General features: G+C 51.1%; 2 protein-coding genes and 1 pseudogene across 7 annotated transcripts; all 3 read left to right on the top strand.

Moving 5' to 3' along the window:
* Window positions 1-40,865: 40,865 nt before the first annotated feature.
* On the top strand, window positions 40,866-48,250 carry LOC109943164 (filament-like plant protein 1). Of its 5 annotated transcripts, none has more exons than XM_020546068.1 (5): window positions 40,866-41,159; window positions 42,990-43,192; window positions 44,497-44,788; window positions 44,999-47,355; window positions 47,499-48,250. In XM_020546068.1, exons 2-5 carry the CDS (start codon window positions 43,076-43,078, stop codon window positions 47,850-47,852), a joined length of 3,120 nt encoding a protein of 1,039 aa, XP_020401657.1. In that variant the 5' UTR covers window positions 40,866-41,159; window positions 42,990-43,075; the 3' UTR covers window positions 47,853-48,250. The 5 variants fall into 5 exon arrangements, with proteins under 5 accessions (XP_020401657.1, XP_020401656.1, XP_020401659.1 ...); XM_020546067.3 differs by having other exon boundaries at window positions 40,876-41,533; XM_020546070.3 differs by lacking the exon at window positions 40,866-41,159 and adding an exon at window positions 41,224-41,538.
* A 5,103-nt stretch (window positions 48,251-53,353) lies between these two features.
* Window positions 53,354-57,560, top strand: LOC100273549 (uncharacterized). The gene is made up of 15 exons (NM_001347205.1): window positions 53,354-53,561; window positions 53,739-53,848; window positions 54,136-54,196; window positions 54,282-54,602; window positions 55,142-55,367; window positions 55,482-55,594; window positions 55,686-55,833; window positions 55,952-55,994; window positions 56,093-56,164; window positions 56,281-56,361; window positions 56,451-56,554; window positions 56,622-56,714; window positions 56,817-56,885; window positions 56,980-57,044; window positions 57,147-57,560. The coding sequence occupies exons 1-15, from the start codon at window positions 53,462-53,464 to the stop codon at window positions 57,371-57,373; spliced, it is 1,833 nt and encodes a 610-aa protein (NP_001334134.1). The 5' UTR covers window positions 53,354-53,461; the 3' UTR covers window positions 57,374-57,560.
* Window positions 57,561-60,044: 2,484 nt separating this feature from the next.
* On the top strand, window positions 60,045-61,999 carry LOC109943165 (fatty acid amide hydrolase pseudogene; annotated as a pseudogene). Its single transcript, NR_163460.1, has 9 exons — window positions 60,045-60,193; window positions 60,294-60,336; window positions 60,435-60,506; window positions 60,631-60,711; window positions 60,801-60,904; window positions 61,033-61,125; window positions 61,230-61,298; window positions 61,390-61,454; window positions 61,565-61,999. The product of NR_163460.1 is annotated as a fatty acid amide hydrolase pseudogene (transcript).
* The last annotated feature ends 8,878 nt before the right edge of the window (window positions 62,000-70,877 follow it).

The following is a 70,877-nucleotide window of genomic DNA, read 5'->3' as shown; positions in this document are numbered from 1 at the left end:
GTGGAGGGGCAAAGTGACTGCGGTCACTTTGGCCTTGTCGACTGAGGAGCGCGCGTCAAGATAAGGTGTCAGGCGATCCTTGCATTGAATGCTCCTGCGATGCGGTCGGTTGGCGCGGCGAACTGGCCAAGGTTGGTTCACTGCGAAGCCTGCCCGAGCTGGGCCTCGGGCGAGTCGAAGGTGCGCCCGTTACTTGAGGATGCCCTCGGGCGAGGCGTGAATCTGCCTTGGTCTACTATTCATGCCTAAGGCTGGGATCGGGCGAGGCGAGATCGTGTCCCTTGAGTGGATGGAGCCTTGACCTGAATTGCGCCCATCAGGCCTTTGCAGCTTTGTGCTGATGGTGGTTACCAGCCGAGTTTAGGAGTCTTGGGGGTACCCCTAATTATGGTCCCCGACAATTTGATTTCTCAACCTTAGCAATTAATTTGGCATTTTCATTTCTAAGGTTGGAAATAACATCATGGCAAGTGCTTAGCTCACTAGACAATTTTTCACATTTTTCTACCTCTAGAGCATAAACATTTTTAACCTTAACATGCTTTTTATTTTCTTTAATTAGGAAGTCCTCTTGACTATCTAAGAGTTCATCCTTATCATGAATATCACTAATTAATTCATTTAATTTCTCCTTTTGTTGCATGTTTAGGTTGACAAAAAGTGTCAATAAATCATCCTCATTATCACTAGAATTAGCCTCATCACTAGATGTTGCATACTTAGTGGAGGATCTAGATTTTACCTTCTTCTTCTTGTCGTCCTTTGCCATGAGGCACTTGTGGCCGACGTTGGGGAAGAGAAGGCCCTTGGTGACGGTGATGTTTGCGGCGTCCTCGTCGGAGGAGGAGTCGGTGGAGCTCTCCTCGGAGTCCCACTCCTGGCAAACATGGGCATCGCCACCCTTCTTCTTGTAGTATCTCTTCTTTTCTCTTCTCTTTCCCTTCTTGTCGTCACCCCTGTCACTATCACTTGATAATGGACATTTAGCAATGAAATGACCGGGCTTACCACACTTGTAGCAAACTTTCTTGGAGCGGGGCTTGTAGTCCTTCCCCCTCCTTTGCTTGAGGATTTGGCGAAAGCTCTTGATGATGAGCGCCATTTCCTCGTTGTCGAGCTTGGAGGCATCGATGGGGACCCTACTAGGTGTATATTCTTCTTTCTTCTCCTCCGTTGCCTTGAAAGCAACGGGTTGCACATCGGGTGTGGAGGAGGCGCCTTGCTCGATGATTTTCTTGGAGCCTTTGATCATCAACTCAAAGCTTACAAATTTTCCTATTACTTTCTCGAGAGACATTAGTTTATATCTTGGATCACCACGAATTAATTGAACTTGAGTAGGATTAAGAAATACGAGTGATCTAAGAATAACCTTGACCATTTCATGGTCATCCCATTTAGTGCTCCCAAGGTTGCGCACTTGGTTCACCAAGGTCTTGAGCCGGTTGTACATGGCTTGTGGATCCTCCCCTTGGTGAAGCATGAAGCGACCGAGCTCCCCCTCGATCGTTTCCCTCTTGGTGATCTTGGTCACCTCATCTCCTTCGTGCGCGGTCTTGAGAACATCCCAAATTTCTTTGGTGCTCTTCAACCCTTGCACCTTGTTATACTCCTCTCGACTTAGAGAGGCGAGGAGTATAGTGGTGGATTGGGAGTTGAAGTGCCGGATTTGGGCTACTTCGTTCGAGTCATAGCCTTCATCCCCCAGGGATGGTTCCTATGCACCAAACTCAACAATGTCCCAAATGCTAGCGTGGAGTGAGGTTAGATGGTGCCTCATTTTATCACTCCACATACAATAATCTTCACCGTCAAAAACCGGTGGTTTTCCTAGTGGACGGAAAGTAAAGGGGTGCGCTTGGAAATGCGAGGATAGCGTAAGGGGATCTTACTAAACTTCTTGCGCTCATGGCGCTTAGAAGTGACGGACGGCGTGTCGGAGCCGGAAGTGGATGGTGATGAAGAGTCGGTCTCGTAGTAGACTACCTTCTTCATCTTCTTTTTCTTTTCGCCGCTCCAACGCGACTTGTCGTGTGAAGGGGATCCCTTCACCTTGTTGCCGGACTCCCCAGATGGAGCCTTCCCATGGCTTGTGGCGGGCTTCTCACCAGTCACTATCTCCTTCTTGGCGTGATCTCCCGATATCACTTCGAGCGGTTAGGCTCTAATGAAGCACCGGGCTCTGATACCAATTGAAAGTCGCCTAGAGGGGGGTGAATAGGGCGAATCTGAAATTTGCAAACTTTAAGCACAACTACAAGCCAGGGTTAGCATTAGAAATATAAACGAGTCCAAAAGATAGGGCGAAAACAAATCACAAGCAAATAAGGCGGATGACACGGTGATTTGTTTTACCGAGGTTACGTTCTTGCAAACCTACTCCCCGTTGAGGTGGTCACAAAGACCGGGTCCCTTTCAACCCTTTCCCTCTCTCAAACGGTCACTTAGACCGAGTGAGCTTCTCTTCTCAATCAAACGAGACACTAAGGATGTGTTTGGTTTGGAGTCAAAATAGGATGGGATAGGATCATCCCTAATTTAGGGGAAGGGTCATCCTTAAGAGTCACTACTGTTTTTGTTTGGTTGAAGGGATAAACTTGGATGGAACCAACCTAGTTTTTGTTTGGATGGTGGTTTTGTCACTTGTTGGGAGGCAACACGATTTTTTCAGCACCACGACAGGGGCGGGGGCGACTTCATCCGCTCATTTTTTGGGGACGGCGCCGCCACCGAAAATTGGTCTAGGGTTCAACTCGCCCCTACTTGACCCTCATCCAAACATGACTGAAACTGTGACCGTCTCATTCCATCCCTCTTTATCCATTCAACCAAATGCACCCTATGTCCCCACAAGGATCACCACACAATTGGTGTCTCTTGTCTTGGTTACAATTGAGTTGAACAAAAGAAAGAAGGAAGAAGAAAAGCAATACAAGCGCAAGAGCTCAAATGAACACAAGTCACTCTCTCACGAGTCACTATTTGATTGGAATGATCTTTGGACTTGGGAGAGGATTTGATCTCTTTGGTTGTGTCTTGTATTGAATGTTATAGCTCTTGTAAGGTGTTTGAAGGCTGAAAACTTGGATTCAATGAATGGTGGGTGGTTGGGGGTATTTATAGCCCCAACCACCAAACTAGCCGTTTGGTGGAGGCTGCTGTCGCATGGCGCACCGGACAGTCCGGTGCGCTAGCCACGTCACCCGACCGTTAGGGTTTGACCGTTGGAGCTTCTGTCTTCTGGGCCATCGGACAGTCCGATGGTGCACCGGACAGGTCCTGTAGATTGTCCGGTGCGCCTTCTGGCTCTGCTCTGACTTCTGCGCGCACTGTAGCACATTAACTCCTGTTGCAGACGACCGTTGGCGCTGTAGTAGCCGTTATTCCGCTAGCACACCGGACAGTCCGATGCTTCACCGGACAGTCTGGTGACTTATAGCGGAGCGGCTCCCAGAATTCCCGAAGGTGAGCAGTTCGGAGTTGAGTTCCCTGGTGCACCGGACACTGTCCGGTGGAACACCGGACAGTCCGGTGCGCCAGACCAGGGCACACTTCGGTTGTCTTTTGCTCTCTTTGTTTGAACCCTTTCTTAGTCTTTTTATTGGTTTATTGTGAACCTTTGGCACATGTAAAACTTATAGTCTAGAGCAAACTAGTTAGTCCAATTATTTGTGTTGGGCAATTCAACCACCAAAATCAATTAGGAAAAGGTGTAAGCCTATTTCCCTTTCACAAAACATCGATGGTGTCGGGGACCATAATTAGGGGTACCCCCAAGACTCCTAATCTCAGCTGGTAACCCCCATCAGCACAAAGCTGCAAAGGCCTGATGGGTGCGATTAAGTCAAGGCTCAATCCACTCAAGGGACACGATCTTGCCTCGCCCAAGCCCAGTCTCGGGCAAGGGCAGCCGACCCCGGAGGATTTACGTCTCGCCCGAGGGCCCCCTCAAGCAATGGACACACCTTCGGCTTGCCCGAGGCCCAGCCTTCGCCAAGAAGCAACCTTGGCCAAATCGCCACGCCGACCGACCGTATCGCAGGAGCATTTAACGCAAGGATGGCCTGACACCTTATCCTGACGCGCGCTTGTCAGTCGACAGAGCCGAAGTGACCGCAGTCACTTCGCCGCTCCACTGACCGACCTGACAAGCAGACAGCGCCGCCTGCGGCGCTCCGACTGCTGTGCCACTCGACAGAGTGAGGCTGACAGCAGCCAAGTTCGGCCTCGGGCGCCATAGGAAACTCCGCCTCGCCCGACCCCAGGGCTCGGACTCGGCCTCGGCCCCGGAAGACGACGAACTCCGCCTTGCCTGACCCCGGGGCTCGGACTCGGCCTCGGCCCTGGAAGACGACGAACTCCGCCTCGCCTGACCCCAGGGCTCGGACTCGGCATCGGCCCCGGAAGACGACGAACTCCGCCTCGCCCGACCTCAGGGCTCGGACTCGGCCTCGGCCCCGGAAGACGACGAACTCCGCCTCGCCCGACCCCAGGGCTCGGACTCGGCCTCGGCCCCGGAAGACGACGAACTCCACCTCGCCCGACCCCAGGGCTCAGACTCGGCCCTGGCCTCAGCCGACGGTCTCCGCCTCGCCCGACCCAGGGGCTCGGACTCGACCTCGACCTCGGAAGACAGACTCGACCTCAGCCTCGGAGGAGCCTCCGCCTCGCCCGACCCAGGGCTCGGACCGACCACGTCGCAGGAGGGGCCATCATTGCCCTACCCCTAGCTAGCTCTGGCTACGGGGAACAAGACCGGCGTCCCATCTGGCTCGCCCCGGCAAAGCAAATAATGATGGCGCCCCGCGTGCTCCATGACGATGGCGGCTCTCGGCCCCCTTACGGAAGCAAGGAGACGTGAGCAAGGACTCGACAGCCCCGACAGTTGTCCTTCCGCCAGGCTCCAGCGCTCCTCCGACGGCCACGACATCTCATGAACAGGGTGCCAAAACCTCTCCGGCTGCCACGACGGCATGTACTTAGGGCACTAGCTCCTCTCTGCTAGACACGTTAGCACACTGCTACATCTCCCATTGTACACCTGGACCCTCTCCTTACGCCTATAAAAGGAAGGTCCAGGGCCCTCTTACAGAGGGTTGGCCGCGCGGGGAGGACGGGACGGCGCGTGCAGGCCTCTCGCTCCCTCCCACGCGGACGCTTGTAACCCCCTACTGCAAGCGCACCCGACCTGGGCGCGGGACAAACACGAAGGTCGCGGGTTTCCCCTTTTACGCCTGTCTCCCTCCGGTTTTCCCCCCTTCGTGCTCCGTCTCGCGCCGACCCATCTGGGCTGGGGCACGCGGCGACAATTTACTCGTCGGTCCAGGGACCCCCCGGGGTCGAAACGCCGACAGTTGGTGCACCAGGTAGGGGCCTGCTGCGTGTTGACGAACAGCTTCCCGTCAAGCTCCAGATGGGTAGTCTCCAGCAACCTTTCCAGCCCGGAACGGTGCTCCGTTTCGGGAGTCTTGAGTTCATGTCCCTCGACGGCAGCTACGACATGATAGTCCTTCCTTCGCCGCGCGACGGCGACAATGGCGGCCGACAACCCGCCCGCCGGCGGCGGAATCGACGACGTCTTCCCCACGTGGCGGAAGAACAACATTCGGGTTTGTCCCGTCGCCTCCCCCGCCGACGGAGGAGGAGACAGTGCAACCAAGGCCAAGCAGGAGGCGGCACCTCGTCGGCTGTCGAGCGAGTCGATGGCGCCCCAACGGGGGACGCGTCGGGCATCGACCTCGCGTCTGAGACGAAGACGAGCGTCGTTTCCCCGCAACACACCAACTCCAAGCGAACGGACGACGCCAGCACGCTCACAAAGGACTTGCTGGACGTCACCCTCGTACCTGAGACGACGGTGCAGTCTGCCCCTGACGTGACTTCGTCACCGCTCGTCGACCAAAAGGTACCGACTGATTCCCATCTCGTGCCTTTTGGATTCAGCCTCGACCCACCAAGCGACTTTGCTTCGGTGGATGCTCTCATAGAGGCGAGTACAAACCCTCCGGGGTACGGTATGCGGTCACCCTGGGACCGGCTGACAGCCGTCTCGACCTACGGGCCCTCGGGTTCCGAGGAAGATGATGAGCCCGACTTTTGTTGGGATTTCTCCGGACTTGGTAACCCCAGTGCCATGCGGGACTTCATGACCGCATGCGACTACTGCCTTTCCGATTGTTCCGACGGTAGCCGTAGCTTCGGCGACGAGGACTGCGGCCCAAGTCGTGAATGTTTCCACGTCGATCTAGGGGGTCCCGGCGAAGGCAACCATCTTGGTATACCGGAAAACTGTGATCCCCCTAGGCCTGCGCCTCGCGTTGATATACTTCAGGAGCTAGCTGTGGTCCCAGTCCCTGCGGGTGGTCAGGACTCACAGCTCGAGCAAATCCGCGAGATGCAGGTCAGGCTCGACGAGGGAGCAGGAACACTTGAGCCGTTCCGCCGGGACATCGGGCAGGAATGGGCAGGCCAACCTCCGGCCGGACAAGCGCGTCATCTACCCCAGGGCATCCAGCACCGCATCGCTGACGATGTCAGGGCAAGGCCGCCACCGGCTTCCAGTGGGGTCGACCAGAACCTGGCTGTAGCGGCAATAATTCTCCACGCGATGCCGGAGCCATCAACCGCCGAGGGGCGGCGTATCTAGGGAGAGCTCAAGAATCTCCTGGAGGATGCCGCGGTCCGACGGGCCGAAAGCTCTGCCTCCCAAAGGCAGGGGTACCCCTTGGAGCATCGCACCGCGACTTCCTGATTCATGTGGGAAGCCTCGGTCCACACCGGGCGCACGCGCAACACAGCGCCTGCGGCCCCGGGTCGCCTCGGCAACGAGCACCATCACCGCAGTCGTCGAGCCCACCTCGACGAGAAGGTGCGCCGAGGCTACCACCCCAGGCGTGGGGGACGCTACGAAAGCGGGGAGGATCGGAGTCCCTCGCCTGAACAACCTGGTCCCAGGCTTTCAGCCGGGCCATACGACGGGCGTCGTTCCCGACCCGGTTCCGAAACCCGACTACTATCACAAAGTACTCAGGGGAGACGAGGCCGGAACTGTGGCTCGCGGACTACCGGCTGGCCTGCCACCTGGGTGGAACGGACGATGACAACCTCATCATCCGCAACCTCCCCTTGTTCCTCTCCGACACCGCTCGAGCCTGGCTGGAGCATTTGCCTCCAGGGCAGATCTCCAACTGGGACGACCTGGTCCAAGCCTTCGCCGGCAACTTCCAGGGCACGTACGTCCGCCCTGGGAACTCCTGGGATCTCCGAAGCTGCCGCCAGCAGCCGGGAGAGTCTCTCTGGGACAACATCCCGTGATTCTCGAAGCAGCGCACCGAGCTGCCCAACATCACTGACTCGGATGTCATCGGCGCGTTCCTCGCCGGCACCACCTGCCGCGATCTGGTGAGCAAGCTAGGTCGGAAGACCCCCACCAGGGCGAGCGAGCTGATGGACATCGCCACCAAGTTCGCCTCTGGCCAGGAGGCGGTTGAGGCCATCTTCTAGAAGGACAAGCAGCCCTAGGGCCGCTAGCCGGAAGATGTCCTCGAGGCGTCCACTCAGCGTGGCACCAAGAAGAAAGGCAAGAAGAAGTCGCAAGCGAAACGCGACGCCGCCGACGCGGACCTTGTCGCCGCCGCTGAGTACAAGAACCCTCGGAAACCTCCAAGAGGCGCCAATCTCTTCGACAAGATGCTCAAGGAGTCGTGCCCCTGTCATCAGGGGCCGTCAAACACACCCTTGAGGAATGCGCCATGCTTCGGCGCCACTTTCACAAGGCCGAGCCACCTGCGGAAGGTGGCAGGGCCCACGACGACGATAAGAAGGAGGATCGCAAGGCAGGAGAGTTCCCCGAGGTCCACGACTGCTTCATGATCTACGGTGGGCAAGTGGCGAATGCCTCAGCTCGGCACCGCAAGCAAGAGCGTCGGGAGGTCTGCTCGGTAAAGGTGGCGGCGCCAATCTACCTAGACTGGTCCGACAAGCCCATCACCTTCGACCAGGGCGACCACCCCGACCGCATGTCGAGTCCGGGGAAATACCCGCTCGTTGTCGACCCCGTCATCGGCAACGTCAGGCTCACCAAGGTCCTCATGGACGGAGGCAGCAGCCTCAACATCATCTACGCCGAGACCCTCGGGCTCCTGCGGATCGATCTATCCTCGGTCCGGGCGGGCGCGGCGCCTTTTCACGAGATCATCCCCGGGAAACGCGTCCAGCCCCTCGGACAACTCGATCTACCCGTCTGCTTTGGGACTCCCTCCAACTTCCGAAGGGAAACCCTCACGTTCGAGGTGGTCAGGTTCCGAGGAACCTACCACGCAGTGCTGGGGAGGCCATGCTACGCCAAGTTCATGACCGTCCCCAACTACACCTACCTCAAGCTCAAGGTGCCGGGCCCCAACGGGGTCATCATCGTCGGCCCCACGTACCGACACGCGTACGAATGCGACGTGGAGTGCGTGGAGTACGCCGAGGCCCTCGCCGAATCCGAGGCATTCATCGCCGACCTGGAGAGCCTCTCCAAGGAGGCGCCAGACGTGAAGCGCCATGCCGGCAACTTTGAGCCAGCGTGTGGCAGAACCGCCCGAATTATTCCAGCTTAAGTGCCTAAGTCACGCCTCAGGGGCCGAAACACACTTAAATCGGAATAACCCATCAGTCCCTCAGATCTAGTCTGATAGAGCCACTTAACCAGGATCAAATTCCACAATCTCACTCGAAGGTGAGTCACAGAAGAAATACAACAAAATAGGAAACCTCAAATTAAGTGCTGAATTATTACATAGGTCGGAGTTTTTGCGTAGCGAATAAGAGTTCACAAAATAAAGTGCAGCGGATAATCGACGTCGTCGGTATCGAGGAATTGGGCAAGGCCTAGCCCACTACTCCTCGTGCTCCCCTCTTGCCGGAGCAACATCCCACTCGACCGTCCAACCCGGTGGCAGGGTGGTAGGCCAAGTCACACCATCAACCATTTCCTGAATGGTACCTACAAAAATTATGCCACAAGCAAGGCTGAGTATACTAATACTCAGCTAGACTTAACCGGTGTGAGGAGTCTACTCCTCTACCTCTAGACTATGCAGTTGTTTGGCTGAGGGGTTTGGTTTGTCAAAAGCACTAGCTGTTTCTAAAATTAATTTTTAGCTTTTCAGATTCTATCATCATTTGCTTAGCTAGATTTGCTCCTTCTAAGCATACATGGTGACAAGCATTTAGTTCAATCAACAGATTATCTCGTGTAACCTCATTTCACTTCTTACTCGATGCAGTACAAGGGGTCAAGCAGTCTCATTAGCTGCGAGAAGCAGACGATTCGAATCGAGTTTTAACCTTGCAAGGTAAACCTAAACACACGGCATGTCAGGGTACTCTGACCCCACACATGACAACCGTCCCCATCGATTCCCCGTTCGCGTCCAGGCCTCACCGCCTTGGCATACAATGCTCCACTGACCCCGGCTGCCGCCGTGCAGTGACCGCACTTGTACCCACCATAGCTAGCATGGGAGACCCAGTCTCAGGTCGCATGAGGGATAAAGTCCGCGCCCGGCTTCAATCAGGTACTAGGTTTACCGGTTACCATTTTTCCCGGCATGTGCTTAGTACGTTCAAAAGCTTGACTCAGGTATCCACACATTAATCCTTAATTCTTTTTCCCGTCTCATGGACAAGGCATCCTCCCTGGATCCAAGTCCATAGACTAACATATATCCCGTTATCAAGATGAATACAATCAATTCCTGACCTCGCGCGAGTGCTAGAAAAATCACTCAACTTCTACCGAGATCCTGGTTAGCAAGCAGCTACTCGACCTAGCATACTAGTATTCATCTCAAAAAGGAATCCTAAGTTCATGCAACTAGAGGTTTGAAGCAACTCCTACACTTAAGTGCACATTACAATCCTACAAGCATTAAGTGTAGTAAAATAGCATATAATAATACGGTTATGCATAAAACCGGGGCTTGCCTTCAATTGCTGGGGCTGCGGGGAGATCCTCAATAGCAGCCTCGGAAGCCTGCTCCTGGTCCTCCTCTGGGACAGGTCCTTGCTCAGGGATGAGCACGTACTCTCCGTCGGCAAGATTACAATCTAATGAATGCAATACGTAAGATACATGCATGATATGATATGTACTTTTAGAAATTACAACTTTTGACGGTGTATGATCTACTTGAGTTAAACAAGGTTAACTTTATCTATGTAAGACCCTTGGGTGGTATACTTGGTAAATTGGGTCAAACTTTTATCTAAGGTAATTGGTAGGTTTATTTTTGGGGTTCCACTGAATTCTTTTTAAACCTTAGTGAGAATTGATAAGTACTCAAGTTAGACTTATTGGGGTGAGGTTTATTTCTTCCTTCCTCTTCTTTTATTCTCTTTAATGTTTTGGGGTGGGTTTGAACTACAAGTTGCTTTTATAAAATTCTAAAAATTCTGCAAAAATTACAGTGGCTTGGCACTGGTGTATGTTTCTCTGTCTCAAAATTTGGGGATTAGAAAGTGAATGATTTTCTCTGGACACAATTATCAAATTTTAGGGTAGAACGGGTGCTTTGAACTACAACTATTATTTAACAGTGAGTAATTCTCTAAAACTTATTTTTGCTGGCTTTTAGGTGTCATAACATGATTTGGTACAAACTTCTAGTCATTAATACCTTTTAGTTATTTTACTATGGTTTTCTCAAGTTTCTAGCCACATTGGTGCTTTCTACTACCACTATATTTGAAAAATATCAAACAACAGAGTTCTTATTTTTCTTAGTTTTTGTTTTGTGCAAGAGCAATCATTCTGAAGTTTGGCATTTTTTTGCTTAAGGGAAGGGGTGGTATGCATTATTTGAATTAAGTGGCCTTTCTCATAAATCCTTAGCAATAGGTATGAGTTTGTTCCTTTTTCATGGGTTTGCATTTTTCTCTGGTGGGTTTTCTTCGTTATGGACTTAGCAAAATTTTTGGTTGCCCATTATTGCATCATTAGGGGTTATTCATGATTTATTTGGAAAATATCTCATTATCATTTTATATTTATTTTCCTTACTTAAAGTGTTGGGCTGAGGTGTTCTTTATTTTTGTAGTGGGCTCTGGTGGTTGTAAGTCCACTAGATTTTTATTATCCATTATGGGTATAGTTTTGTAACTCTAATAATTGATTTTTTTGTTCAAACAGGGCTAGATAAAGCATTTTAATTTAAAACTGATCTGGACTAATGGTCTCTTTATTTTTCCTAGGTTCTTTGTTACTTAAGCAAACTAGGAAAAATAATTTCACTCACTGTTCATTAATTTCTAATGCCTTTCTGATTTTTCCTAAGTTTTGGGCAAAATAGCTTTAAATGAATATCTACATCATATTTTTCAATACTGGGGTTCCTACTATTTTTAAACAGTGTCTAGATGAGGTTTGAATACCTACAAATTTTCTTAGCTTCAGTATAGAAGAAAAACTAATTTTCCTTAATTAAACAATGTTTAGTAAGTTTCTGTGTTTAATTTTAAACTCTAAAAATTAGAACAGAAAGCATAGGGTTTATCATTTTTAAATGATAGTTCATAATATTCAGGAGCTAGCAAAATTAGTTTGACAACTTTTATTAAGAATTCATCAAGTTATGGGTTTTCTAAGTTCTCTGGTTATTTAAAAAGATTAACAGAATTGATTTAATGGAAAACCACTTTGCACTGGGGTCCCTGGCGGGTATTTTAAGTTTTCTTCACAGATCAGCCCCTAGGCGACTATTCACATGGGTCACTGACGTTATAGAAAACTCCTCGGGTTCTCCAAATCCTAACCCGAGGTCCTTCTCCTATCTTACACAGTAACCGCGGCGGAAGAAAGGGCGGAGGGGCTTACCGGCGGCGAGATTGCTCCGGTGAAGTGGTCGAGGATGTAGGGGAGGTCTCGGGGATCACAACGGTGTGCGGGTCGCCGTCGGGGATGGTCGGAGTTGGCCGGTCCACGTGCGCAGGCGGGGATGCTCGTTGGCGGCGAGGAGTCCGGCCTGCTCACGGTGAGATAGTCCAATTGGACGGGTCAGAGAGGTTCACGGGATGCCAGAGAAGATATGGGTGCAAGGAATCGGATGGAGACTCACCGGTTAGCTCTGTCCACGTGCGGCGGCGAAGGACCAAAGTCCGGTGAGGTCGATCTCGGGCCTCCGGTGAAGTCCGGCCTGGTCCGAGGGCTTGGAAAGCTTCACGGGCCACTGGCGGAGCTAGCCGAAGCACTGGCTCAACTTGGGGGTGGCTGGAGTGGGCTGGCCACGGTGGCCGAAGTTTTGGCGGCAATGGCGGGCGGAATTGAGCTCGCCGGAGCTAAGGAGAGGTGGCTGGCCGGTGAAGGTGAGCGCAGGGTAAAGTGAGGCGCGCCCGGGGAGGCTTTATAGGCGCGAGCGAGCACGGCCGAGGGCGGGGCTCTAACATGCGCTCGGGGCGTGCGCGGCGAACGCCAGTGCGCGCTCTGGCGCCTGGCACAGCGTCGAGCACGAGGCAGCGCAGAGAGAGGTCAAGTTCAAACGCGGATTGGGCCCAAATCTTTGAGATTAAGGCCACGATCCCGTTGAGAGATCTCTTCCTCTCAGGTCCCTTTGTCGTTTGTGTGTGGAGGCTAGCAAGTTTCGCTGACTGGATTAGGAGATAGAGAGGGGAGACATCCTGTTTGTCTCACTGCCACACACAGGGAGAAAATCTCTGGTTTGACGTGTCCGAGGCACGTGTCCCAATGCCATCTCCTGGCACATGACAGAGGGGTTAATTAGGCACATTTTTGTCAATGGGGCCATTAGGATTCGAGTTAGGGATCAAGGTGAACATCCCTGATCTTTGGCTCAAGGTCTGAATTTCAGAATTCTGAAATTCAGAATTCCCAATAAGTCCCCACATGAGAAGCTTGATTTGGGGTTTTATTTGAGTTATTTTGGCTAAGCTTTCTCAACCTTTCTTGTTGCTTATTAAATATACTTCAATTTTTATAATTGGCTCAAGTCAAAATTTTAAATTTTTCATACCCTTTTCCTTATTTTCTTGAATTTTGCTCATGGGGCTCACTTAGGGTTTTTATTAGGGTTGCAACATTCTTACCTTTTTGAAAGACCCATTTGTTTTGATCATGATACTTTTAAGTATATGCTTGGTGAATTCTTTATTCTTAAGTTAATTTGATGCTCATGCATACTTTGGTTCACATAAAATGATGGGTCTTGGTTTGGCATTTTAAGATAAACCCTAGGTGACACTGGGGTGTCACACAGCGGAGACGGTTAAGTCCGTCCCTCTCGACCCCAGCAACGACGCCTCCAAGCAGATCCAGATCAGCTTTGAGCTCGATCCCAAATAGGAAGCAGTGCTCGTCGACTTTCTCCGCGCAAACGCCGACGTTTTCGCGTGGAGTCCCTCGGACATGCCCGGCATACCGAGGGATGTCGCCGAGCACTCGCTGGATATCCGAGCTGGAGCCCGACCCGTGAAGCAGCCTCTGTGCCGATTCGACGAAGAAAAGCGCAGAGCCATAGGCGAGGAGATCCACAAGCTAATGGCGGCGGGGTTCATCAAAGAGGTATTCCATCCCGAATGGCTCGCCAACCCTGTGCTTGTGAGAAAGAAAGGAGGGAAATGGCGGATGTGTGTAGACTACACTAGTCTAAACAAAGCATGTCCAAAAGTTCCCTACCCTCTGCCTCGCATCGATCAAATCGTGGATTCCACTACTGGGTGCGAAACCCTGTGTTTCCTCGATGCCTACTCAGGGTATCACCAAATCAGAATGAAAGAGTCCGACCAGCTCGCGACTTCTTTCATCACACCTTTCGGCATGTACTGCTATGTTACCATGCTGTTTGGTTTGAGGAATGCGGGTGCGACATACCAAAGGTGCATGAACCACGTGTTCGGCGAACACATTGGTCGAACGGTCGAGGCTTACGTCGATGACATCGTAGTCAAGACGAGGAAAGCCTCCGACCTCCTTTCCAACCTTGAAGCGACATTCCGGTGTCTCAAGGCGAAAGGCGTAAAACTCAATCCTGAGAAGTGCGTCTTCGGAGTCCCCCGAGGCATGCTCTTGGGGTTCATCGTCTCCGAGCGGGGCATCGAGGCCAACCCGGAGAAAATCGCGGCCATCACCAACATTGGGCCCATCAAGGACTTGAAAGGCGTACAGAGGGTCATGGGATGCCTTGCGGCTCTGAGCCGTTTCATCTCGCGCCTCGGTGAAAGAGGCCTGTCTCTGTACCGCCTCTTAAGAAAGGCCGAGTGCTTCACTTGGACTTCTGAGGCCGAGGAAGCCCTCGGGAACCTGAAGGCGCTCCTCACGAACGCGCCTATCTTGGTGTATCCCGCTGCTGGAGAAGCCCTCTTGATCTACGTCGCCGCTACCACTCAGGTGGTCAGCGCCGGATCGTGGTTGAGAGATGAGAAGAGGGGCATGCATTGCCCGTCCAGAGGCCAGTCTACTTCATCAGTGAGGTACTGTCCGAGACCAAGATCCGCTACCCACAAATTCAGAAGCTGCTGTACGCGGTGATCCTGACGCGGCGGAAGTTGCGACACTACTTCGAGTCTCATCCGGTGACTGTGGTGTCATCCTTCCCCCTGGGGGAGATCATCCAGTGCCGAGAGGCCTCGGGTAGGATTGCAAAGTGGGCAGTGGAAATCATGGGCGAGACAATCTCGTTCGCCCCTCGGAAGGCCATCAAGTCCCAAGTCTTGGCGGACTTTGTGGCTGAATGGGTCGATACCCAGCTCCCGACAGCTCTGATCCAACCGGAACTCTGGACCATGTTTTTCGACGGGTCGCTGATGAAGACAGGGGCAGGCGCGGGCCTGCTCTTCATCTCGCCCCTCGGGAAGCACCTACGCTATGTGATATGCCTCCACTTCCCGGCGTCCAACAATGTGGCCGAGTACGAGGCTATGGTCAACGGGTTGCGCATCGCCATCGAGCTAGGGGTCCGATGCCTCGACGCTCGCGGTGACTCGCAGCTCGTCATTGACCAAGTCATGAAGAACTCACACTGCCGCGACCCGAATATGGAAGCCTACTGCGATGAGGTTCGGCGCCTGGAGGACAAGTTCTACGGGCTCGAGCTCAACCACATCGCCCGACGATACAATGAGACTGCGGACGAGCTGGCTAAGATAGCCTCGGGGCGGACAACGGTTCCCCTGGACGTCTTCTCCCAAGACCTGCATCAACCCTCCGTCAAGACCAACGACGCGCCCGAACCCAAGAAGGCCTCGGCCCAGCCCGAGGCACCCTCGGCCTAGCCCGAGGCACCCTCGGCCCCCGAGGGTGAGGCACTGCGCCTCGAGGAGGAGCGGAGCGGGGTCACGCCTAATCGAAACTGGCAGACCCCGTACCTGCAATATCTCCACCGAGGAGAGCTACCCCTCAACCGAGCCGAAGCTCGACGGTTGGCGCGGCGCGCCAAGTCGTTCGTCTTGCTGGGGGACGGGAAGGAGCTCTACCACCGCAGCCCCTCAGGCATCCTCCAGCGATGCATATCCATCGCCGAAGGCCAGGAGCTCTTACAAGAAATACACTCGGGGGCTTGCGGTCATCAAGCGGCGCCCCGAGCCCTTGTTGGAAACGCCTTCCGACAAGGTTTCTACTGGCCGACCGCGGTGGCCGACGCCACTAGAATTGTCCGCACCTGCCAGGGGTGTCAATTCTACGCAAGGCAGACCTAGCTGCCTGCTCAGGCTCTTCAGACCATACCCATCACCTGGCTGTTTGCTGTGTGGGGTTTGGACCTCGTTGGCCCCTTGCAGAAGGCACCCGGGGGCTACACGCACCTGCTGGTCGCCATCGACAAATTCTTCAAGTGGATCGAGGTCCGACCCTTAAACAACATCAGATCCGAACAGGCGGTGGCGTTCTTCACCAACATCATCCATCGCTTTGGGGTCCCGAACTCCATCATCACCGACAACGGCACCTAGTTCACCGGCAAAAAGTTCCTGGACTTCTGCGAGGATCACCACACCTGGGTGGACTGGGCCGCCGTGGCTCACCCCATGACGAATGGGCAAGTAGAGCGTGCCAACGGCATGATTCTGCAAGGACTCAAGCCGCGGATCTACAACGACCTCAACAAGTTCGGCAAGCGATGGATGAAGGAGCTCCCCTCGGTGGTTTGGAGTCTGAGGACAACGCCGAGCCGAGCCACGGGCTTCACACCGTTCTTTCTAGTCTATGGGGTCGAGGCCATCTTGCCCACAGACTTAGAATACAGTTCCCCGAGGACGAGGGCCTACGACGACCAAAGCAATCGAGCTAACCGAGAAGACTCATTGGACCAGCTGGAAGAGGCTCGGGACATGGCCTTACTACACTCGGCGCGGTATCAGCAGTCCCTGCGACGCTACCACGCCCGAGGGGTTCGGTCCCGAGACCTCCAGGTGGGCGACTTGGTGCTTCGGCTGCGACTAGACGCCCGAGGGCGGCACAAGCTCACGCCTCCCTGGGAAGGGCCGTTCGTCATCGCCAAGGTTTTGAAGCCCAGGACGTACAAGCTGGCCAATAGTCAAGGCGAGGTCTACAGCAACGCTTGGAACATCCGACAGCTACGTCGCTTCTACCCTTAAGATGCTTTCAAGTCGTTCATACACCTCGTTCACACACAAAGTCTAACCATCAAGGAAGGGTCAGCCTTGCCTCAGCAAAGCCTGACCCTCCCTCGGGGGCTAGAAGGGGGGAACCCCCTCCGCGTCAAAATTTTCCTCGAAAAAGATCTTTTCTGCCAGAATGTTTTTCGTGCTTTTCGACTACTTCGAAAGTGGGATCCTGAAAACGATGGAGTACACGTAAGCAGCCAAGGCTGACCGAGCCGAGGGACTCCTACGCCTCCGGGATACGGATACCTCACTCATCACCTTCTGCGATAAGTAACTCACACTCGGATAAGTGATTCCGCGGACCGAACAAGTCTTCACGCTCGAAAACTCTTCTGCCGAAACGATTTTTCGGGTCTTCTCGACTATATCGATGGCAAAATCCTATGGACGAGTAAGAGTACACGTAAGCGGCAAGGCCGACCGAGCCGAGGGACTCCTACGCCTCCGGGATACGGATACCTCACTCATCACCTTCCGTGAAAAGTAACTCTCGCTCGGACAAACAATTCTGTTACCGACAAATAAGTCCAGATACTCAAAACAAGAGGAAAAGAAACGCAGCTTTACAACACGACGACAGTATGTTTGGGCCTTGGCGGCCGCAGAAAACATACACACACTACAAGATAAACCGATCCTGCAGGCTCGGACCTTGACGGAGGGGGAGCAGCAGCACCCTCGGTGTCAACCCCACCTTCGGCAAAGCCCGACCGAGCCTCGGACGGCAACGCGGTCGGAGGATCTCCACTCCGAAGGACGACGTCAGCACCGCGCCCGGGCCATCGCCGGCAGGGTCTTCTCCAGGAATCCGGCCCGAGCAGACAGCTCGGCCGGCCACCCCGAAGCCTCAGCCAGCTGTCCTCCGAGGACACCAGCCCGGCTCATGGCCTCAGCAACTCGACTCCGGCGTTGGTCCCGCCAGTGGACGGCCCGGCCAGGCTCCGGCCGATGAAGTCTTCTTTTCGAGCCAACTCTGCCTCTGTCCATGCTAACACCGTTGCCTCCGGCTTCGGCTCATCGAAGAGCGGCCGAGGGTTCCTTTAACTAAGCAAGAGAAGCCTCAGGCGGCAAGGCCGACCGAGCCGAGGGACTCCCACGCCTCCGGGATACGGATACCTCACTCGTCACCTTCGCACGAGGCAACTCACACTTGGTTAAGCGATTCAGTTAGCCGACAGGCGAGTCCTAGTGCTCGGAATGAGGAAAAAACACGGCTCCGTGCCGAAAATACATACATGTTCAGGCCCCGACAGCCACAATGAACAGACACCAGCACTCAAGGTGCCATTACAAACGGAACTCCGGTTCCGTCCCCGTGGGTATGGACAACCTCCACACTAGAGGGACTGCGGGGCGACAAGCTCCGGGCGACTCGCCAGCGACCTCTGCAGCAGCAGCCATGGTCCCAGGACGGACGCAGCCACCGGAAGGCTCTCGTTCGCGTCCCCACTCAAGGGACGCGAACCATATATTAAAGCCAAAGAGCCGGGGGTCGGTCCGTAGGCGGCGCTGACGGCCTCGACGGTGGGTAAGCTTTCTCCAGCTGCCACCACGTCAGCACCGACGGCGGCGTCCGCCTGTCCACCAACGCTGCACCAGCGAGCGCGGGCCGCTGCAAAGCGCACCGGCAGGTCCTCACTCCCGTCCTCGCCACGAAAGCGAGGATAGAGGACGGGATGTTGCATCCTAGCTGGGCAGCAACAGTTCGCCTTCCCCGGTATGGCTGGAGGACGCCTCCTCCGCAGAGCTGGAGGATGGTTTCCACCACCAGAAGCTAGAAGAAGAGGTGGCCAGCCGACCCGTGCGGGAGGTAGAGCCCCGGCTCACCTCGCTCCCCGCCCCAGCCAGGATGATGAAGATCCTTGAAGCTGAGGGCGGGACCAAGATCGCAGCCCGGCTCGCTTCTCCCCACCATCGAACTGGTGGTCACCGTCTTGGGTGACCACCGGCGAGGGGATGCGGCCAGGCTGCCTGATGAAAATCCTTGAAGCCGAACAATGGCTGAAAGGTACCAACTTCCACGAAGTTGCGTTCCTCCAACGACAAGGCGGAAGGACTGCGAGTGTTCCCCATCCGGGGGCTCGGAGGGTGGAAAGACGCGACGCATGAAGGGAGCGCAAGGACATGGTTACCTTTCAAGGGGGTGACCCTCCTTTTAAAGGCAACTATCCCCACTTGCGTCCTCAGCCATCGCGGGCTGAGTCTTCTCCAACACGCTCCAAGGTCCTCCCCCTACGACACGGGGGCTGGGTCCCACGCGTCATGCAAGCTGGCCAGGGGCAGAAGAAGCCAAACCGCCGTGCGCGGTGCGCGCAACTGCCCAGTGGTTACGAGCATTCCTCCACTTTCGCCCAGACCAGCGGGTGAAAGGGCGGACCGCCCTGCAGGTGGCATGCGACCGCACCAAGGGGGCGCACCCTTTCGACTTTGACGCGTCCAGCATGGAGGCCCAGGCCCACACGTCATGCAACCAGTTCGCCGGTTGCTACGTGCAAGAAACTGCACCGCCACTCGCGCCACTACCGTGCCTCCTCGACCGCGGAACCAGAACCGCGACTCGAGGCAACCCTGCGCATGACCCAACAGTGCCAACCAGGCACATCGGTCACGGGTCAGTCAGCCACGGGAGAAGGCGTGACGGTCGATATGGCCAGAAATGGGCCGGCAGTAATGGCGGTGGTAGGCGGGCGGAAGCAGCGGTCAAGTCGTTAGCCAAGCTCACGTCCCCTCCTGGGACAGCGAGAGAACCCTCTCCCACGTCGTGAAGACAGCACGCCCGTGTTCCGTTCCTCGAACGGCTCGCGCACGCGCAACGGCTGCCCCGCGAACCACTCGTCCCATCGCATTAACTCTGCGGCAGGACAGGCGTCACCTTTGGCAGGAGAAGCAGGCGACGCTTCGCTCCCGCCATAATGACCGCGTCAAAAAAGGTGTGCCACGTCATTCGATTTCGTATCCTTTTCCTCTTCCTCTTCCTCTTCGTCAAAAAAGGGATCCTTCTCCGCGAAGGAAACGGGCCCTGAGCCCCCTACTGATCAGAGGTTCGAAGGCTGGCCCCTCGGAGGGGTTCAACAGCCGCCTCAGAGCGCTCGGGCTCCGCGCCCACTACTGGTCAGAGGTTCGAAGGCCGACCCCTCGGAAGGGTTCAACGGCTGCCTCAGGCCACTCGGGCTCCGCGCCCACTACTGATCAGGGGTTCGTAGGCTGGCCCTTGAAGGGTTCACAGCCGCCTCAGACACAGAGCGAGGGATGACCCTGGGTACGTTCGATATATAACCAAGGCTCGGGCTACGCTCCCGAGGTACCCTAGGACATTTCCGAGACCAACGGGAACGATTTTGTAACGGAATCCCATCAGAGGGAGGCACCGAGCCCTCGGACCCCGTCAAAAGGGGACCGGGTCCAGCAAATCACCCGCAGGTACTTTTGGAGCGCGACTGTAATACCCAAATAGTAGAGAATATATTAGTAGGAATAACAACAATATATTAGTAGGAATACAACAATATATTATATTAGTAGGAATACAATAATAAGTAGAGAATATGAATTAGCCACTAGATTGAAACTTGGGTTTGGAAAGAAATATTATAAAATACAAAATGAATTCATAAATAAATAGATTCCACCCTATTACGTTCAAGATGGATAATTAATTTGAGTGCAAATTATGCTACAAAATTTGAATTCAAATCCTAAATGTGGGAATGAAAGGAGAAAACAAAATAGGGAAATAAACAGAAAAGGAAAGGGAATTGGAAACCTGCGGTTGGGCCAAAAGTCACTGCGCGGCCCAACTCACGCCACCGGCCCAAGTTCTCATACCTCAAACCCTAGCCGCCACCACGCATGTCTGGTTCCGGTGCTTTCAATGATCGGTGGGCCCCTAGCTCGGTTTTCTCAAGCGCGCAACGCAGACTCATCCCGGTCGCTGCCGTGTGGGCCCCTCGAGCTAGCACTGTGCGTCTTCTCCGCTCAAACCGACCCAGGCGAACTTCCCGTGATCCTCGCGCGTGACCCGCGTCTAGAACTCGGTCATGCGCTTCGCCAGTCAATGGACTGCCGCGAGCTCTGCGGGCGCCGTTAGCCTCGCTACTGCCCCGACACCGTGCATGGCGTTTTCCTGGCCGCTTTATCCGCGGACCTCGCACCGACCTGGGGACTCCTCATCCCTATAGATCGGGTCCTGATGCCTCACCTCTGTCTGCGCTAACTGGAAGCTGCCGCGATTTCTTCTCCGCGATGCTCGCCGGGCGACTCTCGCGGACTTGCTGCCGCGTATATCGTCAACCGTTGGGCGACTGTGATCAAACACCGCACCCTGACCTCGGGTATAAATACGTGAACGTAGCCGGTCATCGCCATAAACAAATCGAGCTAGAGATCTCGGGAGAGTCGTGGCGTGCGGATCTTGTTCACGCCCGTCAACGAAAGGGAGCTCTAGCATCCGCCGCCGCGATGAAGAAGCGCGGGCTGAGGACGTCGCGGTAGCGCTGGGCGTGTTGCGGAAGACGACCTGAGCGTGAGCGCCGCGTGAATTAAGAAGCCGCCGTGCGCCATGGGTAGAGATCTACGCTGCACGATTCATGGTGAGTCCTCCCCATTTCGATTCGCCTTGCTCCCAGCATCGCATGGAACCGCCTGGGTATGCGTTTGGGGTGCCTGGGCATCCGATCGCGTGTCCTCGGTGGTGCGCCGCCGTGGGGCCTGTTTGGCGCCGCCTCGGGCTGCCGGAGTTTGGGCAGGGAGCCAGGGAGCTTTTGGCCAGTGGATCGGTAACCGACGATCTAGATTAGTTTGGGGTCTTGACTAGAAGTGGGGCGGGTGGCCGTTGATCGTCGATCCGATGGTCCGGGGTGATCTCATTTGTATGCACGTGTGTGTGGTGGTGGGGATCTTGTGCGGATTGGATCCCGTGCGCCTCACCATGTGCACCGGGGTGTGGGACGATCTCAGCCAGTCATAGGACGCCACGTGTCCTTGTGCAGGAATCCGAGATTGGTTTTGCAAAGAGGCCCCTGTCTTTAAAGGAAAGTAACTCGGCGTGCGTGTTTGTGCAAAGTAATTACATCAAAGTCCCTAGACTTTTAAAATATACCCCTGGAAACCTTTAGAGAGTTAAAATAAATAATTAGGAAACCTAGAAACTTGTTTATGGCATAACTTACTCGTCTTAATTCTGTTTTACTCCGTTCCAGTTGCGTTAGGTTCATAAAAATATTCTCTACATACTAAAAACATTAATCATACCATATCTCATACTTTTATAGTTAGATATTTATTTAACCTATGTTTAGTAGATTAACCTCTCTAAATCAAAGTTAATCTATTTATAATTATAGTTTGGCTAAAATATGATCCCTAATTATATTATGATTTAACTTAAAGTTGAATTAATTATTCATTTAGGTTATTTTCTCACATGATCTATTAAATCAACATAAGGTCTAGTTTTAAGTGCTTAAATTGCGTGGATCTTCGGAAAATCATAGCTCGGTAACCGTAGCTCCGAATTTAGTAATTCTTGTTCCCACGATCTCGTAGCAGCGCGTAGATTATTATTACATAGTTTATTCTTATGTTTGGTGTGATGTTAATTTTGCCTATACCATGTTAGTTTGTATTTCTACGACTAGCGTGAGGTCATGAGTCACCTGAAGATCATCCTGGTACCTGGAATCTCAAGTCCCAGGCAAGTTGTGCCCTTGATCACTTCTTTTTACCCACTCATGTTCTAATTAATCATAATGATCTGCATAGGTTAATTTTGATGGGACCCAATAGGTTACCCTAGTTTGATTATCTTTATACCTTGTTTACCACTGAACTTTTTGGGTAGTACTTGCTAGTGCTTTATGTGGTTTTGGGTATGAAGATACATTATTCATGATCACACTTTTATTATCTATTTATTATTAATGTTCATGATAAGATCATTATGTTAATTGGAACATGGAGCGACCACCCGGGAAAATAGTGCTACCACAAGGGTTTAATGGGACGCCCTTGGCTGATTAATTAGGAAAGCTAGTGGAAGACTACCTTACCCGAAAGGGGCAAGGGCAGTAGGGGAGTGGTCAGTGTAGGGAGGTCCTTGGGATGATTTTGCTGCGATGGCGATCATGCGGGGGATCCCTGCATTGGAGCTTCCTATAAACTGTAGCAGGTTTTCTGAAGCTAGTGGAACTTTGTAAAGGCCTCGTAGTGTTACCCTGCCTCGCCTCCTCGGTAGAGGTGTATGGGAAGTCGCGATCCCTTGGCAGATGGGTAACATGACTTGTGGGTAAAGATGTGCAACCTCTGCAGAGTGTAAAACTGGTATACTAGCCATGCTCACGGTCATGAGCATCTCGGACCCTCACATGATTAATTTATGGAACTTAAATTCAATTTGTCATATGCATTGCATCGCAGGTGATGTTGTTACTTTTGTTCTACTACTTAATTGGGTTGGTATTTACTTATACTTAGTAACTGCTAATAAAATTTTGACCAACTTTAAAAGCAATGCTCAGCTTTAACCATCCTCTTTGGTAAGCCTTACACTTCACGTGAGCTCCCACCTTTGGCGAGTTCATGCACATTATTCCCCACAACTTGTTGAGCGATGAACGTATGTGAGCTCACTCTTGCTGTCTCACACCCCCCCCCCATAGGTCAAGAACAGGTACCGCAGGATGAGGCGCGTGGAGGATGTTGTGGCGAGTTCGTGAGAGGTCTAGGCCGTCATCTCCCAGTCAACTTTAGGTTGCTGGACCGTTGTCTCCTTATAATGTAATTATTTATTTTGTACAAAACCCGTATTATATAGTAAAGATGTGACATTCGATCCTGTGCCATGATTCATCATATGTGTGAGACTTGGTCCCAGCACACCTGGTGATTGTTCGCGCCCGGGTCTTGGTGCCCCGAAATCCGGGTGTGACAGAAGTAGTATCAGAGGAATGTTGACTGTAGGACGAAACCTGGATAGAACTGGACAACTATTCTCTACTTACCTTTGCCACTCTGATTCTTTCTAAACTTTTCTCACCTATTTCCGCTTTACTCTGATGACTCTTATCTTTTCTTTTCTAAAGACAAATGTGGATTTCGCACATTGAAATCCTGTACCTAAAGTGACTTTAGAAATAGGAGACCTAATCTTAGGAACAAAAAAAACAAAACTATTTTTTTTGTATCTATTAACTTGAATGTTTGTTCTTATGATATTTGTCTGATTTGGATTTTTGATTGAGTGTGATGAGTTGTGGAGTAATGTCCACAATTACACCTGCATATACATACAGGCATAAATATAAATAAATAAAATTCATAAAAAAACTAGATTATCCTCTATTAAATTGTATCATTTTAATAGATCCATCCTATCTTAAAGGGTTCTCTTTTATCTTAATAGATCTATCTTAACCTCCTGTCCCAAACCCGGATGGAGACACCAAAGAGCAAGAAGGAGGAGATCAACCTCGACATGGAAGAATAGGAGTCAAATCAGATCTCGAGATGATTCAAATTTACCACCTTGGATGGAGTCTTCCCTTACCAAGTTCTTCTTACCATCAGCTAACCTCACTCTGACCATCTCTCTTCTTACCTGTGTGTCTAAACATAGAAGATACCCATGCATTTCTAAGTACTTGCTAAATAGTATTTTAAAAAGAGAGAGAGACTCTTAATTTTTGAATCAATTAGAAACTACAATCTCAATTATAAACCAACCTCGGTATAACCCTTCTGCTTACTAATCTCGGGGACGAGATTATTTTTAAGGGGGTAGGATTTGTAATACCCAAATATTGAGAGCAATAGAAGATACAAGAAATAAGAAATATAAAAGGGTCATTGGATCACTTGTATTGTTATTCTCATCTTAGCATATTTCAAACCATGGGATTAATTCTGACTACAAAAAAACTAAGTAAAAGAATGGTGCATCATGTTGGAGATTTTGCTTGCTTGTGCATTCAAATAATAACAACAATATATTAGTAGGAATACAATAATAAGTAGAGAATATGAATTAGCCACTAGATTGAAACTTGGGTTTGGAAAAAATATTATAAAATACAAAATGAATTCACAAATAAATAGATTCCACCCTATTACGTTCAAGATGGATAATTAATTTGAGTGCAAATTATGCTACAAAATTTGAATTCAAATCCTAAATGTGGGAATGAAAGGAGAAAACAAAATAGGGAAATAAACAGAAAAGGAAAGGGAATTGGAAACCTGCGGTTGGGCCAAAAGTCACTGTGCGGCCCAACTCACGCCACCGGCCCAAGTTCTCATACCTCAAACCCTAGCCGCCGCCATGTATGTCTGGTTCCGGTGCATTCAATGATCAGTGGGCCCCCAGCTCGGTTTTCTCAAGCGCGCAACGCAGACTCATCCCGGTCGCTGCCGTGTGGGCCCCTCGAGCTAGCACTGTGCGTCTTCTCCACTCAAACCGACCCAGGCGAACTTCCCGTGATCCTCGCGCGCGACCCGCCTCCAGAACTCGGCCATGCGCTTCGCCAGTCAACAGACTGCCGCGAGCTCTGCGGGCGCCGTTAGCCTCACTACTGCCCCGACCCCGTGCATGGCGTTTTCCTGGCCGCTTTATCCGCGGACCTCGCACCGACCTGGGGACTCCTCATCCCTATAGATCGGGTCCTGATGCCTCACCTCCGTCTGCGCTAACTGGAAGCTGCCGCGATTTCTTCTCCGCGATGCTCGTCGGGCGGCTCTCGCGGACTTGCTGCCGCGTATATCGTCAACCGTTGGGCGACTGTGATCAAACACCGCACCCTGACCTCGGGTATAAATACGTGAACGTAGCCGGTCATCGCCATAAACAAATCGAGCTAGAGATCTCGGGCGAGTCGTGGTGTGCGGATCTTGTTCACGCCCGTCAACGAAAGGGAGCTCTGGCATCCGCCGCCGCGATGAAGAAGCGCGGGCTGAGGACGTCGCGGTAGCGCTGGGCGTGTTGGGGAAGACGACCTGAGCGTGAGCGCCGCGTGAATTAAGAAGCCGTCGTGCGCCATGGGTAGAGATCTACGCTGCACGATTCATGGTGAGTCCTCCCCATTTCGATTCGCCTTGCTCCCAGCATCGCATGGAACCGCCTGGGTATGCGTTTGGGGTGCCTAGGCGTCCGATCGCGTGTCCCCGGTGGTGCGCCGCCGTGGGGCCTGTTTGGCGCCGCCTCGGGCTGCCGGAGTTTGGGCAGGGAGCCAGGGAGCTTTTGGCCAGTGGATCGGTAACCGACGATCTAGATTAGTTTGGGGTCTTGACTGGAAGTGGGGCGGGTGGCCGTTGATCGTCGATCCGATGGTCCAGGGTGATCTCATTTGTATGCACGTGTGTGTGGTGGTGGGGATCTTGTGCGGATTGGATCCTGTGCGCCTCACCATGTGCACCGGGGTGTGGCACGATCTCAGCCAGTCATAGGACGCCACGTGTCCTTGTGCAGGAATCCGAGATTGGTTTTGCAAAGAGGCCCCTGTCTTTAAAGGAAAGTAACTCGGCGTGCGTGTTTGTGCAAAGTAATTACATCAAAGTCCCTGGACTTTTAAAATATACCCCTGGAAACCTTTAGAGAGTTAAAATAAATAATTAGGAAACCTAGAAACTTGTTTATGGCATAACTTACTCGTCTTAATTCTGTTTTACTCCGTTCCAGTTGCGTTAGGTTCATAAAAATATTCTCTACATACTAAAAACATTAATCATACCATATCTCATACTTTTATAGTTAGATATTTATTTAACCTATGTTTAGTAGATTAACCTCTCTAAATCAAAGTTAATCTATTTATAATTATAGTTTGGCTAAAATATGATCCCTAATTATATTATGATTTAACTTAAAGTTGAACTAATTATTCATTTAGGTTATTTTCTCACATGATCTATTAAATCAACATAAGGTCTAGTTTTAAGTGCTTAAATTGCGTGGATCTTCGGAAAATCATAGCTCGGTAACCGTAGCTCCGAATTTAGTAATTCTTGTTCCCACGATCTCGTAGCAGCGTGTAGATTATTATTACATAGTTTATTCTTATGTTTGGTGTGATGTTAATTTTGCCTATACCATGTTAATTTGTATTTCTACGACTAGCGTGAGGTCATGAGTCACCTGAAGATCATCCTGGTACCTAGAATCTCAAGTCCCAGGCAAGTTGTGCCCTTGATCACTTCTTTTTACCCACTCATGTTCTAATTAATCATAATGATCTGCATAGGTTAATTTTGATGGGACCCAATAGGTTACCCTAGTTTGATTATCTTTATACCTTGTTTACCACTGAACTTTTTGGGTAGTACTTGCTAGTGCTTTATGTGGTTTTGGGTATGAAGATACATTATTCATGATCACACTTTTATTATCTATTTATTATTACTGTTCATGATAAGATCATTATGTTAATTGGAACATGGAGCGACCACCCGGGAAAACAGTGCTACCACAAGGGTTTAATGGGACGCCCTTGGCTGATTAATTAGGAAAGCTAGTGGAAGACTACCTTACCCGAAAGGGGCAAGGGCAGTAGGGGAGTGGTCAGTGTAGGGAGGTCCTTGGGATGATTTTGCTGCGATGGCGATCATGCGGGGGATCCCTGCATTGGAGCTTCCTATAAACTGTAGCGGGTTTTCTGAAGCTAGTGGAACTTTGTAAAGGCCTCGTAGTGTTACCCTGCCTCGCCTCCTCGGTAGAGGTGTATGGGAAGTCGCGATCCCTTGGCAGATGGGTAACATGACTTGTGGGTAAATATGCGCAACCTCTGCAGAGTGTAAAACTGGTATACTAGCCGTGCTCACGGTCATGAGCAGCTCGGACCCTCACATGATTAATTTATGGAACTTAAATTCAATTTGTCATATGCATTGCATCGCAGGTGATGTTGTTACTTTTGTTCTACTACTTAATTGGGTTGGTATTTACTTATACTTAGTAACTACTAATAAAATTTTGACCAACTTTAAAAGCAATGCTCAGCTTTAACCATCCTCTTTGGTAAGCCTTACACTTCACGTGAGCTCCCACCTTTGGCGAGTTCATGCACATTATTCCCCACAACTTGTTGAGCGATGAACGTATGTGAGCTCACTCTTGCTGTCTCACACCCCCCACAGGTCAAGAACAGGTACCGCAGGATGAGGCGCTTGGAGGATGTTGTGGCGAGTTCGTGAGAGGTCTAGGTCGTCGTCTTCCAGTCAACTTTGGGTTGCTGGACCGTTGTCTCCTTATAATGTAATTATTTATTTTGTACAAAACCCCTATTATATAGTAAAGATGTGACATTCGATCCTGTGCCATGATTCATCATATGTGTGAGACTTGGTCCCAGCACACCTGGTGATTGTTCGCTCCCGGGTCTTGGTGCCCCGAAATCCGGGTGTGACAGCGACTCCAGGCCACTAGCCGACCCCTAACAAATGGGGCACGGGCGTCCACTCGGATTACCCGTTAGCAGCTCACTGGAAACACCATGTTCGGCGCCCTCCAAGGGCAACATGGCGTTTTCCCCCCTCCTCCTTGCGGAAAGGCGACACAGGGGCGTATGTAAAAATGTTGAGTCTGTCCTTGACCGTCATCTCGCTCTGTGCGGAGGCTCAGGGGCTGCTCTCGCGAACCCGGCTCTGGCCAAACCGTTAGCAGCGTCAACATACCAGCCCGAGAACTTGGAACTCGACTGAGCACCCGGGCTACGGCCATCTCGCATGAGGGAACAACTAGACCGGCCGAAGCATCACGAAACGCATTAAGACCTCAAAGGAGTCAAACCACTCCTCCGAGGCCTCGGGGGCTACACCCGGCGGGTGCGCTCGCGCGCACCCGCCGGAACAAAACGCAACCGAGAAAGGCCGGTCCCCTTGCAAAAAAGTGCGACAAAAGCCTCCAAGCGAGTATTAACACTCCCTTCGAGGCTCGGGGGCTACTGTCGGGGACCATAATTTGGGGTACCCCCAAGACTCCTAATCTCAGCTGGTAACCCCCATCAGCACAAAGCTGCAAAGGCCTGGTGGGTGCGATTAAGTCAAGGCTCGGTCCACTCAAGGGACACGATCTCGCCTCGCCCGAGCCCAGCCTCGGGCAAGGGCAGCCGACCCCGGAGGATTTACGTCTCGCCCGAGGGCCCCCTCAAGCAATGGACACACCTTCGGCTCGCCCGAGGCCCAGCCTTCGCCAAGAAGCAACCTTGGCCAAATCACCACGCCGCCGACCATATCGCAGGAGCATTTAACGCAAGGATGGCCTGACACCTTATCCTGACGCGCGCTTGTCAGTCGACAGAGCCGAAGTGACCGCAGTCACTTCGCTGCTCCACTGACCGACCTGACAAGCGGACAGCGCCGCCTGCGCCGCTCTGACTGTTGTGCCACTCGACAGAGTGAGGCTGACAGCAGCTAAGTCCGGCCTCGGGCGCCATAGGAAACTCCGCCTCGCCTGACCCCAGGGCTCGGACTCGGCCTCAGCCCCGGAAGACGACGAACTCCGCCTCGCCCGACCTCGGGGCTCGGACTCGGCCTCGGCCCCGGAAGACGACGAACTCCGCCTCGCCCGACCCCAGCGCTCGGACTCGGCCTCGGCCCCGGAAGACGACGAACTCCGCCTCGCCTGACCTCAGGGCTCGGACTCGGCCTCGGCCCCGGAAGACGACGAACTCCGCCTCGCCCGACCCCAGGGCTCGGACTCGGCCTCGGCCCCGGAAGACGACGAACTCTGCCTCGCCCGACCCCAGGGCACGGACTCGGCCTTGGCCCCGGAAGACGACGAACTCCGCCTCACCCGACCCCAGGGCTCGGACTCGGCCCTGGCCTCAGCCGATGGTCTCCGCCTCGCCCGACCCAGGGGCTCGGACTCGACCTCGACCTCGGAAGACAGACTCGACCTCGGCCTCGGAGGAGCCTCCGCCTCGCCCAACCCAGGGCTCGGACCGACCACTTCGCAGGAGGGGCCATCATTGCCCTACCCCTAGCTAGCTCTGGCTACGGGGAACAAGGCCGGCGTCCCATCTGGCTCGCCCCGGCAAAGCAAATAATGATGGCGCCCCGCGTGCTCCATGACGACGGCAGCTCTCAGCCCCCTTATGGAAGCAAGGAGACGTTAGCAAGGACTCGACAGCCCCGACAGCTGTCCTTCCGCCAGGCTCCAGCGCTCCTCCGATGGCCACGACATCTCGTGAACAGGGTGCCAAAACCTCTCCGGCTGCCACGACGGCATGTACTTAGGGCACTAGCTCCTCTTTGCTAGACACATTAGCACACTGCTACATCTCCCAGTGTACACCTGGACCCTCTCCTTACGCCTATAAAAGGAAGGTCCAGGGCCCTCTTACAGAGGGTTGGCCGCGCGGGGAGGACGGGACGGCGCGTGCAGGCCTCTCGCTCCCTCCCACGCGGACGCTTGTAACCCCCTACTGCAAGCGCACCCGACCTGGGTGCGGGACAAACAGGAAGGCCACGGGTTTCCCCTTTTACGCCTGTCTCCCTCCGGTTTTCCCCCCTTCGCGCTCCGTCTCGCGCCGACCCATCTGGGCTGGGGCACGCGGCGACAATTTACTCGTCGGTCCAGGGAACCCCCAGGGTCGAAACGCCGACAGATGGCCGCGACCTCGATCAGGACTTCGCTGCGGTAGCACCGCAGACACCAATGGGCACCCGGTCCCCAACGGGTGTCCCCTTGGCCGGCGTAGGCTGCGCGCACTAGCGGACCATCTTCGCGCGGTGTCCTGGCCACCCAAGTTCCGACCGCACCTGCCGGAAAAATACGACGGAACATCAAACCCGTCAGAGTTCCTGCAGGTGTACGTTACCGCCATCACGGCAGCAGGTGGAAACACCACTGTGATGTCAACATACTTTCATGTGGCCTTGTCTGGACCTGCCCGGACCTGGCTCATGAACCTCACCCCGGGATCAGTCTACTCCTGGGAAGAACTTTGTGCACGGTTCATGGCGAACTTCGCCAGTGCTTACCAGCAGCACGGTGTGGAGGCCCACCTCCATGCAGTGAGGTAGGAGCCCGAGGAAACCCTCCGGAAGTTCATCTCCCGCTTCACCAAGGTACGAGGTACGATACCTCGTATTTCTGATGCTTCTATCATCATGGCCTTCTGACAGGGAGTACGTGATGAAAAAATATTGGAGAAGTTAGCCACACATGACATGGAAACTGTCCCCACGCACTTCGCTCTGGCCGACAAATGCGCTAGAGCCGCCGAGGGCCGTGCATGGCACTCGGCCCCATAAACTGGAGCTGCCCAGTCAGGTGACCAGGGTCTGTCCTCCGAGACGGAAAGAAGAAAAAGAAGAAGGACCGCGACTACCAGAAGCCGTGGTCCACTGCTCTGGTGGTCGCGGCAGCGACCGGAGGCCAGGGCGATCGCAACAAACGCCCGCGACCGCAAAAGCGTAGCAGCGGTTCATGCCCTGTGCACCCGCATGGTCGCCACAGCACCGCAGAGTGTCGCGAAATCATTGACCTCGCAAAGCGCGTCAGCGAGCGGCGCGAGCAGTCCTCCAAAGATGGCTCCCCGCCTCGCCGCCGGCTCGGCAAGGAAAAGGTGGACGACGGCGAGGTGGCCACGGCTGAACGGGACCTCGGGTATCAGTCGCCCGAGGGGGACCTGAAGGATATCTTCGCCGGAGGCTCCTACTTCGGTGAAGACAACTAGACGGACCTCAGGGGAACTCCGTGTCCCCCGGTCTACGAAGCTGAAGCACGCCTTCCTCTGGAGGCCTTTTCGGACCCCCACGGGTCCGAGCTGCAGACAGGTACATGCAGAAGTGATCACAGCCAGAGACAAGGGCTCCCGAGTCAAATGCAGATAGGAACCCTGGGTTGGGGCTTAGCCCCGCGGCAAGTGCCATACCAAGAGGTGCTCCGCAACTCTCCCCCAGCTGGGAAGGACCCTTCAAGGTAACGGGAGTGCACCGACCCAGGGGCAACCATCTGGCTGCTCCACTGACCGACCTGACAAGCGGACAGCGCCGCCTACGCCGCTCCGACTGTTGTGCCACTCGACAGAGTGAGGCTGACAGCAGCTAAGTCCGGCCTCGGGCGCCATAGGAAACTCCGCCTCGCCCGACCCCAGGGCTCGGACTCGGCCTCAGCCCCGGAAGACGACGAACTCCGCCTCGCCCGACCTCGGGGCTCGGACTCGGCCTCGGCCCCGGAAGACGACGAACTCCGCCTCGCCCGACCCCAGCGCTCGGACTCGGCCTCGGCCCCAGAAGACGACGAACTCCGCCTCGCCTGACCTCAGGGCTCGGACTCGGCCTCGGCCCCGGAAGACGATGAACTCCGCCTCGCCCGACCCCAGGGCTCGGACTCGGCCTCGGCCCCGGAAGACGACGAACTCTGCCTCGCCCGACCCCAGGGCACGGACTCGGCCTCGGCCCCGGAAGACGACGAACTCCGCCTCACCCGACCCCAGGGCTCGGACTCGGCCCTGGCCTCAGCCGACGGTCTCCGCCTCGCCCGACCCAGGGGCTCGGACTCGACCTCGACCTCGGAAGACAGACTCGACCTCGGCCTCGGAGGAGCCTCCGCCTCGCCCAACCCAGGGCTCGGACCGACCACTTCGCAGGAGGGGCCATCATTGCCCTACCCCTAGCTAGCTCTGGCTACGGGGAACAAGGCCGGCGTCCCATCTGGCTCGCCCCGGCAAAGCAAATAATGATGGCGCCCCGCGTGCTCCATGACGACGGCAGCTCTCAGCCCCCTTATGGAAGCAAGGAGACGTTAGCAAGGACTCGACAGCCCCGACAGCTGTCCTTCCGCCAGGCTCCAGCGCTCCTCCGATGGCCACGACATCTCGTGAACAGGGTGCCAAAACCTCTCCGGCTGCCACGACGGCATGTACTTAGGGCACTAGCTCCTCTCTGCTAGACACATTAGCACACTGCTACATCTCCCATTGTACACCTGGACCCTCTCCTTACGCCTATAAAAGGAAGGTCCAGGGCCCTCTTACAGAGGGTTGGCCGCGCGGGGAGGACGGGACGGCGCGTGCAGGCCTCTCGCTCCCTCCCACGCGGACGCTTGTAACCCCCTACTGCAAGCGCACCCGACCTGGGCGCGGGACAAACAGGAAGGCCACGGGTTTCCCCTTTTACGCCTGTCTCCCTCCGGTTTTCCCCCCTTCGCGCTCCGTCTCGCGCCGACCCATCTGGGCTGGGGCACGCGGCGACAATTTACTCGTCGGTCCAGGGAACCCCCGGGGTCGAAACGCCGACAGATGGCCGCGACCTCGATCAGGACTTCGCTGCGGTAGCACCGCAGACACCAATGGGCACCCGGTCCCCAACGGGTGTCCCCTTGGCCGGCGTAGGCTGCGCGCACTAGCGGACCATCTTCGCGCGGTGTCCTGGCCACCCAAGTTCCGACCGCACCTGCCGGAAAAATACGACGGAACATCAAACCCGTCAGTGTTCCTGCAGGTGTACGTTACCGCCATCACGGCAGCAGGTGGAAACACCACTGTGATGTCAACATACTTTCATGTGGCCTTGTCTGGACCTGCCCGGACCTGGCTCATGAACCTCACCCCGGGATCAGTCTACTCCTGGGAAGAACTTTGTGCACGGTTCATGGCGAACTTCGCCAGTGCTTACCAGCAGCACGGTGTGGAGGCCCACCTCCATGCAGTGAGGTAGGAGCCCGGGGAAACCCTCCGGAAGTTCATCTCCCGCTTCACCAAGGTACGAGGTACGATACCTCGTATTTCTGATGCTTCTATCATCATGGCCTTCTGACAGGGAGTACGTGATGAAAAAATATTGGAGAAGTTAGCCACACATGACATGGAAACTGTCCCCACGCACTTCGCTCTGGCCGACAAATGCGCTAGAGCCGCCGAGGGCCGTGCATGGCACTCGGCCCCATAAACTGGAGCTGCCCAGTCAGGTGACCAGGGTCTGTCCTCCGAGATGGAAAGAAGAAAAAGAAGAAGGACCGCGACTACCAGAAGCCGTGGTCCACTGCTCTGGTGGTCGCGGCAGCGACCGGAGGCCAGGGCGATCGCAACAAACGCCCGCGACCGCAAAAGCGTAGCAGCGGTTCATGCCCTGTGCACCCGCATGGTCGCCACAGCACCGCAGAGTGTCGCGAAATCATTGACCTCGCAAAGCGCGTCAGCGAGCGGCGCGAGCAGTCCTCCAAAGATGGCTCCCCGCCTCGCCGCCGGCCCGGCAAGGAAAAGGTGGACGACGGCGAGGTGGCCACGGCTGAACGGGACCTCGGGTATCAGTCGCCCGAGGGGGACCTGAAGGATATCTTCGCCGGAGGCTCCTACTTCGGTGAAGACAACTAGACGGACCTCAGGGGAACTCCGTGTCCCCCGGTCTACGAAACTGAAGCACGCCTTCCTCCGGAGGCCTTTTCGGACCCCCACGGGTCCGAGCTGCAGACAGGTACATGCAGAAGTGATCACAGCCAGAGACAAGGGCTCCCGAGTCAAATGCAGATAGGAACCCTGGGTTGGGGCTTAGCCCCGCGGCAAGTGCCATACCAAGAGGTGCTCCGCAACTCTCCCCCAGCTGGGAAGGACCCTTCAAGGTAACGGGAGTGCACCGACCCAGGGGCAACCATCTGGCTATGACTGGAGGAGTACCTTACCCCGATGCCAAATATCTCTGTAAGTTCTATCCATAGAGCAAGACTATTTCCTTTTTTGTAACTAAATGACGCATACGTGTATGATAACCCGGTGGGGTCTGCCCCCATGAACCCGGACTATTGGTCTGCACACATGCACGACAAGTTATGAAGAAGAAACTACCCCCCCCCTCAGTCGTGCTCTTGTGATAGTTCCATCTTGCTGCTCCATGGTCCCACCTTGCAGTCTTTCAGATAATACCTTTCAGCTAACTCAACCGTACAGTTTCCATCTGTCTAACATGGCGACATCCAAATTGAACAGCCAGGCTTACAGTTTAGGGCCCCTGACACGAAAGTGGGGAGGTCCGATAGCCTGGGGGCTGGCTCTAGAAAACGGGACCCCGTTCCATAGGGTAGTTCGGAGCCCGTGTAGCCGCTCAGCCAGGTCCTGTACCATGGGCCTACATGCTCCACCACCCCGTGACGGGAACTTAGTATCTAGAGTTATAAGTCCTGCGGGTCTGACAACCTCGGGACCGGAGCTAGAGAATGGACATTAGTCTCCTGGGGTGGTTCAGATCCCGTGCAGCCGCTCAGCCTGGTCCCGTATCGTGAGCCTGCACGCTCCACCACCCTGCGACAGGTGTCCTAGTATCTAGAACCGCGACCCAAGGGGGTCCGGACACGCAACTTGGCCACCCGGACTAAAACCTGCAGGTCCCGAGCATGTATCAAAGGGCGACTAATGTCAGACGGAGAACCCTATGAGGTGTACTACTAATGCTTCCTAGCTAAAAGCTGTGAACAGATACAGATCCCGACGAGTTGCCTCCCGAGGATTGTTGACAACCTTTTCAGAAACGCTGGTATCCAACCTCAACACGTTAAGCCTGCATCCTAGGTGGGGGACCAGGTACTAAGGAGGAGTCAACAACATCGCACACAACAGGAACATGCGTCACACAGATAAGTGTTAAATACTGCTTAATAGATAATATCTATTACTTTACAGGGGAAGGCCTGGGGGCCGGTTCGAAAGAACGGATGCCCGTTCCATAGGGTGGTCCGGAGCCTGTGTGGCCGGTTAGCCTGGTCCCGTACCCAAAATCCTGCACACTCCACCACTCCATGACGGGTGTCCTAGTATTTGAAACTATAGTCCTGCGCGTCCAACAACCTGGAGGTCCGGCTTTGAAGAACAAGCACTTGTCTCCTGGGGGGTCCGGAAGCCATGTAGCCGCTCAGCCTAGTCCCGTACCGTGAGCCTGCATACTCCACCGCCCTGCGGTAGGTGTCTTAGTACTTGAAGCCACCATCTAGGGGGTTCGGACACGCAACTGGGCTTCCCAGGCTAAAATCTTGCATACATATGTTATTACATTAATTTGCTCTCAAGAAAATGTCATTACATTCCCTTACAAGTGGGACCCTAGCTCCATTTCTGCAGGAATGGACTACATTGCACAATGGGAGTCGCGCTGGAAGCTGGCTCCGGATAGCCCCACCAACGGCGGCGACCACCTCTGCATCGACGGATCGCCGGCAGCAGCGACCACCTCTGCACCAGCCGCGACAACGACCTCTGCCTCGGGCGACTAGACAGCAGCAGCGATCGCCTCAGGGCGAGCGCTACTGTGAAAAGGTCCTCGCCCCTGTCCTCCTATGGGGGGTGACAACGAGGCCATTAAAGCCAAAGAGTCGGGGACTCAGCGGCAGATGGCTCTGATGCCCTCACCAGCGGAGGCAACCACCCCTACAAGAGGTAGCCTCACCAGCGGCGGCGACCACCTTTGCACCGGTGGGCGGTGGCTGCCTCAGCATGCACGAAGGGGTTCTCGCTCCTGTTTCGACCAACAGGAGTGAGGACAAGACCATCCAAGAATGCCGCCACCACTACCGCGGCGTACGACGTCTTGTACGGTCCCCCAGCGCGCCCGGTGGGCAGGGGAAGCCATGGATATGGCAAACCCGCGAACGGCGCGACTGTCGCCCATGCGGTGGATGGGCAACCACGCCCCGACCAGACGGCAGGAGGCAGCGTCGGAGGCGGCACCAGAGCCATCCAGCCCCAAAGGGCCAGACACGCTGCAGCTGACACCCTGTAGTCGGCCGGCCCCGTGTAGCCAAGGTCCCCCCGCAGGATTGGTGAACACCCTTCCCCTCCGAATGCCGGAGGAAGAAGCGGGTCACCAACCCATACGGAGGGTAGGGCCCCAGCTCAACCCACCTCCCACCACAACGAGGATGATGAACATCCTTGAAGCTGAGGGTGGGAGAGAGGCCGCAGCCCGGCTTGCTTCTCCCCACCACAAGGCTGGTGGTCATCCTCCTGGGTGACCGCCGGTGGGGGACTGCAGCCGGGCTGCGTGATGAAAATCCTTGAAGCCGAATGGTGGTGAAAGGATGCCAACCCCCATGGGGTTGCACCCCTCCAACGGCAGCAGGAAGAAGACAAGATCGGCGACACCACCACGAGCGCACGCTCTCCGACGGTGAAGTCGCCGGAAGGGACGACCTTGACACGGATCCCTCCAGAGAACACTGGCGCACCCCATCGGGAGGCCCGGAAGGCGAAAGGGCGTGGTGGTCGCAAGAGGAGCGAGGCATGTCTACTGCCCGAGGGATCGACCCCTTTTTAAAGGCAGATCCCCCCCACTCACGCCCCTGAAGCGTCACGGGTGAAGTCTCCCCCAGCGTACACCAAGGATCCCACCTTATGACACGGGGGCCAGACCCCACATGTCATACAGACCAACCCTAAGAAGGAGCGTGCAACTGCCCTACGATTACGTGCTCCTCCATTTTCGGGGCAACCAGCGGTCAGGAAGGGGAACCGCCGCACATAGGGCATGCAACTGCCCCACGGTTAGGCGCCCCTTCATCTTCGCCGCGCCCAGCGGTCAAAGAGGCGAATCGCCGCGCAAGAAGCATACAACCGTCCATGGCTGTGCGCTCCCTCAGCTCCGCCGCAACTGGCGGTCCAACTTAGGGGCCCAGGCCCACACGCCATGTAACCGGCGCGTCGGTTACCGTGTGCAAAGAAACCGCACCGCCGCCTGCGCCAATGCCACATCTTTTCGGGACTGTCACGGATTCTGAAAAGGTAAATTTTTCAGAACCAGTGCAGCGACTCGAGGCAGCCCCGCGCATGGCCCAACAGTGTCGTTAAGTACGACGGTCACGGGTCAGTCAGCCGTGGGAATAGGCACGACAGTTGGCGTGGTCATAGGCGGGCCGGCAGTAATTGCAGCAACAGGCGCACGGAAGCAGCGGTCCAACCGCCAATCAGACTCTGGTCCCACCTGCAGGCTCGCATCCTCCCCTAAGGCTGGACCGGAGGCCACTGTCGGTACCCTAAATCAAGGATACCCTCTCCTACAGCATGAAGACACCGCACCCATGCGACGTCTCCTAGCCACGCGGAGGACCGCGCCTGACCCCACCGGATGGGCAGGCCAAAGGGCGCCACGTGGCAGGGAAAGACACCACACCCCAGTAAGTCTGGACCCCCACAGAAGGACACCGGACCCCCATATACATACAAGTCCGGAGCCTCCGGGTAAGTCCGAACTCCAGCAGGGTCCCGGAATGAGAAGGACCCTAGTGTGTGCAGGGGTCCGGTGCTGACACATGTGTGGGCCTTGCCCTCCACTTCCCGCTCAGGCGGAGACCCGCTGCTTGTGGCCCATGACATAAGCTACCGGGCCGAACCTGACGAGAAGTCGTGCAGCCCCTGCATTTATTGAGGAAAAGACGCGCCGCCTGCCACTGCGCTGACGGGCGACGTGCTCTCTCAGCATTTAATGTGTCCCGTCCCATCCGCTAGCAGGCGGCGTCAAGATCATCCAGCAGGCGGCGCGCCTGCTGGGTCTGCTGGCAAACAGTGCGCCCGTGCTGAGCGGCGCACTATACCCATCTTCTCTTCTGCAAGAAGCTTCCCCTGCATGCCAAGGATACGCAGACCTCGAGCGCCACGGCACAAGAAGATTGCCTCGGCTATAGACATTAGAGGATCCAAGCACTATATTCTTTATGTCCCTGGGCCCACATGTCGAGGCCCAGTCCTTTTGTGCATGCCCCCTTCAGCTATAAAAGGGGAGGCATACGACATTACAAAGGGGCCCTCAGACCTAGCTTTAGGCGGACACTCATAAGTTCATACAAGCTCCCAAGCAATACATCACATAGTGGAGTAGGGTATTACGCTCCGGCGGCCCGAACCACTCTAAACCCTCGCGTGCTCTCGTGTGTTGATCCACCAGCCTCGTAGCAAGCAAAACGCTTAGACCCCTCCTCTCTTTAGGATTTAGGGCGGGTGCAATCCGCCACCGGGCCGGGGAGATTTTCTCTCCGATATAACCTCTTTATTCTGTGCCCGCGCAAATACCTCCGCTTTATCTATATCTATATCCCTATATAATCCATTAGTTTAAATTTTACAAAACCCACACAACCAAATCATCACACAGCTATAACCTCCTCTAAAATCCACAACATAACACATCTTCAAAAAACACCGTTGCAGGTCATTGAATAACCCTGATCTGTGTTACTCACTTAAATCCAATGTCCAATGTTATTTGGTTCATCCTTTCTCTCTAAAATCTCCCACTTCCCTGTTATCAATCAATACGACACAAAGCAGGTCAAATACAAAGAAGACATAGATTTAACGTGGAAAAAAAATCCCTCCAAGGCGAAGGCAAAAAAACCACGGGCGTCGACCAGCAACAATATCACTATTTTTTCGGGTGGTTACAGATCGCAGGAGATTTACAAAGAGGCGACTATCTACTGTCAATTACAAGTGTATTTATAGAGACGAAACCTTAAAATAAGCATGAAACGATCTGACCAAACCTCTCGACGACGAATCTTCTAGAATCCCCTCCCCTCTACTCCGGTATATGAGATCGTAGGATTACCACAATAGTGTCCGAATCGAAAGTGTGGTGTCGTTTCGTTTGCTCGTCCATTCATCCTCGGAAATGGTGCCTTTGTTAGCTTGTTGGCTTTGGAATAAAAAAAGAATGGCCCCTCTGCTGTTCCCGTTGCCGTTGGCCCGTTGCGTTCCCATCCCAATATCCCATGCCTCTGCAGCCTCTCTGCCCTGCTCAGTCCCCACGGACGGACGGACGGACGGCGACGGCCCGGCCGGAGCGACTGCGTACCCTCCCCGCTGGGGGCAGCGGGCCCCGCCCGGCACATGCGCCGAGGCGGAGGAGGAAAAAGCCTAGGCCGCGGGACTGACAAGCGGACAGCAACCGGCGTCACAAAGCTTACGTCTCGTGTCATCAATCTCAACCGTTGCGTTGGCACAAGTCGAGGAGCGTGGGAAGGGGCGGCTAGTTACAAATACAATTTTATTTATTTGTAAACATAAAATTATGTGTAGTTTAGTGGTTAATTCGAAATTTTTAGAACAGAAGGGGGTGTTTGACTGTTCGTTCTGCACAATTTTTTACTGACCCTGGATGTGGGACAGTGGGAGGATGAAACATGATAACACGTCTACAGGCCGTAGCTGCAATCCGCTAAACGTCTCCGATAAAAAGAATAAACAATTTTTTTTTGGACAGGAACCCTGCGCCCGTAATAGCTGCAATCTCGCAATCAGTGCGGCGAATGTGTTAACGACTAGTGCAGCAACGGTTCGCTGTTTAGATTTCGTTATCTGACTCTGGAGTCAAACCTTCAAAAAAGTGGTTTAAAGTCGGTTCTAAACTTTTAGCTTATTTTACGGTATCAAAGATGTAGAGATTAACGATGAAACCAATAAAAAAAACTTTTAGAATTTTAAAGATTTAAGGATCCTTTGGCAGGGCTCTAGTTCCTCCAAAAACAGTTCACCGGCTCTAGCTCCTATGGCTCTTTTGCTCTTTTGGCTTTTCTGAGAAGTTGGAGCTATTTTATAATTTGTTTAGTGAAACAGTTTCTCGTGTATTTTTTTTTTCCAAATGATGTGTTAGGGAAATAGAGAAGGAACCGGTAGAAGTCATATTTTTGTGCTCTGGCTCCTCAACGCAAAAAAAACCCAACTCCTCGAAAGTTCACGACGAAACCATTTTTTTACCGTTAGATAGAGCTTCATGATGAGCCTGAACTAGAGAACCGCTCAAGGAGCCATACCGTGGCACGTAGGGTCTGTTTGGTTCAGCTTTTTTCTGACCAGCTTTTCCGAGAATCTAGCTGTGGGGAGAATCTGACTGTGTAGAGAATCTGAGTATCATTAGGATTACGTGCGGGGGAAGATAAAGTTGTCCATAGGGCTCAGAATCTATAAAGTGATGGATTACTACTATTGCGACGACTCAACCGATTATATGTTTATGTTGATTTTGAATTGTTTTTACCCAAACAAATTTTATAGAAGCTGGCTGAAAAATTGACAGTCCGCAGCCGCTTTTGGTGGTCAGAAGCTGCGAAAAGCCGAAACAAACATGGGCTTAGAGGACTAGACCCAAACCGAACCAACTTTCAGCTTGTTCGCTGCGGCTTGCTGCGGCTGCAATCCGGCTGCGGCTGCGGCTTCTACAGTATTTTTCTCTCTATGGATTGCAGCTGCAGCAGTCCAAACAGCTGCAACAGTGTCGGCTTGCAGCCAACCGAACACGCCCTTTAACCACCTCACCCAACAATACACTGCTATTGCTAATCCAATTCCGAGCAGAACGTATTCAATTCAGTCAACTGAGCTATAGAGAGGACGAGGAGTCCGGGTGGTGGGGAGGGAGAGGACCAAGAGGAAAAAGGCACACAGCAGCAGGTGGTGGTGTGGTGCCCTGCGAGTTTGCTTTGCTTGTCGATTTGAGCTGCCCCGCGCGGGAAGGGAAGGGAAGGGAAGGCAAGGGAAGGAGGACCAAGAACACTGCCCCTGGCCCCTGCACCTGCAGCAGCATGCAGGAAGACGCCAATGGCGCCGCCTAGTATTCCGACCGTATCTACGGTACGTACTATACTACTATACTGCTCGTACCAGTACTGCCACTGCTCCATTTCCCTGCGAAGGGAAAAAAAAAAGAAGAGCGGCTTTGGATCCTCGCATTTATCGCTCGCTCCGATGCACCACCATCGGTCCGTGTCACTCCATCGCACGCATCGCCGCCACTCCGCTCGGCCCGACGCCCGAGAAGCATTCGAGGAAGGAAGGAAGGAGATCCGATTCCAACCAAGCCGGGAGCTGAGAGCTCCCCCACCGGCCCCGCCGCACCTGCAGCCGCTCGCTTCGGCTTCGCTCAGGCTCAGCAGCTGTGTGTGCGTCTGCCTGTGGTGTGGACTCCCCCTCACATGGCGAGGGCGGAGGAGAGCCGCACCCCGCAGGTGAGGTGCGGTGGTGCCCGCCAGTAGTAACTAGTCCCTTTCGCCTTTTTCCGCCTCGCCCCGCCCCTCCCGGCTCGTGTTCTTGCGCGCTTGTCCGCCTTTGCTTTGCTTGTTCCCTGTGCTCTCCTTCTCTCTCGTCCAGTAAGCAGTGAGCTGGCCGGGCATCGGGCAATGCCGCTTTTTCCGATCCGGCCTGCGCCGCGCTGTCCTACTGGCCTAAAGCGGAGTTACTAGGGATGTAGAGGAGATAGACAGAGAGGCACTGCGTTGAGTTCAGCTCTCTCTCTCACACACACGGAGAGGGAGCGAGCGAGGGCGTGTCCTTGCGCGTTCGCCTCTTGTGACGCGCGCGGCGTTCTCCGTGCACCCGTTTAATTCCGCCCAGGTATCTAACTGCAGTACCTATCAATGCCGCCGTTCATGGCTTTCCCTCCTCCTCCTCCTCCCCAATCGTATTCAGTACTGCTGCTCCTCCATCCATGGGGTTTCGGTTTCCTCAAGCGCCCCCACGTCGTCTTCTTTCTCTGTCTCCCTCGCTCGCCCTTCGGTTTCTCCGCTGAAACCGGGTTCGGCTCCAGCAAAGACTTCTGACGCGATTGGCGGCGGATTCCGCTCAAGGGCTTGGTAGGTGATTGGTTTGCCCGTGTGTTCGTCTTCAGTCGCGCCACATGTTTGGTTGCCGCCGATGGATTCTGATTTCTCCGCTTGCCTCCGTAGCCGGTGGCCACAAGTTTGCCGCCATGTCATGCTCAACTGGTACTCGCTGCCTCTTGTTGCCACTAGTCCACTACACAGCTCTGATGCGACATGGGCGGTACTTGTGGAAGCATTTCATCTTTCTAGCCCTACTTTTACCGCAATGCCTGCAAATCATTTCTACTTCTTTGGTGCGCAGCAGCGCTAAAGATGCCATAGATTGTTTGGACCTCGGGAGTCCTGCCCACTGCATTTTGTTTGGTCGGGTTTTCCTGAGATTCTACTCTACCGTGGTCGGCTTCCGTGTTGACGGCGAGCAGAGCCGCTCGCGGGTGTCCAAGTGCTGCCAAGCTGTGCTAAAGAAAGGAACCGCACATGCTGACGGTGACGGGGACCAATTTTTTCCCCTCCGTTTTTTCTTAGCCAAGCTGAACCACCCTATGCGAGATGTCCTTTTCTTCCGCAGCAGATGTGTAGAGCACGCGTGCTGGTATTTGTTTGGGTGACCTCGTTGAACGCGTTAGTTTTAGCCTTTTAGCTGTCAAATTAGCCTGACAGAGAAGGATCAGCTGCTACTTGCGTTTCGACCATCATGCAACGAGTACTACTAGTTCCAGTAGTCTCCACCTTTCACGGGTTCTGTTACATTAGTCAAAACTGTATCTTTAGCAATTAGTTGTCGTTTTCCTCGAGTTATAATTTATGCTGCAAGATTTTTGAGTTCACCCTAGTAATCAGCATCTCTGCCTATGGTGCACAGCTGTCTCCCCATTCCAATGCCGAGTGTTGATCTCTCAGCAAGGAGGGAGAAAGCAGAAGGACCGGTTTTGATCTTCTGAGCGGTTCATGGTTATGGATCGCGCGGGTTGGCTCTGGAGGCGCAAGTCATCGGACAAGAGCCCCGGGGGCAGTGACAGCTCTCTGTCCGTGTCGTCACATTCCGAGCAGTGCTCTGATGATCAGGTTCAGCACCACGCCTTAATTTGTGTCCCGTACATATTTAGCATTTTCATTTCATCATTACAGTTTGGTTGCAGCTATTGATTTTTTTTTTTACTTTACTTCATGACAATGTATTTGGAGCTTACCATTTTTTTAAAAAAATAAAATAAACCGTAGCTCTTTTCAGTTGTAGGTCACTGGAATTTCCTAGGGAGGAAGTCTCATAATGTTTGGGTAATTGGGTCCAGTTGATTTCGATTTTTACCCAGGAATCATGCAATCTTTGCATGCAAAAAATCTAAACTTTAGTTTTACTGATGCTACAACGAACCCATTGGTAGTTGCCTATTAGTTAGGTTAATTGACTCAAGTCGGAGTTCTGTAAACTTCATCTGCTCCTACCTTTCACCCTGATGTTTGGCTGGTTGTTGATACACTGTTTAGTGTTTATTCATGACCCATGTGTTTTCTAACTATAAGAAATTCATACTTCAGTACCCTTGCTAAAAATGATCAGCTATCGGGTCTTCTTAAATTTTTTTCTTTTACCTTTTTCCCAATATAAATAAGCAACGAACGCATTTAAAGGATTAATGCAGATTTTGCTCGGTCTTAATTTTCAGCCTATTGTCTCTCTTCGCCTTTAAAACTATTGGATTACTAGATGAGATACCACCATTTCTTTTTAATGGAAATATGGAATTTGTACATCCGATAATTGATAATTTGACATAAATTTTCTTAGGGTATTAAGTTACACATTTGTTGGAGTATAAGTGAATTGTCCATCTCTCTATATCAGTTTAAAATTTTGGGTTGAACTGGTCGGTGCATGCAACTCAGTATGGTATAAAAGCCAGATGTCTCAAGTTTGGATCCTGGTTAGGGCAATTAAATGAAATAATTGTTGTTCGTCTGAGGTCGGGAGAGCCTCCACGTGAGTTGCTCGTTCCTACTCCACGTCTGGGGCCTGTAGAGCCTCCACGTGACGGGAAGTGTTGGAGTATAAGTGAATTGTCCACCTATCCACATTAGCTTAAGTTTTTTGGTTGAACTGGTCGGTGCATGCTACTCAATAACATCAATCACATTAAATGTACTTTTTTTATTAACAATCAAAATCTGTGCATTTCCTTGGAAGGACAGTGAATGATTTGACCACTCAAATGGTGACGAGTATGTCAGCCAAGGGTTTTTAACTTAGTCTAGACATAGATAAGTTTGAATGCTGCAACAAATGATTTACTCTTTCTAGGAAATTAGTTGGTCTATATGTTAAATCATGAGATTTAAGTCCCATCTCAGATGATGCTTTGCGATTTCAGGGTCAATATCAATCCCCTGAAGCCTTTTCAAGAAGTAAGTATGATTACAGCCAAGAAACTGGAGTAGCAAGATCCTTGAATGGCAAGCTAGCAGCAGGGGTCAATATGAACAATTTTAATCCAGAGCATGGTCAATCATTTGAACAACATATATCCTCCAATGTTGGAGATGAAGAGATCAAGGAGACCTTGGAGAGTTTGAACTACAAACTTTCTGCTGCACTTTCGACCATCAGAGCAAAAGAAGACTTGGTGAAGCAGCATGCTAAAGTCACAGAAGAGGCTGTTGCAGGTAACTTTTGTGCCTTAGTAAATTCTCTCAAAATGAGTGCAAAAAATATTTAGTTTTTATAATTGAATCTATAAAGTCATTGCAAGGGTACAGTTAGATTCATTTCATTTTTTTAGGAATGAATCACAATCTTAAATTTGCATGTGTGAGAAGTTTGCTTTCATGCTATGTAGCTGTTCTCTTAATCTTGTTTCGAAACTTCTTTTGTAGGTTGGGAACAAGCTGAAGCTGAAGTTACTACTCTGAAGGGGCTACTTGAAGCTTCTTGTCGGAAGAATGCTTCTCTCCAGGATCAAGTCAGCCACATGGATGAGGCCCTCAAGGAATGCGTCAGGCAACTGCGGCTGGCAAGGGAAGAACAAGAGGACAAAGTCCGTGAAGTCGTTTCGAATTCTCTGGTCCCGCAGTCTGAAAACCCTGAGCTCCAAAACCATATCGCAGAGCTAAAAAAGCGGCTGGAAATGACCAGATTAGAAGCGTCATCTTCCATGATATTACAGCATGATCTACATGAAAGGCTTCGGGCGATTGAGAGAGAGAACTTGGACCTTAAGGCCAAACATCAGGCAATTGAGAAAGAGAATATAGATCTCAAGGCCAAACTGCTTGTACAGTCCAAGGACCTGAAGATACTGATGTTGGAAAGAGATCTGAGCAATCAAGTAGCAGAGACAGCAAGTAAACAACACTTGGAAAGTGTTAAAAAGATTGCCAGGGTTGAGGCAGAATGCCGCAGGCTACAGCATCTAACGCGGAAAACAACACTGATCAATAATTCTAGATCCACACAAAACAATTGCTGCATGGAATCACTGACTGACAGCCAGTCCGACCATGGGGAGCATATGGTGGGCGTTGATAACGATCTGCAAAATTCCGATTCATGGGCATTAGCTTTGATTGCTGAGCTTGATCAGTTCAAGAATGGCAAGGATGGTTCAAGAAATATTGTGAACAATCCTGTTGAGATTGACATAATGGATGATTTCCTTGAGATGGAAAGGTTAGCTGCATTGCCCGAATCAGATGGCACAAGCTCTAACTTTGAAATGGAAACAGATTCTGACAAAGCTGTCACAAGAAACAGCTCCTTGAAGGTCAAAAATGAAGAATTGCAAAACAAGGTCGCAAATTTGCAGGAAAAGTTTGAAGCAATTGCATGCGAGAAAAGGGAGCTTGAGCTGGCACTTGTGGAAGTTAGAGATCAGCTTGAGATTTCCTGCGATGCGCTAGTGGTGGCAAAGAACAGGCTGGTTGAAATGCAGATGCAGTTGGACTCAGCAAATGATTCCAAACTTTCTGCTTTGGATGATGTGGAGCGTTTAGACTCTGAGAGGAAGGCTTTGGAATTGCAGCTGGAGTCCAAATCTGTAGAAGTCGAGGAGCTACTTATTGCTGTAGCTTCATTGGAGGAAAATGCAGAGCAGAAAGAGTTGGAGTCGCAGTTAGAACTGATGTCCGCACAAGCTACAGAACTTCGCCTGACTGTGGCATCACTGGAAGAGAGAATTCAGGCTGAGAGAGATCTTTCTGTGCAGCAGAAACAAAACGCAGAAGCCATGTTGAATGCTAAAGAAGAACTGGAAGCACAGCTGTGTTCAGCAAACACTGAAATGGGGAAACTGCGTGACATTATCAAAGCACTAGAGAATGAAGTCAAAAAGGAGAGAGCACTGTGTGAAGAATTAACAGCACAGTTACAGATAAAGGTTGAAGCAGCTGTCAATGCAGTTAAAGAATCATTGGAGGCACAGCTGTGTTCAGCAAATACTGAAGCAGGGAAGCTTAGAGATGTTGTTAAAGCACTCCAGGATGAGGTAGAAAAAGAGAAGGCATTACGTGAAGAGCTTGCAGCAAACCTAGAAGTGAAAACAAGAGCAGCAAGAACTGCTGAGGTTGTTAAAGAATCCTTGGAGGCACAGCTGTCTTCAGCACACGCTGAAATGCACAAACTGGAAGAGATCACAAAACAACTACAGAATGAGGTAGAAAAGGAGAAGGAATTCTCAGCACAGTTAGAGATGAAAATTGAAGTAGAGAGAGCTCGTTCTATTGAGTCTGCTAAAGAATCATTAGAGGAACAACTCCTGTTAGTGAACTCGGAAGCTGCAAAACTGCATGACATGGTGTCTGCGCTTGAGCACGATGTGGAAAAGGAGAAGTTTTTTTCTGCAGAGCTCCAGATGCAGCTAGAAGCTCTAGAGGTTGTCAAAAAGGTATTGGAGTCTGAGGCGGAGTCTGCACATCAGGATGCCAAAATTCTCAAGCAGAAGGTAGAGTCATTGGAAGCAAAACTCGAGGAGCAGATGTCATCAGCTGACGAATTCACTGAGACTTTGCAGTCAGAGAGGATGGTTATAGAGCATAAACTTAAAACAGCAGACGGGGAAATATTAAAACTTACAAACAAGGTGAGCTTGCTCCATAGGGAGATCGAGCAGGAGAGGTTGCTGTCAGAAGAGTATGAACAGAAATGCCAAAAGCTGGAAGCTCAGATGTCAAGAGATAGCCGTGACGCAAAGCTCTGGCGTCTTGCAAATTCGAATGGAGATCTGAAGGTTAAGAAGGTAAATTTCATCCCTTTCTAACACCTGAACCTTATAGGCCCATACATATTTGTAGTATTAAAGCATGTCATTTCAGAGGATAATTGGACAAATAAGACTATTAGCATCACTGAATTCAAGTCGAAATGTTGACATTGCTGTAGGAGAAGGAGCTCGCTAACGCAGCTGGGAAGCTCGCAGAATGCCAGAAGACAATTGCTTCTCTGGATCGTCAAATCAAATCACTGACAGATCTCGACAGTGTGGTGCTAGAGCCTGAAAGGCTTGAATCCAGCAGGGACATGCCACTGCCACTGGACTTCAGAAATGGCGATGCTGAATTTGCTATGTTTGCGGATGACTTGTACGACTTTGACCTTCCAAACAACGACACAAGCTTCTTTTCTCCACCCCCGTCGTCGATCCAGCCCTCGTCTCCACCCTCTGAGATGTCAGTATTTGCAGGGGGGCTCTCGACTCTTAGCAGTTACAGGAGCAAAAGAGCAATTAGAAGGTGATGAAAGGAAGGCTGCCCAAATGCCATGCTAACAAACAGTCCATGGATGCCGCCATATGTGTAGGTAGGTCGATGTACATTACAGAGACTGATTGTTAGATTTGTGTGATGAACATCCATTCCAGCAAGCTCGGTTTTTGTAGCCTGCTTGATGAGGTCTTACTGGTGGTCGTTTGCTGTAAAATGTAAACATGGTTATCTTGTGTGATTCTAGTTACAGGAAAGCACCGAGCAAGTGCATATTTAGTGTCCACTAGTTAGGTACCCCGTACTAGAATATTTAATTTATTTAAATATGAAGGAAGCATGTCACTTATTTCTCTAAATTTACAACAATAGTTAGGCCCTGTACGTTGATACGATTTCTATATATTACATAAATATATCTTATTTTAATTAGATAGTTGTTTAAACATGTTCCAAATGATTACTATAATTTATGTTTTATTTGAATTGGTTGTTGTGTCTGATCTCAGTGTGTCTACCATATAACATGTATAAATGTATTTTATATGTTGAGTGAGAAATCATAATTTGAATCCCCACGCCATCTCTTGTGAGGCGGTCCAGGCGGCACCAAACCTTAGCAGCCGTCGTTGCCCCTTCCTTCCCTCTCCACCTCGCCTCCCCTAGAGTAAGTAGTCGAAAGTCTCGAGTGGTTTACGAGATGGTGGTGGTGGGTCCTTTATGGCCCGGTCCGAGCATGGACTGACCCGTTATTCGTCAGGCTTGTATTGGCCGAGCCTGGCCATCGTGTCGCATATGGGCCTTAGATGCGGCAAGGTGGGCTAGGCTCGACATAGTCTGATTTTCCCCCATATTTTTCATAAAAATATCTATATTATGTTGAGTATAAAGTATAAAACACAAAAACATGTATGTTTTATTGACTAGGTAAATGTAAATATGTGTTCGGAGCCAACAACCTTGGTTCAAACCCATACTTGCGTATAATTTTAAATTAAGTTCTAATTTTGAAATTAAGCAAAACCATAAAAAATAATAATATACACTTTGCAGGTCATTTACTTGATGTCCTAACAATGATCTAGACTATAAAAATGAACATTAAAATTTGTAATTAATTAATAAATAAATCTATAACAAAATTAGACATGTAGTTAATGAACGAAGCGAGAGGAACGAGATTACCATAATAATATTGCATAATCACCATCTTAATCATCAAGATTATGTGTACAAAGTGCTGTTTAAAAGTATTAGATAGTTCTTTATCTAAATCTACAAATACACTAGATTAGTATAATCTAATTTAGACCTAATCTATTGCCCAAACCTCTAAATTTATGTTTGAGGAAAAAAAAAATCCGAAACTGATCCCTTTTTATATATGCCAAATAGCTCTATTTCGGCCGGACCAGCCTATTTTCTCGGGCTGGGCTGCGCCCTTGTTGGGTCGCGGTGGGCCGAATCCTACCAGCCCACGTCCAGCCAACACCTCGCCAGCCCACACCACACTAGGTCGCTGTCGGCCGCATGGGCCGCTGCACCTTGCGCCCGTGACCCGTCCATTGGCACGCCTCCACGCCGGCTAGGGCTGGCTGGCTTGACTGTGTAAGAAAAATGGATTGTGAAATATTTGATTAATGTATTTTAGTGTTTGGTGATCAATATAACCATTTAGACTGATAAAATCTGATAGTGCTTGTGAATATAGATTAAAAGATGTGGTGTGGACTTGGACGAAGGCAACATGGGGATGACAAAGATCAACGCCTCGAAAACAACAAGGCATTATAAGGCCCAACCAAGATTAAAGAAGATCATGTAAAAGTGCAGGACACAATGGCAAGAAGAAGCACGGACGAAGAAACACAAAGAAATATGCTAGAGAAGTAGTAGATAACAGCACCCCCCCAAATGAAGGTTTTGATACTTAAATGCAATGCAGGCAGATTCATTCTGCAGAACCATAGGAACATTTGCACAAAATACTTTGGAGATACGACACTTGCGGTGCTGCTAGCCAGCGGTGGACCGGAGGTTTCAGAGGCTCAGGACAAATTTAAAATAGAGACTCATCAAATTATTGTTATATAAAAATAGTACTAATATATAAACTCAAAATACGTCTAAAAATATTCATGCCAAATAAAAAGATACATATTATAGTATTATTTTAAAAGTTTTTTTAACATATTTAAATACGATCGGGTTGTGAACGATTTGTGGCTGCTAATTATTCAATATTTCGCTATTAAACTATTGTAACTGGTAGTCTAATTACTGAATGTATAATTATATTTGAGGTCCTATATAATTAGGGGCTCGAGGCGACCTCCCTCTGCCCTACCCTCAGAGCTGCCACTGCTGCTAGCTCTCTTCCTCGGAGAAATTGCATTGATTAAAAGTTTCGATCCCGACCTTCACAGTTTTCAGCTCAGACCAGACCAAAAACCAGACTGTTTCAGGCTAAAATAATTTTCAGCACTACAGACACTCACACAGCCGGAGAGCTATAGCCTTACGTTCGTTTACAGCACCGAGCACACCACTAGATGCAAGTGGCCCCTGACCCATAACAGTCCCACTGTCTATCAATAAGACGACATGGGCTGGAGACGGTAGGTTAGTGCATGTATAGTGGAGAAACACTAAAAATTCTAAATATAAGAGATAACTAAAAGACTCTATTATATAATAGAGTGTTTATAAATATAGTATATTAATAAATACAGAAATAAATGTATTTGTACAATATTAGATTGATAGATTTGACGACGAATTCGTACAGTGCAAAGCGAGACATCTGTTGCTGCTTGGGTCACGAGCCAGAGACATCTCTTTACGGAGAAATAGCTCTATATTTTTTTTTTGCATATACTCCTTTTAAGTTTTAAACATCTCAATAGCCTCTACATTAGGTCTGTTTGGTTCGTGACTAATTATGCCACAATTAGTCTAAGGTTAGTCGTATAAATTGAAGAACTAACATTAGATAGAAAAGTTAGTTAAAATATATTAAGATAGTCAGCGAACCAAACATGTCATAAATAACGATGTACATGCCTTCAGTGCACAAATCATGGCACAACGCACCACCGCTCGTGCCCGCGCTTCGCGCGCCCTGGATCCGCTTGCAATGAATAGCAAAGCCAGATCAATTGCATACTGCAGCTAAAGGCACAGCAGGGAGAGAAAGAGATTAAAAAAACGAGAGAGAAGTCCAGCACCACAAGCACATAATTAGCCTCCGTTTCGGGTGAGCGCAGCGCAGGGGTTTAATCATGGGAGCGGAGTTAATGCCTACGGACTACTACCACTACTAGGCTCGCGGTTTTGGGTTAACCATCTCGCAAGTGATGGATGGATACGGAGGAGGAGGAGAAATAAATGGCGCGCATACATACAAAGCCAAATCAATGGCTGGAACATCTAGTTGATCGGATTGGATCTTCTTCCTCCCATCATTTTTTTTTCTTCTTCTTCTTCTCATGCATAGTCCTAGTAGTTTAATTATTCGGCTTCTAGAATACTTTTGTACTCCTCTTTTCTTTTGCGTGCCCGTGATCGATCTTCTTCGTTGGTGCATGGAAAACCCCGGCGGCATTTATTGGCGATCGTTGGTTGGTTCGTGTACAGGGTGACGTGAGAAGGGTACGTAGTATACGTACTGGCATGAGTGTGCACCACGCACTTCATTTTTTTTTCTGTGGAGTGACGAGTTGGAATGAGTTTGGTGGGTGGGACTGGGACGTGGTTACAGCCCGTTACATCTCTACATCTATCTTTGCACCACGCACACATCGTCGGGGTCGTGGGCTGGACAAAATATCCGTGAGTTGGTTCGACTCGTGATTAGCTCGACTCAGACTCAACTCGGCTCAGCTCGATTTAATTTTGTCGCAAGCTCTGATGACACCAGGAGGAGGACAGGGGAGCAACCCAGGGGCAACAAACGAATGACCCCCTCGAGTAGAACACAAGTCCCGACTGTAAATGCCACTCTTGACCTATAAAAAAGACTGGACAAAATACTCCTAAGCAATATACTTCCATCAGCACTATATTGGACTGGGCCACGGCCTGAACCAGTATGACCCCCCCCCCCTGTGCCATAGCTCCTTAGCGTACCCCACCGAACACAAATCTATTGTCCCCCGGTATGCATATCATTTACACACCGATTGATACATGTTATATGTACGTGTGGTGCATATTACCTATGAGTTAAAGTGATGCCATGAGTTAAACTGATGATTGATGAATCGTGTCTGTGTGTTAAATTGGTCTATGTGACTATGATTGTGGATTAAACTAATGAACATGCGTGCGAATTGATGAGTGATAAGCTGTGTTCATTTGGTGTTATATTGATGTAATATGTGAAAACTATGAGTATAATTACTATTTCATATCGTCAAATTTATACGTACAAACTAAAGAATGAGTTCCTCCATATATGTATGTGTGGCTAGTTGTGTGACCACTACATGTAAAAACTTTTAGTGTGTTGACTAATCCTCCAAATGAGGTGAAGCTGGACGGGTATCCATTCTCTAAAAAGGAACCGTTGCAGCCCATCGATCAATCCGTAACAACAAATGGACGGGGCCTAAGTTTAGTTGAGGAGAAACAGAACTAGAATATTACCTGGACCGAGGTAGTGCCGACCTTGGGGATGTAAAAAAATAAAAATAAAAAATCGGCGCATGAGTGAGAGTGACTAACCAATCGAAGCCGGCGACGACGCTACATACCTGGACAATATAAATTAGTTTTGTAGAATTGTCTTTAAGTCAACATTGTGTACACATTTAACCAAATCCATAAATCAGTTCCGATCCAGTTACATCCTTGAGCTAGGCTAATGTGGTACGTTTTTTTTTTTAATTTGACCTAATTGCAGCCAACCTTGAGGCTAATGTAGTAAAGTACTACACTTTTTTTTAATCTGATCCAATCATGTCATCCCATGATTTTGTAGCTAAATATGTTACTTTATTAAATGAATTCCAATCTTTCTTAAATAAAGGAATCCAAACGCTCGTTAGTAAAATAGGGTTACCAAACTAACGACAGACACACTTGGTCGATAACTTCGGTATTAGAAGTAAAGTATTGATTGATACCGACACCCTGTAACTTTTTAAAGAAAACAAAAGAAAATTGTTATTGCACGCAAGGTGGTCGTCTTCGTTTTCATCGGCGTGCAAAACAGAACTTGATGACGAGGCCTTGGTAAAGTAAAGAAAGAGAACAAACCCTGTGTCGGAAGACACAGCAACCGCCGTCGCCCTCCCCCGCCAAAATCGCAACAAGAATGTCCACAAGCCACAGCCTTGTCTTGTCTTCTGTATCTACATCCTCTCGCAATTCCCCATCGTCTTCTACCCTTCTGTCCTCCGATCCCCACCCTCCGGTTAACTCCTCACCAAGAAAAAGGAACCGGCCGTCCTCGTTCCTGTCGTCGCTGTTCTTTCCTCGCCATTACCGGCGTATAAAACCAGCCCTCGGCCTGATCGCACAGCATCCGGCCAAGCGGGAGTAGTCCCTGTCGTCTGTCCACCACCCTCTGCGAGTACGTCTCCTCCTCCCGTCTGTCTCTCTCTGTGTGTCGGTCTGCCGTTCCCGCCGCCGCCGCCGCAGATGGGCCTGTTCAGCTCGCCGGCCAAGGTGTACAAGCCGGCCGCCGACGTGGACCTCGGCCCAGGCAGCGACGAGCTCTACATCAGCCCCAATGTCAAAGGTCTGCTGCCCGCTCATCCTGGAGAATTCTCGGTGTCCTCAACTCAGTCGTTCTATTAGTAGTAGAAGAGAATCTGTAATTCTGCTGATCTGAACCCAGTTCAGTTCAGTTCAGTGCTTGGAGTAGAAGAGAACTGAGAATTTTTTATCCCCCCCCTTGTCCTCGCTCGACCTCCAGCTCCTCGGGTCGCCGGGCTCCTGGTGAAGATCTTCGTGTGGATCCTGGAGATGCCCATCGTCGGGCAGATCGTGCTCTACATCCTGAAGAAGGACAACCTCATCAACAAGGTGCAAAGTCCATCCATCTCTATCCCCCTTCCGTGAAAACTCCGCTGAATTCAAGAATCAAACCTCTTTTCTGCCAACGCTTCCGTCAAACGAACTGAAAGTTTGGCCCCAAGTTTGACTAGTTCAGACGCTGCCTGCCTGCCTGCCTGTGAAACGAACTGAAAGGCAGCAGCAGCCATCAGCGGAAGGCACGGCACGTACGGCACTGTGGCGACAAGAGTGTTCTGCAGTATAGTTCAGCGTCTTCTCTGACCGCTTCTAATTGTACTTGTACCCACTGTTGGCAGCTGGTGTCCGACGCCGACATCCCGGAGCCGCCGCTGTTCACGGCATCGCACAGCTGGGAAGGTGCTCTGCTCTGCTCTGCTCTGCCGTCCCTGTCTGGCCTGACCGACCGAGCGAGCGCACTGACGGACTGTCGTTGCTGTTCCAGACACCCCGGAGCAGAGCGTGCGGCTGACCAAGCCCGACCTGTCGGCGGCGGAGCGGGTCCAGGAGGCCGTGGGCTGCCTCCCGGCGCGGCTGGAGGCCGCGCTGGCCGCCGACGCGCGCGGCATCAGGCGCTGGACCGTCCGCGACTTCTCCGACGCGTACAGGTCCGGCGAGGTGACGCCTGTCCAGGTGGCGGCGAGGTTCCTCGCGGCGGTGAGGGAGAGCTCGGGCCCTGGCGTGAGCAATATGGCCTTCTTCATCAGCTGCGACCCCGACGACGTCATGAGGCAGGCCGAGGAATCCACCCTCAGGTACCAGAGAGGTACTGTATACTACTACTACTACATTCCTGTGCATTTCTTTGATGGGTGAAAAAAGATGGTCAGGCAGGCAGCCTTTTGCTCTGACGACGGGTGGGAGAGCTTTCACTAGTTTGTCTGTAGCTCTTGGCTTTGCAACCAGCCAGCCGCCATTGCCGGTAGCAAGCAGTAAGTAACTAGCAGCCACATATAGGGAGGAGGACTGAGGAGGCGTACAAGAAAGAGAGTCGCCGAATTCTCTGAATCGGCATCTGAGAGAGTTGCAGGTCGAGTTGCTGGTGCCTCTGATCCTCCTGTCACTGCCTGGCGTAAAGCAGCAGCGAAGAAGCCGAGAGTTCTTCGCCTTCGCCTTCGCCTGCCTGCTCCATGCTTCCATCCGTATCGGCGGCTGGCGCATTCACTGCAGGCCGGCCGGAGTAGGCGGCGGGGCCCAGGCTGTGATAATAGCAATTGATTACTGCTGCTTTTGCAATCATTCGTCTCGTTGGTCAGCTGCGAGCGAGCGCGACGGACATGACAACATGACATGGTGTGCGTGCAGGGGCGCCGCTGTCCGCGCTGGACGGCGTGCTGGTGGGCGTGAAGGACGAGATCGACTGCCTGCCGTACCCGACCACGGGCGGGACGCGGTGGCTGGGCGCGGCGCGGCGCTGCGAGGCCGACGCCGCGTGCGTCGCGCAGCTGCGCGCCTGCGGGGCCGTCCTCGCCGGCAAGGCCAACATGCACGAGCTCGGCGCCGGCACCAGCGGCATCAACCCGCACCATGGGTACGCGCTGCTGTTCCGGGTCACGCGCCTTTTTTTTCTCTCTCTCCCTGTTCTGCGCCGTGCCTGAAACGTTGCGTGATGCGGCTCCGTCCGTCGTCCGCGTGCAATGTGCAGGTCGACGAGGAACCCGTACAACGCCAGCACGATCGCCGGGGGCTCCTCCAGCGGCTCCGCCGCCATCGTGTGCGCCGGCCTCTGCCCCGTCGCGCTCGGCGTCGACGGAGGCGGTGCGTGCGCGTGCTGATCTCCTCTGGCCTCTGCTGCAACAAACAAACTGACACTATCACACTAACCATGCATGCCGTGCGTCAATTGCAGGCTCCGTCCGGATGCCGGCGGCGCTGTGCGGCGTCGTCGGGTTCAAGCCCACCGCCGGGCGCCTCTCCAACGCCGGCGTCCTCCCGCTCAACTGGACGGTCGGGATGCCGGGGATCCTGGCGGGGACGGTCGAGGACGCGCTCATCGCGTCAGTCATTCTCATTGATCGCCACGCGCGCCTCGTTTCTTTCTTTCTTTCTTCAGCTGTTATTACCGAATCTCATCGTTTCCATCTGAAATTCTGATCCATCCTTCTCGTCTTCCAGCTACTCGGCGATCGTCGACCAGTCCCAGCCGTCCTACTTGCGGGTGAATCCCAGCTCCCTTCTTTCTCTGCTGAATCTCATCTCTACTGTACCTGTCGTCTGCACCATCCGACTGACGGGGCAAGTGCGTGCCACCTGCAGCCGGAACTGAATCTTCCTCAGCTCGGCTCCACACTCTCCATCGGCAACATCAAGCTCGCCAGATACGGAAAGGTTAGCAGCATCAAAGCTCGCCAGATAAGGATGTGACGACGCCATCGTCTGCAATGAACGCATGCATAGCATTAACTCTGACGTGCTCTGGTTGCCGCATTTTTTTTTTTTTGCAGTGGTTCAATGACAGCGCCGAGGACATCAGGAGCTGCTGCGACAAGGCGCTGCAGGCGCTGCGCGCGAACTACGGCTGGCAGGTACGGCCGGCGGCGGGGAGAGGGTGGCTGTGGCTGTGGTTGATTCAATTCAATCGCCTGATGGAATGCCTGCCTGCGTGCACATGTAGACCGTGGACGTGACCATCCCGGAGGTGGAGGAGATGCGGCTGGCGCACTACGTCACCATCGGCTCCGAGTGCACGACGTCGCTCGCCAAGTACCTCGACAAGCTGTAAGGGTCGAGCTGGATCTCATACGAATTGGTTCACTACTGACCTGGGCTGTGGTGGCACTGGCAGCAAGAGGTCCGAGATCGGCTGGGACGCGAGGGTGGCGCTCAGCGTCTACGGCTCCTTCAGCAGCAGGGCGTACCTGAACGCGCAGCGGCTCCGGTGCGTGCGTGAGCTAAGCTAGCCGATGGCGGCGGCGTCGATCCTGCGGTTGCAGTCAGTGCCGTGCCCACTGACGTACTGTTCCGTTCTTGCGTTGTTCAGGAACCGCCAGATGTACTTCCACAAGCAGATCTTCAAGGCCGCGGACGTCATCGTCTCGCCGATGACCGGGTACTACTACTACTACCTTCTTCTTCAGCTCTCTCGTCACACTTCACATGTAAAAATGGTGTAATGGAGCTCGCATCCTTCCGTTTCTATCAAGTGTGACTGCGTACCCGCTGCAAGACGACGCGCTCAGCACCGGGGAGCTCGACTACATAAACGGAGGTACGTCCGCATTCCCATTGAATCCCTCTGCACCGGCGGCATCGGTGCATCCATCCTGAGTCCTGAGTTCCTGACTGGCTCACTGCTCTTAACTGCATGCAGCCGCGCTGGTCCGGTACTCCATAGCCGGCAACTTCCTCGGCCTGCCGGCCATCACCGTCACGGTCGGCTACGACAGGGGCGGCCTCCCCATCGGCCTCCAGTTCATCGGCAGGCCGTGGGCCGAGGCCACCCTCCTCCACGTGGCCTTCGCCACGCAGCAGGCGTGCGCCAAGGGGTACAAGAAGCCGCCGGTGTTCTACGACCTCCTCGGCAAGCAACAGGACTGAGGTCAGCGACGCGCCGCCGCCGCCGGCGGCGAGCGAGCGAGGATCCACCGTATATGTATCCGTGGGGGTCGATCGGAGGAGAAGAGACGTATAGCAGCAGGACAATTGTTGTCATGTATACCTTCATTCTCGAATCATTATCGAGTATTTGTCGTTGACTACTAGTTCATTCTTGAACTAAAACACGGTAAATAAAAAATAATTGAGGTCGTTCATAATCTGAGAAGAGAGAAAGAAATTTCACTCACTAGCGGTACATCATCAGACTCGGCGGCACAAAATCCTGTCCGGATACATATTGTTGTAACAATTACGCAGTAAAGCTTCTCTTTCAAGTGTTTTTTTGTTAAAAATAAAAAACAAATTCAAATCCCCGTGACCCCGTCCAAGAGAACATACGTGTAAGTGTTGGGCGCCTATAAATTCAAATCCCACGGCGCCACGGCGGTCGCCGTTGACACCAACGTCAGCGACTTGGACGCGCGGCACACGTGGGCGCGGAGGCGGCGAGCCACACACGTGCCTCCAGTTGTTAATTTGTAGGCCTGGACGGCCCGTACTACCCTCCCGATCCGCCCATGTGAATTTGTGAGTATGTGATACACAGTCCTTTGCCTCTTGGTGAGGGCTTATTAAAACGACGGACCTGCTCGGGTTTGTGAATTTTGAGATATGTCAATTTGAGGTAAATCTAGTTACTCTTCTTCTCGAGCTTACAAAGTCCTAAAGCGCCGGTCCTGATAAATTGAGGCTCAGAGCAATACTTAGGGCCTGTTTGTTTACCCCCATGGATTATATAATCTGGATTATTTTTAGAGGATTATATAATCTGGCTTATATAATCTGGATTATATAATCTGAGTAGTCCTGTTTGTTTACCCAGATTATTTGAGTTGTTAATAGGATTCTTTTGTATGAGGAAGGCAAGAATGCCCTCTATATTTGTACTAGGTTGAAACTCATATATGAAAAAAAATAATTCAATTGACATTGGCAAATATTGCATTAGTAATATTATCACGGAAGGCATTCATGTCACCTTCTTCATCCCCAAATTGACTAGTACTAGGCGCAAAAACGATTCGGTGGATTATAATGGCAATGGTGGGTAATTTCTAGGAAACTTGAAAGGGTAGTGGGGAAGTGGGAAAAAATAATCTGAAATAAGCACCTCCTCACTTGCTTATGGATTATCATAATCCAAGGGGTTAGATTATATAATCTGGACAAATAAGCTGGACTGTTTGTTTGCCTCTTAGGATTATTTAATCCAGATTATATAATCTGGGGGTAAACAAACAGGCCCTTAAGATAGAGGGATCCATATTTTTATAATGTTTTTATAATATATATATTGCTAATAAATCCTCAAACGTGTATAAAAATATCTATTTCAAGTAAAAAGATATACTCCCTCTGTCCTAAATTAAACTTAGTTTTACCTTTTTACTTAATATATCTATTTCAAGTAAAAAGATATACTCCCTCTATCCCAAATTAAACTTAGTTTTACCTTTTTACTAAATTCATACAATAAATGATAGATGTGTTCAATATATGTCTAGGTTAATAATCATCCATATGAATGTGAACATAAAAATATAGAGCTAAAAATACTATTATTTTAGAACAGATGGAGTGTAATATATGACCGCCTTTTCAACATGTCTCGATGCGAATTCATGTAATGACAACATGTATAGAAATACTCAAACTATTTAGCCTTTCTTGCAATATTTTATATCTTAAATAATTCCTTTTTAGGAATTTTAACTTTGAAAATCTTATTTCAACTGGATCCGCACATCACATTGAAGTGATCTGCCGATGGATGGCGTGAGAGACGAAACACATGAATCGATGTGTATGCTTGTCGGCGTTTCGATCCCGGGGGGTCCCTGGACTGACGAGTAAATTGTCGTTGCATGTCCCAGCCCAGATGGGTCGGCGCGAGACGGAACACAAAGGGAAAAAACAGCAAGGGGAAAACGCGGCCTTCGTGTTGTCCTGCGCCCAGGGCGGATGCGCTTGCAGTAGGGGGTTACAAGCGTTCGCGAGGGAGAGAGAGAGAGACTGTCCGCCAGCCCGTTCTCCCGCGCGGCCACCTTCTCGTGCGAGAGCCCTGGACCTTCCTTTTATAGGTGTAAGGAGAGGGTCCAGGTGTACAATGGGGGGTGTAGCGATGTGCTAACGTGTCTAGCAGAGAGGAGCCAGAGCCCTAAGTACATGCCGTCGTGGCTGTCGGAGAGGTGTTGCTGCCCTGTTCATGTGATGTCGTGGCCGTCGGAGGAGCGCTTGAGTCCCGTGGAAGTACAGCTGTCGGGGCTGTCGGATCCTTGCTGATGTCTCCTTGCTTTCGTAAGAGGCTGAGAGCCGCCGTCGTCATGGAGCACGCGGGGTGCCATCATTACTTGTTTACCGGGGCGAACCAAATGGGACGCCGGTCTTGTTCCCTGTAGCTGAGCTAGCTAGGGGTAGGGTAATGATGGCCCCCCTGTGACGTGGTCGGTCTGAGCCCGAGGTCGGGCGAGGCGGAGGCTCCTCCGAGGTCGAGGTTGAGTCCAAGCCCCGGGGGTCGGGCGAGGCGGAGCCTGTCGTCCGAGGTCGAGGTTGAGTCCGAGCCCCGGGGGTCGGGCGAGGTTGAGTCCATGCATGCCGTGCGTCGATTCTAGGCTCCGTCCGGATGCCGGCGGCGCTGTGCGGCGTCGTCGGGTTCAAGCCCACCGCCGGGCGCCTCTCCAACGCCGGCGTCCTCCCGCTCAACTGGACGGTCGGCATGCCGGGGATCCTGGCGGGGACGGTGGAGGACGCGCTCATGGCGTCAGTCATTCGTCGCCACACGCCTTGTTTTCTTTCTTCTTCCTTTCTTTCTCCAATTGCTACTGAATCTGAATGAATCTCACCCATCTTTTTCTTCCAGCTACTCGGCGATCGTCGACCAGTCCCAGCCGTCCTACTTGCGGGTGAATCCCAGCTCCCTTCTTTCTCTGCTGAATCTCATCTCTACTGTACCTGTCGTCTCCACCATCCGACTGACGGGGCGAGTGCTTGCCACCTGCAGCCGGAACTGAATCTTCCTCAGCTCGGCTCCACACTCTCCATCGGCAACATCAAGCTCGCCAGATACGGAAAGGTTAGCAGCATCAAAGCTCGCCAGATAAGGATGTGACGACGCCATCGTCTGCAATGAACGCATGCATAGCATTACTTTGACGACCGCTGGTTGCCGCAATTTTTTTTGTTTTTGTTTTTTGCAGTGGTTCAATGACAGCGCCGAGGACATCAGGAGCTGCTGCGACAAGGCGCTGCAGGCGCTGCGCGCGAACTACGGCTGGCAGGTACGGCCGGCGGCGGCGAGAGGGTGGCTGTGGCTGTGGTTGATTCAATTCGATCACCTGATGGAATGCCTGCGTGCGTGCACATGTAGACCGTGGACGTGACCATCCCGGAGGTGGAGGAGATGCGGCTGGCGCACTACGTCACCATCGGCTCCGAGTGCACGACGTCGCTCGCCAAGTACCTGGACAAGCTGTAAGGATCGAGCTCGATCTCATACGAATTGGTTCACTACTGTACTGACCTAGCTGAGAGGCTGAGACCTCCGAGAATGACCTCTGCTGACGGCGCGTATGTACTGGGGCTGTGGTGGCACTGGGCAGCAAGAGGTCCGAGATCGGCTGGGACGCGAGGGTGGCGCTCAGCGTCTACGGCTCCTTCAGCAGCAGGGCGTACCTGAACGCGCAGCGGCTCCGGTGCGTGCGTGAGCTAAGCTAGCCGATGGCGGCGGCGTCGATCCTGCGGTTGCAGTCAGTGTGCCGTGCCCACTGACGTACTGTTCCGTTCTTGCGTTGTTCAGGAACCGTCAGATGTACTTCCACAAGCAGATCTTCAAGGCCGCGGACGTCATCGTCTCGCCGATGACCGGGTACTACTACTACCTTCTTCTTCAGCTCTCTCGTCACACTTCACATGTAAAAATGGTGTAATGGAGCTCGCATCCTTCCGTTTCTATCAAGTGTGACTGCGTACCCGCTGCAAGACGACGCGCTCAGCACCGGGGAGCTCGACTACATAAACGGAGGTACGTCCGCATCCCTCTGCACCGATCGATCTCATTCTCACCACCCATGTAGCGCTGCATCAGTGGAGTGCATCCATCCTGACTGGCTCACTGCTCGTAACTGCATGCAGCCGCGCTGGTCCGGTACTCCATAGCCAGCAACTTCCTCGGCCTGCCGGCCATCACCGTCACCGTCGGCTACGACAGGGGCGGCCTCCCCATCGGCCTCCAGTTCATCGGCAGGCCGTGGGCCGAGGCCACCCTCCTCCACGTGGCCTTCGCCACGCAGCAGGCGTGCGCCAAGGAGTACAAGAAGCCGCCGGTGTTCTACGACCTCCTCGGCAAGCAACAGGACTGAGGTCAGCGACGCACCGCCGCCGCCGGCGAGCGAGCGAGGGTCCACCATATATGTATCCGTGGGGGTCGATCGGAGGAGAAGAGACAATTGTTGTCATGTATACCTTCATTCTCGAATCATTCTCGAACATTTATCGTTAACTACTAGTTCATTCTTAAATTAAAATACGGTAAATAAAAAAGAATTGAGGTCGTACATAATCTGAGAAGAGAGAGAGAGAAATTTCACTCACTAGCGGTACATCATCAGACTCGGCGGCACAAAATCCTGTCCGGATACATATTGTTGTAACAGTTACGCAGTAAAGGTTCTCTTTCAAGTGTTTTTTTGTTTAAAAATAAAATACAAATTCAAATCCCCGTGACGACCCCGTCCAAGAGAACATATACGTGTATGTGAGGTATAGGTGTACATTTGTGCTGTGCCTAATAGGCCGGCCCAAAGCACACAATTTCTGGCACGGCCCATATCTGGCACGGCCCAACCTAATTGTGGGCCTGGGCCGGCACGGCCCACATTGTGGGCCGTGCCTGGGCCTCAAGTCAAGCCCACGGGCCGGCCTGGCACGGCCCATTTAACTAAGGCACACCGAGGCCCACTAAATATAGACTCAGTATTTAACTAAGGTCCGTCAAAGCCCACATGACTAGCATAACTTGGAGAATCTAAAGCTTCATTAAGCCATCGAGAACCAATACCTAGATATGGATAGTGAATAGTGATGATGATCATTGTATATGTATTCTGTATGAATGTATAGTACTCAATTAAACACTAAACAGAGAACTGAATATTATTTGTGAGCTAGTTGTAATATTTTTTTCTTTCTGACCAAAGGTTTATAATGTGCATCCACAAAACATCTTAGTTTTATTTTGGTCATATATATATTATACTTTTTGTTGATGTATTACTGTTGTATGTATATGGGCCGGTCTGGCACATTAAGGTATTTTGGGCTATTTGGGCCGGCCTAGCACACATAACTAATTGTGGGCCGTGCCGTGGGCCGATGACTGGGCACACGTGCTGGCACGGCACGGCCCATAATTAGATATGTGCTTTTGTGGGCCGTGCCTTTGTGGGCCGTGCTTTTGTGGGCCTGTGCCGTGCCGGGCCAGGCCGGCCCACATGTACATGTATAATGTGAGGGGCGACTATATATTCCGACGTGCGGGCCCCGCGGCGGTCGCGTTGACACCAACGTCAGCGACTTGGACACGCGGGACACGTGGGCGCGGAGGCGGCGAGCCACACACGTGCCTCCAGTTGTTAATTTGTAGGCCTGGACGGTCCGTACTACCCTCCCGATCCGCCCATGTGAATTTGTGAGTGTGTGATACACAGTCCTTTTGCCTCTTGTTGGCGAGGGCTTAAAAGTTAAGGGTGCGTTTGGTTAAATGGATAAAGAGGGACGGAACGAGGCAGTCACAGTTTCAATCATATTTGGATGAGAGTTAAGCAGGGGCGAGTTGAATACTAGACCATTTTTCGGGAAAAAAAATTCTATACATATCGGATGCAAACGTTATCTTTTACAGTCCCTCACATCTACCATTCGGAGGCCCACAAACACAGATCAAAATTTACAAAAAAAAACTCTTTAGTAATTTGTTTTTTTTCTATTTATATGGACCAACAGATGGTATATGTGAGGGTCTGTAGATTCTTTACATCTGGTATGTAAAGAACTTTTTTCCATTTTTCGGTGGCGGCGCCGTCCCCAAAAAAACGAGCGGATGAAGTCACCCCCGCCCCTGTCGCGGTGCTGAAAAAATCGTGTTGCCTCCCAACAAGTGACAAAACCACCATCTAAACAAAAACTGGGTTGGTTCCATCTAAGTTTATCCCTTCAACCAAACAAAAACAGTAGTGACTCTTAAGGATGACCCTGCCCCTAAATTAGGGATGACCCTATCCCATACTATTTTGACTCCAAACCAAACACATCCCTAATTACTCTTTTTCTCGAGCTTACAAAGTCCTAAAGCGCCGGTCCTGATAAATCGAGGCTCAGAGCAATACTTAAGATAGGGATCCATATTTTTATAATGTTTTTATAATATGTATTGCTAATAAATCCTCAAACATGTATAAAAATATCTACTTTAAGTAAAAAGATATACTCCCTCTGTCCTAAATTAAACTTAGTTTTACCTTTTTACTAGATTCATATAATAAATGATGGATGTGTTTAATATATGTCTAGGTTAATAATCATCCATATGAACGTGGACATAAAAATTTAGAGCTAAAAATACTATTATTTTAGAACAGACGAAGTATAATATATGACCACCTTAATTTTTTCTTTCAACATGTCTCGATCCGAATTCATGTAATGACAACATGTATAGAAATACTCAAACTATTTAGCCTTTATTGCAATATTTCATATCTCAAATACTTCTTTTTTAGGAATTTTAACTTTGAAAAGCTTATTTCAACTGATGCAATTGTCACATGCACAATCACGATCCGCACATCGCATTGAAGTGATCTGTCAATGGATGGCACTACGCTAGGAGACGAGACACATGAATCGATGTGTATGCTAGGAGACGAGACACATGAATCGATGTGTATGCTAGGAGATGAGACACATGAATCGATGTGTATGCTGCGTGCACCAAAAACTATAAATCGGTTATTTATCAAAAGGATTATGTGAGAGTTGAAAGGTGGATGGGCTGGTGCCTGGGTACATGTTAATTCAGCAGGGCTGTTTGCTACGGCTTTAATCTGCCGACTTCTGTTTTTTCTACAATATTTTTCGTCTTTATGGATTACAGATGTAGCAGTCCGAGCAACTTTAATCCGTCCGCAGTGAACAGTCCGAATGTTTAAAGAAATGAGAAAGTCTTCTCTTCATTATGAACACATTTTTTCAGTGGTGGGTCTTTCTCAAAAAATATGTTGCGCAAGCTATTATATTAGAAAGAAAACATATTTTTTGAATTACCGATATGGTTTTGTTTTTATAAAAAAACGTTAAAACAAAAATGGTTGTATTGTTTACCGATGATCTCCAACTCCAATGAGAGCCAGACAATGTTGCACTCATGTGAGGGTTTTGGAATTTCACTTCCTTATAAATTATAGCATACATGGACCCAACTATAGACAGAAGAAAAGCCACAACTTATAGTTGTAGGTTGTAAAACTGACTTCAACAGACTATATAAAGGATTATGTAATTTAAATTGTAGAGAAAATTCCTGTTCTTTACTCTCTCCAGTAGCGTTCTTTAAGCGGTTGTCTAAATTTAGAGGACGCTGCTGGATTCCCTATATATAGAGTTTCTCTCTCTTCTATCCATTTGAATACTTTAAACACTGTTGGATTCTCTATATTTAGCAAACCCAAAATATGTGTAACATATTTGAGAGTACAACAGATATGTATGTAAAAAAATAAAAAATATCTCTAATATAGATATTTGCATATAGACAGGGGCGGAGGGCCCAATATGGCTCGGTATTGCTTGAGCAATACCTTAGTCCAGCCCAACAACAATCTAAGAAAATGTCAATAATAAAAAATAACATTTATTCCTAACCTAAAGTTGCTACTTGCTAGGAGCCAGCACTGCGTCAACCTCTGCCTTGTTAGAATACAATATAAGTGAATTGCCCACCTACTCCTATCAGCTTAATCTTTTGGATTGAATTGGTTGGTGCATACAACTTAATATGGTATCAGAGCCAGAGGTCTCGAGTTTGAATCCTGGTTAGCACAATTAAATAAAATAATTGTTGCTCGCTTTTATATTCCACGTCAGAGACCCAAAAGAGGCTTGACGTGAGGAGTGTTAGAATATAATATAAGTGAATTGCCCACCACCTCCTATCAGCTTTATTTTTTGAGTTGAACTGGTTGGTGCATACAATTTAATACGCCCGTACGGCGTACCGAAGCTCCACACGCTCCTCCTTTCACCCAGCTTCGTGCGCTTTCGTCGTGTGCCTAGCACAGCGCCGCACGCGCCTCCGTGGACCGCGATCCGTCGCCTCACCCATCTCCGCGCATGCCGCCGCTTAGCTCCACGCGAACCCCCGCCGTCTAGCTCCACGCGCCACGCGCGCCTCTGTGGACTTCAGCCAACCTAGCTGATAGTCGCCTAGAGGGGGGTGAATAGGGCGAAACTGAAATTTACAAATATAAACACAACTACAAGCCGGGTTAGCGTTAGAAATAGAAACGAGTCCGCGAGAGAGGGTGCAAAACAAATCGCAAGCAAATGAAGAGTGTGACACGCGGATTTGTTTTACCGAGGTTCGGTTCTTGCAAACCTACTCCCCGTTGAGGAGGCCACAAAGGCCGGGTCTTTTTCAACCCTTTCCCTCTCTCAAACGGTCCCTCGGACCGAGTGAGCTTCTCTTCTCAAATCACTTGGGAATCAAACTTCCCGCAAGGACCACCACACAATTGGTGTCTCTTGCCTCAATTACAAGTGAGTGTTTGATCACAAGAAAGAATGTGAAAGAAAAGAAGCGATCCAAGCGCAAGAGCTCAAATGAACACAACAAATCACTCTCTCTTTAGTCACTAAGACTTTGTGTGGAGTTGGGAGAGGATTTGATCTCTTTTGGTGTGCTTTGCAATGAATGCTAGCTCTTGTATAGTAGTTGGAAGCTGGAAAACTTGGATGCCTTGAATGTGGGGGTGGTTGGGGTATTTATAGCCCCAACCACCAAACTTGACCGTTGGTGGAGGCTGTCTGTCGTATGGTGCACCGGACAGTCCGGTGCACACCGGACATGTCCGGTGCACCAGCCACATCACCAACACCGTTGGAATTTGACCGTTGGAGTTCTGACTTCTGGGCCCGCCTGGATGTCCGGTGCACACCGGACATGTACTGTTCAATGTCCGATGCGCCAGTATGGGCGTGCCTGACTTCTGCGCGCTTCTGGCGCGCATTGAATGCGCCTGCAGGTGACCGTTGGCGCGAAGTAGCCGTTGCTCCGGAGTTGCACCGGACAGTCCGGTGTACACCGGACATGTTCGGTGAATTATAGCGGAGCAGCCGTTGCGTTTTCCCGAGGCTGGCGAGTTCCGGAGGCCGCTCTTCTTTGGAGCACCGGACACTGTCCGGTGTACACCGGACAGTCCGGTGAATTATAGCGGAGTGCCTCTGGAAATTCCCGAAGGTGGCAAGTTTGAGTTAGAGTCCTCTGGTGCACCGGACACTGTTCGGTGGTGCACCGGACACTGTCCGGTGTACACCGGACAGTCCGGTGCCCCAGACCAGAGGTGCATTCGGTTGTCCCTTTGCTCCTTTGTTGAATCCAATATTTTATCTTTTTATTGGCTAAGTGTGAACCTTTTACACCTGTATAACTTATACACTAGAGCAAACTAGTTAGTCTAATTTTTTGTGTTGGGCAATTCAACCACCAAAATTATTTAGGAACTAGGTGTAAGCCTAATTCCCTTTCAATCTCCCCTTTTTGGTGATTGATGCCAACACAAACCAAAGCAAATATAGAAGTGCATAATTGAACTAGTTTGCATAATGTAAGTGCAAAGGTTGCTTGGAATTGAGCCAATATAAATACTTACAAGATATGCATGGATCGTTTCTTCGTTTTTAACATTTTGGACCACGCTTGCACCACATGTTTTGTTTTTGCAAACTATTTTGTAAATCCTTTTCAAAGTTCTTTTGCAAATAGTCAAAGGTAAATGAATGAGATTTTGCAAAGCATTTTCAAGATTTGAAATTTTCTCCCCCTGTTTCAAATGCTTTTCCTTTGACTAAACAAAACTCCCCCCAAATGAGATCCTCCTCTTAGTGTTCAAGAGGGTTTTGATATATCATTTTTGAAATACTACTTTCTCCCCCTTTTGAACACAATAGGATACCAATTGAAAATACTCTTTGAAAAACTAAGTTTTTGAAATTGGTGGTGGTGCGGTCCGTTTGCTTTGGGCTCATACTTTCTCCCCCTTTGGCATGAATCGCCAAAAACGGAATCATTAGAGCCCTTTGAATTACTTTCTCCCTCTTTGGTCAAAAACAAATGAGATAAGATTATACCAAGGATGGAGTCCTTTTGCTTGGTGCTCATGGTTTCTCCCCCAAGAATGGAGAGTTGATTGGAGTGATGGCGAAGAATGAGTTACGGAGTGGAAGCCTTTGTCTTTGCCGAAGACTTCAATTTCCTTTCAATATACCTATGACTTGGTTTGAAATAGACTTGGAAACATATTAGTCATAGCATATGAAAGAGATAGGATCAAAGGTATACAAATGAGCTATGTGTGCAAGTTAGCAAAAGAAATTGCGCGAATCAAGAATATTGAGCTCATGTCTAAGTTTGTTAAAAGTTTGTTCATCAAGAGGCTTGGTAAAGATATCGGCTAATTGATCTTTGGTATTAATGTAAGAAATCTCGATATCTCCCTTTTGTGGGTGATCCCTAAGAAAATGATACCGAATGGCTATGTGTTTAGTGCGGCTATGCTCGACGGGATTATCCGCCATCTTGATTGCACTCTCATTATCACATAGCAAAGGGACTTTGGTTAATTTGTAATCGTAGTCCCGCAGGGTTTGCCTCATCCAAAGCAATTGCGCGCAACAATGGCCTGCGGCAATGTACTCGGCTTCGGCGGTGGAAAGAGCGACAAAATTTTGCTTCTTTGAAGCCCAAGACACCAAGGATCTTCCCAAGAACTGGCAAGTCCCCGATGTGCCCTTTCTATTGATTTTACACCCCGCCCAATCGGCATCCGAATAACCAATCAAATCAAAAGTGGATCCCCTAGGATACCAAAGCCCAAACTTAGGAGTATAAGCCAAATATCTCAAGATTCGTTTAACGGTCGTAAGGTGAGCTTCCTTAGGGTCGGCTTGGAATCTTGCACACATGCACACGGAAAGCATAATATCTGGTCGAGATGCACATAAATAGAGTAAAGAACCTATCATCGACCGGTATACCTTTTGATCCACGGACTTACCTCCCGTGTCGAGGTCGAGATGCCCATTAGTTCTCATGGGTGTCTTGATGGGCTTGGCATCCTTCATCCCAAACTTGTTTAGAATGTCTTGAGTATACTTCGTTTGGCTAATGAAGGTGCCCTCTTGGAGTTGCTTTACTTGAAATCCTAAGAAGTATTTCAACTCCCCCATCATAGACATCTCGAACTTTTGTGTCATGATCCTACTAAATTCTTCACATGTAGACTCGTTAGTAGACCCAAATATAATATCATCAACATAAATTTGGCATACAAACAAGTCATTTTCAAGAGTTTTAGTGAATAAAGTAGGATCGGCCTTTCCGACTTTGAAGCCATTAGCGATAAGGAAATCTCTAAGGCATTCATACCATGCTCTTGGGGCTTGCTTGAGCCCATAAAGCGCCTTAGAGAGTTTATAGACATGGTTAGGGTACTCACTATCTTCAAAGCCGGGAGGTTGCTCAACATAGACCTCTTCCTTGATCGGTTCATTGAGGAAGGCACTTTTCACGTCCATTTGATAAAGCTTAAAGCCATGGTAAGTAGCATAGGCCAATAATATGCGAATTGACTCAAGCCTAGCTACGGGTGCATAGGTTTCACCGAAATCCAAACCTTCGACTTGGGAGTATCCCTTGGCCACAAGTCGAGCTTTGTTCCTTGTCACCACACCATGCTCATCTTGCTTGTTGCGGAAGACCCATTTGGTTCCTACAACATTTTGATTAGGACGTGAAACTAAATGCCATACCTCATTCCTAGTGAAGTTGTTGAGCTCCTCTTGCATCGCCACCACCCAATCCGAATCTAGGAGTGCTTCCTCCACCCTGTGTGGCTCAATAGAGGAAACAAAAGAGTAATGCTCACAAAAATGTGCAACTCGAGATCTAGTAGTTACCCCCTTATGAATGTCGCCGAGGATGGTGTCAACGGGGTGATCTCGTTGGATTGCTTGGTGTACTCTTGGGTGTGGCGGCCTTTGCTCTTCATCCTCCTTGTCTTGATCATTTGCATCTCCCCCTTGATCGTTGCCGTCATCTTGAGGTGGCTCATTTGCTTGATCTTCTTCTTCATCAACTTGAGCTTCATCCTCATTTTGAGTCGGTGGAGATGCTTGCGTGGAGGAGGATGGTTGATCTTGTGCATTTGGAGGCTCTTCGGATTCCTTAGGACATACATCCCCAATGGACATGTTCCTTAGCACGATGCACGGAGCCTCTTCAATACCTATCTCATCAAGATCAACTTGCTCTACTTGAGAGCCATTAGTCTCATCAAACACAACGTCACAGGAAACTTCAACTTGTCCGGAGGACTTGTTAAAGACTCTATATGCCCTTGTTGAAAGGGAATTAGGCTTACACATTGTCCCTAATTAATTTTGGTGGTTGAATCGCCCAACACAAACAATTGGACTAACTAGTTTGCTCTAGATTATATGTTCTACAGGTGCCAAAGGTTCATCTATAACTATACTAAATCGACTGTCCGGAACACCGTAGATTATTCCGGACAGGAGAAGCTTTTTGGAAAAACAGGCCAAGCGTGGACCGTCCGGTCCTCTACGGCGGACCGTCCGCGACACCAGGATACCCTTCGGACAGAACCAATGCAAAAATACAAGTGTCCACTACGGACCGTCCGGAGGAAAAGCAAGGACCGTCCGAGCCCTCGCGCGGACCGTCCGGCCTCTAGCGCGGACCGTTCGGTAGGCAAGAAACCGAAAAACCCGAAGGTGACGGGTTCAGAGAAATGAATTATAGCGGCCTCGCGGACCGTCCGGGCCAGGCGGGCGGACCGTCCGCGACTGACTTTATCTGACATCTGACGTCGCATTAAATGCAATATAGCCGTTGATATAGCCGTTACTGCTGACCGTTGCGTTTTCAGCCGTTGATCTACAGGGGCGGACCGTCCGGACCAGGCGGGCGGACCGTCCGCGCTCAGCAGAATGGAGCAACGGCTAGGAAGTGGTTGGTGGCTATAAATACAACCCCAACCACCTCCATTCACTTCATCCAAGCATTCCAACCTTCAACATTCAATACAAGAGCTAGCAATCCATTCCAAGACACATTCAAAGCCTCCATCTCTCCAAGTTTCACAATTGAGAA

This window comes from Zea mays, chromosome 10, assembly GCF_902167145.1.
Source record: "Zea mays cultivar B73 chromosome 10, Zm-B73-REFERENCE-NAM-5.0, whole genome shotgun sequence".
Lineage (NCBI taxonomy): Eukaryota > Viridiplantae > Streptophyta > Magnoliopsida > Poales > Poaceae > Zea > Zea mays.
This window is presented reverse-complemented; position numbering and strand designations above follow the sequence as displayed.

Bases quoted from the DNA above. Each gene is read 5' to 3' on its own strand.
- LOC109943164 (XM_020546068.1), top strand. From the start codon at position 43,076: ATGGTTATGGATCGCGCGGGTTGGCTCTGGAGGCGCAAGTCATCGGAC. The intron at 43,193-44,496 runs GTTCAGCACCAC...TTGCGATTTCAG, and splicing joins AGCAGTGCTCTGATGATCAG to GGTCAATATCAATCCCCTGA. The intron at 44,789-44,998 runs GTAACTTTTGTG...CTTCTTTTGTAG, and splicing joins CACAGAAGAGGCTGTTGCAG to GTTGGGAACAAGCTGAAGCT.
- LOC100273549 (NM_001347205.1), top strand. From the start codon at position 53,462: ATGGGCCTGTTCAGCTCGCCGGCCAAGGTGTACAAGCCGGCCGCCGAC. The intron at 56,165-56,280 runs GTTAGCAGCATC...TTTTTTTTGCAG, and splicing joins AGCTCGCCAGATACGGAAAG to TGGTTCAATGACAGCGCCGA. The intron at 57,045-57,146 runs GTACGTCCGCAT...AACTGCATGCAG, and splicing joins GCTCGACTACATAAACGGAG to CCGCGCTGGTCCGGTACTCC.